The sequence below is a fragment of the Primulina eburnea genome, chromosome 3 (assembly GCF_022965805.1).
Source record: "Primulina eburnea isolate SZY01 chromosome 3, ASM2296580v1, whole genome shotgun sequence".
Taxonomy (NCBI): Eukaryota; Viridiplantae; Streptophyta; class Magnoliopsida; order Lamiales; family Gesneriaceae; genus Primulina; species Primulina eburnea.
The window spans coordinates 48,640,232-48,712,320 of NC_133103.1; the positions used below are offsets into that span (position 1 = coordinate 48,640,232).

A 72,089-nucleotide genomic window follows, 5' to 3' on the forward strand; every position below is an offset into this window, starting at 1 on the left:
GAAGCAACAGCACCCTCAGGTAAAAATTTATGATTCAGAATAATAAATTTCTGGAGATAGTACCAGACTCCTCTAAGCTCTCTCTGGATCTTAGAGAAATACAGAAAACGGTACAAAATTATGGCAATATGCTATATTATGTACCTCAAAGGATTGAAAAGGTCCTAGAGAAACAAGAAGAAATTCTTGAGATCTTAAAGGATATTCAAACAAGAATACAGAAACTAGAACAACAACCAAGTTCTAGTAGAAGAACTTCAGGAGGCTGGTTACCACCATCCTTTGGTACCGAACCTTTGTTACATCAACAAGAGAAGGCCAGAGTGGTGTCAAAACCTTTAATTGAAGAAGAAAAGATGATCAATCTAATCAAGTCTGTCTCAGAAAAGAAATTGATCTGATGACAACTTTAGAAAGGATTGGTTTGGAGGATCTACAAGAGCTTGCGGAATCTTTCGCAAATCTCAAAGTTGTAGATCTAAAGATGAATACAGCAGTAGGTGAAACACCACCTGCAATAACCTGGTCATCTTCTCAGGAACCACCAAGGGAAAGTATGGGATCTCATAATGTAAATATGAGAGAATCTCAGACTGATTTCCATACTGGTGGAGGATCACACCCAGCGGGAACAAGGGCAAGGAGAACTCAAATTCCTTTGCACCAAACACCCTATGGGAAAACTGTTTTAGATCCTATACATCCTTACGGGGTTATGCTTAACCTTGATGTATTGGACTTCAAAAACAGAGAAGATCTCATAGATGATTGGACATCTGCTATGAGGATCGCAGCAGGAACACTTGATCTCAACAAAGAAGGATTCATTAAACTTTTAGAAATGAGTCTTATGGGATCAGTAAAAATTGCTTGGGACATGACTTCATCAGACATGAAAGAGTCAGTCCTAGTTGGGGAATCTCTTAGTGAGATCGCTGGATTGATGGCTACCCTATTCAAAGCACACTTTATAGGGGTAGACTATTTCAATAGTCAAGATACAGAGAAGAAGAAAAAATATACTCAAGCTCTGTATAGTCTTGAATTACATGATATATGTTTGGTAGATGAATACATTATGTTATTCACCAAATATAGATGGAATTCAGGAGTCGAAGAAGATATAGTTATGCAGCTTTTCTTCGCAAAAATGCCAAGCCCTTGGAGAGAAATGCTCATAAGGGAATACGTACCTGGTAATCCAGATACATTGGCAAGAAGAGCCTCTTTCCTTAAAGGGAAATTAGCAGAATGGTGTCACATGGCAGCATTACAAAAGAATTACAAACGACTAAGGGGTATCAACAAAAGAACTCCTTTGTGTTGTAAGGAAAATGATCTTCCAACAATTATTGGAAGTAAACCACAGAAGCATAAAAGGAAAAGTTTTAGGACTCATCCTTATGCACGAAGTGGAAGAAGTTCTTGGAAACCAAGAACCGTATGGTCTAGACAGAAAGCCAGATCTTATAAATCTGGACAAAGAAGCGGACCATCGAGAAGTAGGATATCATCCCAGGCATCGAGTTCATCTCGAAGCACAGGAAGAACACCTACAAAGAAAACTTTCAAAAGAGCTCATACGCGAGCTAATGAAAGTTTCAAAGATTGTAATTGCTGGACATATGGAGCAAGAGGTCATATCTCAACCAACTGTCCAGAAAATGAGAAAAGAGGTATTAAACGCTTCGATCCTACTCCGGATATAGAAGATGCAGTTTATTACCAAGATCTCATTCAAGTATACCGATTTGAGGACATTGCCTCAGATGAGAGTATATATGAAGAAGAGGAAGTCTTAAGTCAGGAAGAATCTGATGGAACAGAATCGGAATCTGACTGAAGACGAGGTGTTTCGACACGAAACACATGAAGATTTGTCTGGGTTTTTTAGCCAGACAACAATATCTCATAACATGGTTCAAAGAATCATGAGAGAAAATCCAAGTCTACAGAGATACCAAGGTTTCTCTGCAGGACAGGTAGAAAAGTTCTTAGGAAGTCTTGGCCTAAGAAGCAGAAATCATCATCTAATCTATAAAGTTTCTAGAAGGGAAATGGCAATCCCAATGGAACTTACAGGAAATAGAATGGAGATGCAGTTAATTCCTTCCGATGAAATAAAGGAGAAATTACAAAAACTCAAGATAGAAGTAGCAAGGACTATGTCTTGGATTCATATAGGAGCAATCCAGATTATGATAAAGGCTACTTTTAAAGAAGGGATAGATTCACCAATTGATATCGCCATATGCGATAAAAGAATGGGGAATCTACAAGATTCAGTACTGGGAACAATCTCAGGAAACCTCTGTGCAGGAAAAATTGTAGGAGTAATCTATCCAAGGATAGCCTACAACCTGGCAGATCGAGATTTCAGCCGAGTCTTGACATTACATCAGAACTTCAAGGAAAAAAGGTTGATGAAAGAAGGCAATAGACCATATTCTATTACCTATCAGATTTCATATGCTCTATCTAATACACATCATTCTGAATTGTTTATTAGAAACGAGTTTATTGAAATCCCTGAGATATTTGGAAAAGTTGCGCAGGCAATTTATCCAGAAAGAATTGAGTTTCCTTTAATACAGGAAACAGATATCCAAATCCAAGACAAACCGATTCTACAGAGAAATCAAAGTCTTAGACTAGAACCAAGAAGACTATCTTTTCAAGGAGATAGAATTACGAGTTACAGATGGGATAAAAAGCCTGTCATAGAAACCCAACAGGAGTTGAAAAGTTTTTCTACAATAGGAAAGCTCAGATGCCCAGAAGGTTGGAAGGAAGTAGAAATAGTATTTGACATTACAAAACAAAGGAATCAATTTCCTTGTAATTCAATATACTATTTGGAACAACCGATGATAGGAACTTATCAAGGACTGATTAATATCGGAGAATTGGAGGTTCATATTCAAGGAATTCCAGGAAAAGAATCAGAACGACTGATTCTTGGGCTAGAGTTTCTCGAGGAACATAAACCTTGGAAACGTCTAGAGTATGGAATGGAGTTTATGGCAGAAGATAAAATGTGGAAAATCCAATGACCACAAGTCCATTCTCCATATACATTCCAGTAGGAATGTTGTATGAACAATATAAGGCAGAATACTTTGCTGCATATATTGATTCAGGTGCTGGAATATGTACAGCAAAACGAGGAGTTTTTCCAAATAATTTGGAAGAAGAGTTACCCAAGATTGCTGGAAGAGATTTTTCCAGAAGAATCTTAATCTTATGTAAAGGGATTAAGATGACTGAAATCATGATTGGCGGTGCTGGACAAACACCTTGGTACAAGGTAAAGACACCACCAATTTATTTTCATGATACATGAGCTGACATATTGTTAGGAAATAATTTCCTACAAATGTTCAAGTCTTATACACAAGAAAATAAGACTAGAAGATTAGTGTTCACAACACCATGTGCTCACAAAATCATAGTCCAGAGACTTAGGGAGGCATTTTACAGAAAATTGCCAATCCAGTTTCGCAGCAAGCGTGGTGATTCAGGAAAACTTCTGAACCCAAAAATGAAAGATTCAAGACGGTTTGGAGAAACAATGCTTCAGTTAAGAGCAGATAAGGAACTCCAACCAGAAGATATAGAATGCCTTAAGATAACTCTACATACAAATGAAATAGAGTTTGAATCTAAAGTATCACTGGAAGATGTCAAGAAGAGGATCAAAGAAAATTATAACGAAGATCCTTTGGCATGGTGGGACAGAAATCAACTCAGGGCTTGCCTTAAGATCAAGGAAGGCAAAGAGTATGAATTTGTCCGTTGTAAACCCATCCCAATGAACATCATTGATCAGAGGGATATGCAGATTATAATCAAGGAACATTTGGACCTTGGATTAATCAAAGCAGGTATGTCACCATATAGTAGTCCAGGTTTTCTGGTAAGAAATCATGGTGAAATTAAACGAGAAAAACCCAGATTGGTTATTAATTATCAAGAAATTAATAAGATTCTGGAGTTTGATGGGTATTTTATACCTAGTAGAGAACACTTGATTAGTTGCATTCGCAATGCCAAGATATTCTCTAAATTTGATTGCAAGTCTGGATTCTATCAGATTCGGATGCAGGAAGAAAGCAAGAAATTCACAGCTTTCTCCACACCTCAAGGACATTATATTTGGGAAGTATTACCAATGGGATTGGCTAACTCACCCCAGATATTTCAAAGAAAGATGGATAATCTTTTCAAAGATTATTTCAAGTTTATGTTTGTTTACATCGACGATGTTTTAATAGCATCCAAAGATATGAATGAACATGTTAAACATTTGGAGATTTTCTCTAATGTTTGCAAGAAAGAAGGACTGGTTTTATCTGAAAAGAAAGCAGTCATTGCTACAAGAAAGATTGAATTCCTCGGAATTGAAATCGATGAATCAGGAATAATTCTGCAAGAACACATAGTAGAAAAGGTGCAGAATTTTCCAGAGAATCTCAAAGACAAGAAGCAACTTCAAAATTTTTTAGGGGTTGTTAATTTTGCTGGGATGTTTATCAAAAACCTAGCAAAACACAGGAAGGTGTTCAGTCCATTGTTGAAGAAAGATGCTAGATTTATATGGACAGACGAACACACAAAAGGACTTATCCATTTAAAGAAGGTTTGCAAAAATCTTCCAAAGATGGCTATTCCTCAAGACGAGGATGATCTGGTATTATATACCGATGCCAGTGATCATTGGTGGGCTGCAGTATTAACAAAGCTCACACCAGATGGAGAACAACCATGCAGATATTGTAGTGGGTTATTCTCAGACGCAGAAGCCATAAGATGGCATATCAACGAAAAGGAATTTTATGCAGTAAAAAGGGCTTTTGAAAAATGGCCGTTATTTTTACTTGCAAAGAAATTCACTTTGAAAGTTGATAACACTGAAGTTAAAGCCTTTTTGAGGAATAGAATTGAGTCTAAACCGGAGAAGGCTAGATTATTACGATGGCAAGCTTTATGTCAAAATTATATTTTTGATATTATGATAATAAAATCTCATGAAAATATTCTTGCAGATTTTTTAACAAGAGATGGACAGCATTGATATTGATGATATTATCAAGATGCAGAGGCATTTGAGGGAACACCTTGAAATGCTTCAAACCGAGTTCAACAAGTTAGCTGTTAACGCAGAAGTTGCGGGAAGGCTACAACAAGCTGATAAGAGAATTGTCTCTGATCGAATTACAGGATGTTTACAGGCATATACTCAGTTATGGTCTGTAACGCAAAGGCCTATCCTCCAGGGCATTGAGAGACCACTGGTTTCTCAAATGGAGAGTTTTCGAGTACAGGACTCTATACCTGTAGCGGGGGATTCAAATACCCCTTGCACAAGTGTTAAGTCGGGATCATCACGAGATGAGTCGGCTGAAACAAAAATTGAGACTCCTGATCCTTATCTTGAGTCCTCAAGTCAACCCTTCACCTCGGGGATTGAAGAGGGAGAGATCAACCTTAGGCCTCGTATTGACAAAGGCAAAGCTAAGGTTGGTACTAATGAAGGTGTAATTTCTCCATTTCAGGTTTATCAGCAGAATTGGGAGAAATTAAAAACACGTATTGGCATTAACCCAGCTACAAATAGGGTTGATGTTTCAGGAAAATATCCAAGGGTATGGATGAAACCTAATTCATATCCCAAGGAGGTTAAAGCTTGGTATGAATTTGGGGCTCTTGCCTCAGTTTATACTACATCACCCAACTTTCCGGAAATCTCAGGTTTACCAAAGTGGATCCAGGAAGCTGTTCACGAGACTTGGGCAAACAATGATTATTTGTCCAGAGGAGATGTTTTGGAGCTATACTTCTTTAGTGCAGCACCAGAACCAGCAGGGAAAGGTTCTCACGAAGCCTTTCATTTCATCAAGCTAAGGAGGCCGGATACAAATGTCCAAAAATTTATCAAGGATCCTCCAACAGAAGAAACACCCCTGGTTGCTTCAATCACTGAAGATGACATTTCTACCAGAAGAGCTTGGGGTTTATGGGTCTGTCTTACTGAGATGGACAAAGTCAAGTTTCCGTTCAAGTTCTACAATCATTCAGTGAACGGATCATTCCTGTTGAATACCATGACAGGAAAAACAACAAGTTTCGCAGAAGATTTATTTGAAAAGAAAAGAAATCTCTTGTGGAACAGCAAGCTACCGGCAAGCAAAGAGACTCGCCGAAAGTTCTGTAATATGGCACACATAGGAATATGGTCGGAGAACATCTGCTCTGAATGCCAAATACAGAAAGAACCAGAGTTCGGTAAAGGTTTCAAACCAAGATCAGATCGGAAGCATTTTACCGAAGCAAGGACAAGTGGGGAAGGACCACATACACATTTTCCTCGAGGATACAAAAAACCGAAGATTCCTCGACAAAATTAAAAGGGACATGTGACCCTCCATTATAAAAAGCAGGACCACTACCATGTGAGTGGTAGAATCAAGACAACCACTAATTAGTGGTAAAGGACAAATGGACCACCAATAACAAATGGTGGATGATTCAGCAAGCAGTGGATACCAACCTAAAAAGGAATCCAATGAATTATTAACTGGTCCCGAAAAATTCATCCATAAATAAGGACAGAATGAAAACCAGTTAACATACCAGAATCAAAACTTAAAAATGTATCGAGTATATTTGAAAGTTTTGAAAAGAAGGTTAACATACAAGAGGAAAGAGACAGAAGCTCTTAAATGGTTAGTAAATCATTTCAAAGAGTATAAAAAAGATGAAATTACTGCCGATATCCTGGAAACTCATCGTCAATGGTATCTAAAAGAGATAAAGGAGGATGAGAAGTTGATGTCCAGATTAATAATCTAGACAGGGACCCTTCAACCACTACATGGTCCCCAAGCAAGCTGTAAAGGCTAATGAAGATTTGAAATCCGAGTTTCAAATCCGAAAGAGCCTTCTATAAATAAAGCCGGAAGAAGGAAGTGAAGATCATCAAATATTTTCTCCATTTCTTTCATAAAAGGTTGTAATATTTTCTTTCAAAGTTTTATGTGTGTTAAGAGTTCAGCTACGATAAGTAGCTAAACAAGTTTCTCCTCCTCTACAGGAGGTTACTATGTAATAAATAAATGTTTGTGTTTGAATAAAAGAGATCTTTGCTCTTAGCCCCTATCATGTATTATTTTCAAAATTTGATCTTTTGCTGTACGCTCTAAGGTAGGAAACGAATTAGAGCTGTGCTAAGTATTGCTGAAGGAATCTGCTTAGTAACCATCGGTTGCGATCGTGTGGTTGGACTGTGAGGAGCAGTTCGTAAAAAACGGTGGATATAACCCGGTGGTACTCTAGTAAAAAAGGTAAAAGATTCAATTTATTTTACGGAAGCATGATGGGCCTTTTACTACAAAAAAGAAATCAATTATTTAAAATAAATATATAAGGGCAAACTTGGAAATTTGAGGGATATGAGGAGTTGAAACAAAGTTTTAATGGGGTAGGGAGTAAAGAGGAGGTTGAGAATGGAAATAGGGAGTTTTTGACAATTTCCCCTAAATTATATTGTAAAGTTTAAAAATCTTTACTAGGGGTGGGTACGGTACGGTATACCGTACCGAACTACGGTACCGTATACCGTACCGAAAATATCGGTATGGAAAAATTCCATACCGATACCGATACCGAAAATTCGGTATACCGCACATTCGGTATACCGAATTTTCGGTATGAAAAAAATTCATACCGGTACCGTACCGACACCGAAAATTCTGTCGGTATACCAAAAAATTGTCGGTATACCGAAAACATTTCCGGTATACCGACATTTTTTCGGTATACCGAACTTAAATTTTAAAAACATAATAAAAATAAATTATTTTCGGTATTTCGGTATATAACGAAATACCGAAAAAAAAAATATCACGTACCGATACCGATACCGAAAATTTCGGTATGGTATCGTACCGTACCGAAATTTTCGGTATACCGATTTTTCGGTAAGTTCGATATTTTTTTCGGTACGGTTTTTCGGTATTTCGGTATTCCGGTATTTTTTCTCACCCCTAATCTTTACTGACATATTTCTTTTAAAATTAAATTAATAGATTAAAAAAAAAGGTACGAAAAGACAAAGATTCCACATAGCAGACATCAGTAAAGAGTCTCTTGCTTTGCAACCAACTAGTTAATATGTGACAAAAATTTATGTGAGTTTGCGACACTGACGTTTTATTTGAATAATTCATAAAAAATATTATTTTTTATTCTAAGAATATTATTTTTTATTACAAATATCGGTAAGATTGATCCGTCTTACAGATAAAGATTCGTGAGATCATCTCACAAAAAACCTACTCTTAATATATTTACACACAATAGCATGTATTAAATTTTAGTACAAAATATAATCTATATAAAAATAGAAAAGGAGTATTTTTATTATTTAATAAATTGATAATGACACAAAGATTAAGGTTTAATTAATTTCCAAATATAGTATGTATGGCCTAATTCTCATATTAATTGATGGCGATTTCATCATATTTCTTTATTAAAAAATATCAATTATATTTGTTTAGTTAGCTGGCACGTACCCTTTATCCTTTTCCTCGCTAATCTTTAATTTATCTTTCTAACAGAGTCCTTTATTTCACTTTATAGTTCAAATTATACTATATTTTGTTCAAAAAAGTTCTTTGTACGAATTATTAAAGAAAAAAACTTGAATGTGATGGTCTCAAATGTCGTATTTTGTGAGACGGATCTCTTATTTGGGTCATCAATGAAAAAATATTATTTTTTATGCTAAAAGTATTATTTTTTATTGTGAATATCGGTAGGATTGACCCGTCTCACAGATAAATATTCGTGTGACCGTCTCACAAGAGACCTACTCATTATTAAATACACCAATATTATATATAAACGAAATATAATAAATCCCGTCAAACATAAGGTAACATTTAGAGCCAAATTACACGTAATTTTTCTATGTGAGTTTTGAAATTTCTTGCTTACGATCGTATTTTCTTTAATTTTAGGGGAATTTACAAATTTTCCCTTTCTCGAAACTTATAATATCTATAATTAAAAATAATATTCCATTTTTATTTAAAAATTCTTGTTGACAAATATGTTATATTTATAGTTAACTCTCTATGCTGTGAAAGCAATATGAATAATTTTATTTGTAAAATTTAAAGATTTAAATTTGTGTGTGTGTGTGTGAAATACAACGATCATTTTTTGTCCAGTTAAAATAAATAAAAAATTTAAAGAAAAATGTACTATATAAATTTTAACTATAATAATTTAGCAATCTTTTTAATATTGTGAATAATTAATAATCAAAATAAATAAAAGTGAGAAAAGATTATAAAATATACTGTTCTCTCTGTCATTGATCTTTATTCCATCTTTGTTTTACTTGGAGCGATAGGATTATGTATGCATAACTAATATTGGAATTATTAAATTCATTGAACCTAGAATATTGATAGATAGTGAGATGTTCGAGTCGGAGTAAGTGAAAACTTGATCAATTATCATAAGTTCGATTATTTTTGCAACATCTTATTGGGAGAGCTTGTCTTGTCACACATAGTTTCTCCAGTATGGTTTACCTGACTAACAAAGTTTGCAGGCTACTACGTTGGTTATCATATTATAAATAAAAAGAAAAGAAGAGTGATGGATAAATAATAATATATTTAATTTAATTGGTTTAACTTTGGGGACTAGGCTTAAGATTATATAATGAATTATATTTTGAGTAGGTCTCTTGTGAGATGGTTTCACGAATCTTTATCTGTGAGATGAGCCAACCCTACCGATATTCACAATAAAAAGTAATACTTTATCATGGATGACCCAAATAAGAGATATGTCTCATAAAATACAACCCATAAGACCGTCTCACACAAGTTTTTGTCTTATATTTTTGTACTTTGCTCATGATAAATAATATTCAGTTTGTTTTCATACTGCGAAATTAGGATCGTGATTATAATTGAAGATGGGGATTTAATAGACGATTTAGCAAATTTATATATTGTAAATGATTATTACTTTATGGAAAAAAATAGTACATGCTACATATAAATATTTGATTTTACTCGAGATTTACACAGATTGCATAGATCATTGCTATTATTATTATTTTAGTTATTATTATTATTGTGCTGATCTGTTTGTAAGATTTATAGCAATTTTTTTAATAATTATATTGGTATAATAATTTGAGGGAAATAAAATCATATACAAATTAATATTTAATTACTTTCAAAGAACCAAACATACATATGATTGACATGTGGAAACTTATGACACGATATTAAAATAAATATTCGGTATTTATTAATGGACATGTGGAGTGGTTATGCTAACTATAAATCAAATTTATATAATCTGCTTCATTTTTTTAAAAAAAATGGTGATAATAATATAAGATAAATAAAACTAATCACTTCAAATTATTAAAATTTTCCATAATTTCAAAATAAATTATTAGAGAAAAATTAAACTCTTCTATCTTTCTCCGATATCCTATATCGTCCATCACTTTAACATGCCGATTCCATACCTGTTCCGACCCGAGCTTCACCATGACATGAATTCGACCCAAACCATTGAATATTCGAGCCCATTTACAAAGGAAGGCTTGACCTATAATGATACCTGATGATACTCCAATAAAAGCACGGGTCATGGATGACCTGATATATTAAATAAATTCTCAAAACAGGGTCAATATACAGAGCGCTTACTTCAGCAGCCGGGCAGGGAGATGCCAGGGCTCTACTACCCGGGCAACCAGAAGCCCGGGCTCTCATGTAAACTCCCAGATGATTTCTACCCGGGCTACCTCGATAACAGTACCGCACTCGAGTGTTATCAGTATGATCTATCTTATCTGTCAAAACAACATGGGTTTAACGTGTTTTAGAAGTCATCAGAAGCAAAAAGTATGGGCAAGCGACTTGTCATAATTAGCAGGTGACACTGAAAACAAGGTACCTATCACGTTTTCTTCTATAAATAGCAGGTATACTTCTCATTTAAAGGGTTGGATTCTGTACCCCTATCTGGTTTTCTGAAGAATTCACCCTCACATATATGTTAACACACATATTTACACAAGTAGTCTTTATTTCTCTAAAAGTTACACTGGTTATCATCTTCATCTGCTGACTTAAGCATCAGAATGGTCACGTCGGACACCCCTCCGATGCCCATTCACGAGTTAATCTCCTTGTCTGTAGGTCACAGTGGAAACTATAGCTCACATATTCATCTCCTTGATCATTTCTTTAAACAAAACACAAATTAGATCTGGTAGATTGCCCCGGCTCCGCTCACCCGATTCACCCTGATCGCATCAATACCATTAGGTCAGAATAAAAACTAACGCCTTATACAGAGTCCGGACTGTTCTTTACTTAGGAAAATGTCTCACAAGATGGGTGACTGAGCAGTTGAGCTCAAAACAAAGTCGTCCAAGTAGATACCAAATGAATATGGTGGTGAATATAGATAAAGTCTTGCCGCCGATGTAAAACATCTGAACAAATCTTCTATATTAAAAGATACGACTCTAAATATATCAAGACATGTCCAAAATTTATAATCTATTAAAGATAAAGTCAAATCAGAACAAATTTCACTACGAATCTAGTATTTCGACAACTTGTCTCAATAAGAGTTCATCTCCTACAACATATCTAGCTCCTCAAAACTCTAATATCTTTCATGGTTTTACACATTAACTAATTGTTACGCTACTTTCACAATACACTTAAGTTTTGTTTCAGTAAGGACTTTAGTATTAATGACTAAACTAATTGTTTTGTTTATTATAATTACTATAAAAATAAAAATACTTAAAATAATAATCATAAATATTCATCATCATCATCAAGAATATATTAGTTAAACTAAATAAAATAATTTTTTTTTATAAAATAAGAATTGAGAGAGTGAATGACAATTCTCATGAATACAAGAAAAATGGTTTCTCTCATTTTAATTTCTTACCAAGTATGAATATTCCCACCGTATTTCTATCTATCAAACATGCTTAGTGTTAGATGAGATAATCATCCCAATTTCTCACTTTTGAGTCAACTTAAATGTTATGAATCTCTCACTATCAACAAGTCAAATTATGGAACAGTAACAAGTGCCTGAGATTGTGGAGCAATTTTCAATTTGAGTCAAATTCCACAAATTGCTGCCAAAATAAGTCAGGTTCATTAATAAGCGCCTTAGATTATGGAACCCCACCCCACCCCCTCCCTTTGGAATAATATAGTTTAATAATTGAAAAGTAGTCAAGTTATCGACCAAACATTTCCATTCTACTTTCCTAGGGGGAATTGAATGTAACATCAAATATCAGTTTAATAGAGACAAAAAATTTCTAATTTTGTTCTTCCAATTCACATCTCTTTTCATTATTGATATCACAAATGCAATTTTACCCATTTCTTTTACAAATTAATTATAAATTTAGTCATGCTTTCCACAAACTAATTACAAAAGTTTATTAAACTAAAAAAATAAACGATATGAAAATCAAATATGCAAGCACGCAACACGTACATATGGACACTAGTATAAAATTATTCTTGAATCTTGATCGTGACGTCGCGTCATGCTTCACGTTTTTCTAGAACCTTGCTAGTGAGTCTAACAACACAAAACATGTTTATTGAAAATCATAAAATTCATATATGATATGGATTGCTTGATCAAAATCAGGAGGTGATCAGAAAGCTAATCATGGACAGGGAAAAAAAAAGAGAGTTAGACTACCGTAATCGCCTCTCAGTATTTTGTTATTTTTTTTCTAATATTATCTAAGGTCGCGCTCGGATTGTTGGATTTTATTTAAGAAAGAATTTGATAAATGAATTTAAATTACGAGTATATTTAAAATCTACCACAATTATTATTGGAATGAATTAACTTGACGTAGAATGAATTCAAATTCACTTGAATTTTATCAATTCAAATGATTCAAAGAATTTGAAATCCGTCAATCCAAGCAGAAACCAAAACATCAAATGAAAGAGATAGATTGCCATTAAAAATACAAGATGGAATTTAACCCCAAGCATGAAATACTAGGGTGACAACTAGTCAAGGCCCGAGGATTACATGGAGAATTGGACTCATACAAATTAGGCCCACTAGACACCATCAAGAAGAAAGCCCAATCCAGGAAGATTAATCGATCAAGAGCATTTTGGGCCTCTGGAGAGGTATTCGGTTAACGATCGAATCGAATTTTTCAAAATTGATTTAAATAATTTTTCCGAAGCTAACTGAATCAACTGATATTTTTTAATTAAAAAACGAGTGAAATTAAAAATTGATTATTTCGATCGATAACTGAATTAAATAGAACTATCGGAACTATCGGGCGGGACACAAATATTGCATGTGTATAGTGTGGTGTATATCTATATTATTAGTAAGTAAATATTATTTGTTGCATATGTATAATATATCTCATTTTTAAAATAATTAGTTTAGTTGATTTTTTTTTTAAATTCAAAATTTTAATTCTTGTTTTAATTTTAATTTTTTACATCTTAAATGATGTGAATAATAAATTTAAAAAATGATTTACCTAATGTATAGGAATTAATCATTAGGGAAAAAATGGAAAGAAATTTTGTGTTATAGATCAATAGTTACTTCAATGTATTAAAAAATGGTTACTTCAATGATCTCAAATATTATAATATAATAAAGATAAGTCTTAATTTTTTTTTTTGGACACAAATTTTTGTTCTCATTTTTTAACCGCATAACCTAAAGAAAACAATTTATTCAAAATAAAACATAATCGAAATCTATGAATTTTAAATCAATCAATTTATCTAAATACAACCTCAGATATATAATCGAAAAATGAAAGAAAACTTAAAATCACAAGTGTTAGCATTTCTATCTTCTCCGGACGTTAACATGACAAAAAAAAATTAAAATAAAATTAAATTGTTTTTATTTAACAAAACATTAGTTTAGAACCGCTTTTGATAAAATACTCATAATTTCGATAACACAATGTGTATTACTTAGTGCCCATTTGGCAAAGATAGTATTTTATAAATTCTTAGAGCTAATAATACATTGGCAAAAACTTGTGTGAGACGGTCTTACGGGTCCTATTTGTGAGACGGATCCCTTATTTGGGTTATCCATGAAAAAATATTATTTTTTATGCTAAGAGTATTACTTTTTATTGTGAATATGAGTAGGGTTGACCCGTCTTACAGATTAGGATACGTGAGACGGTCTCACATGAGACCCACTCTAATACATTTCAGTAATTCATAAGTTATTATATATTATTTTATACTCAATTTAGATATAATTATTTTTATACTATGCCATGCCTTTTTTCTTGTAAAAATTTTCCGACAAAACTTATGTGAGACGGTCTCACGAGTCGTATTTTGTGAGATATATCTTTTATTTTGGTCATGCATGAAAAAATATTATTTTTTATGTTAAGAGTATTACTTTTTATTGTGAATATCGGTAGGGTTGACCCGGCTCACAGATAAAGATTCGTGAGATCGTTTCACAAGAAACCTACTCAAAGTTTCTCACGTATATCTTTGTGTTGGCTTCTCATAATCTTTACCTTTTTTCTTTCAATATTAGCATTCTCTTGCTATATCAACAATAATTTAGGAACCAACTCTTCTTTAATCAAATTCCTTCAAAGATCATTGAAGAACATAACTTGCAACAAATATTAAGTTTGGTAGGTCAACAGTTTCTTGATCCATTTCACTACTTATATATATCTTTCACCTTATGACAATTATTTTGCAATTAAGAGATCGATAAGCTTGAAAATGTACACAAACAAAGCAATTTTCGCACTCTTTTTATGTTCTATTCTCACTTCCACAAGTAAGTTCATTTAACATTAATTCTAATTTTGCATAATTATAATTTCAAATTTTACACATTTTTTGTGTTACTTTTCTTTTGCAGATGCATCGAATATTTCAAGCAAGATCGGGGTAAACTATGGTCGAGTAGGGACGAATATCCCGTCTCCTTACCGATCGATAAATTTTCTTGAATCCATGAACGCCGGACGTGTTAAACTTTATGATGCCAACCCTGAAGTCCTAAAGCTCCTATCCGGAACCAAACTTCATGTCTCGATCATGGTCACGAACGAACAAATCTCGGGCATCGCTTCGAGCCAATCGAAGGCCGAAAATTGGGTTCAAGAGAACGTCTTAGCTTACTATCCTAGCACAACGATCCGATTCATACTTGTTGGAAACGAAGTTCTAAGCAACAATGATCGGAAAATGTGGCTTGATCTTGTGCCAGCCATGAGAAATATCAAGAAATCTTTGAAGGGACATGATATTCACAACATAAAAGTTGGGACACCATTGGCTATGGATGTATTGGAGTCAAGTTTCCCACCTTCAAGTGGGAAATTTAGATCTGATATTCCAATCCAAGTTATGGTACCATTGTTGAAATTCTTGAATGGGACTAAATCATTTTTCTTCTTAGATGTTTACCCTTATTTTCCATGGTCTTCAAACCCAACAAACATCAATCTTGATTATGCATTGCTTGAGGGTGGAAATCAGACATATTTGGACTCGAAAAGCGGCCTCGTTTACACGAATCTTCTAGACCAAATGCTGGACTCCGTCGTATTCGCAATGAGGAAACTCGGGTTCGACGATATCATGATGGCGGTATCAGAGACAGGTTGGCCTAATGCAGGTGATATTGATCAAGTTGGCGCAAACACGTACAACGCAGCAACTTATAACCGGAATTTGGTGAAGAAAATGACAGCTGATCCACCTCTCGGGACACCTGCTAAGCCCGGAGTCGTGATTCCGACGTTTATTTTCTCCTTGTATGATGAGAATATGAAGCCAGGGCCAGGAACAGAAAGACACTGGGGATTAATACATCCCAATGGGCAGCCGATTTATAAGGTAACTAATTCACAGACACACGAAAAAATCCTCATATTATATATATATATACTAACATGTTCACCTTCATCCCATCAAAATTCTTGGAACTCTCGTAGATAGACTTAACCGGGAAGCACCCCGAAAACGAGGGGACCCGTTTGTCATCATCACCATCGAGTAACAAGCCATACAAAGGGAAAATATGGTGCGTAGTGACAAGCCAACCGAATCTTACGGACTTGGAAACAGCGTTGGATTTCGCGTGCAGGCAGGGCAATGGCACATGCGATGCACTCGCACCAGACAAAGCATGCTACGAGCCAGTCTCGGTTATGGCACACGCAAACTATGCATTCAGCTCATACTGGTCTAAGTTCAGGAGTTCTGGTGCATCTTGCTACTTCAATGGCCTTGCTACACAAACCACCACCGATCCAAGTAAGTTAAAAAAATAAAAAAATTTGAGTACTTTTTCTTCAAATTTTATCTAATACATAATTTTTTTTTAAAATATTTGAATTGAACATGGTTGGGAATTAATATTTGATTTGTGTATTTTGGTTAATTATCTCAAATTTTCCAATGGGATATTTGTGTTCTTTTACCTTTCTTTTTTTTTTTTGTGTGTGTTTTATGCAGGTCATGGATCTTGCCAATTTCCAAGTGTATCACTCTGAAGAAAATTACAAGTGATTTTTCCAGTGACACTTTGCTTAGTTTTATTCTTCTTTTGCCATCCAAAACTTTCTAATAATTATTATTATCATATGTAACCTCAAAATGAGACATGTACGACATCAAAGTATTGTTACATTTCTCGAAGATAGTCATTGTGAAGATCCCTTATAGACTAAAATATCTACAACGATTCATATTCCCCTTAAAAAAATATGGAAACCATAAAAATTCAAGTATTTAAGTACAACAACATGGGACGAGCGAGCGGGTCAAGTATGAGAGATAGTACTTTTATTAGTGATCATGATTCATCACTCAACACACATGTCATGTGCCGAATGGATGAGAGCACATCTACCAAGCCGATTATAGGTGTCACATGAATACGAAAAATTGAATTTGATTTAGCAACGTTAGTAATTAATTGTCCCCAATTAATTATAACCTTTTTCTTTATTTTAAATAATTAATTATGTCTTTTAATATATGTAATGTAGCGAAAGTTTCTTTTCGTTTTTAACTAAAATAATTTTGGAACTAAGGCTTATTAATAAGATGTAAAACAAATTAATTATCACCAATTATTGTTGTTGTTATTAAATCTTGAGTTCAACTCTTTCTACTGAACCAGAGCTGAGAATTAGAAGTTCTACTGTCTCATCACTGAATCTAGAGTTTAACTCTTCCTATTGAAAATCTATTGCAACATTAAATTTATCATAATGAAAGTGATGTTCAACTATGATGATATCCTTTTTCCGGCATGAACGGATAGAATGATCATAATGAGAACTCATCTCTGGTATATCGACATTTAATCTTGTGCAAAATGATTTTACATACGAAAGAAGAATATCAAAACCATAATTTCTCAATATCAAGAGAAGTTCTTTAGTCGTAGAGACCAAATCCATTGCACTTATGTTATCAAGAGATTTTTGTTGCAAGGCACGACAAAGCAAATTTGTGATCCCATAATTTTATGCATCAATGGAAAATAAAAATGAAATCAAAAGACTTCATCCCTATTAATGAACCACCAGCTTCCTCGCACATTGAAGTAGATGTGTCATTAGTGATAATGTTTTTGAGCACTATTATAGTTGCATCATACATATCTATCAAGCTGCAAATAGAATCAAAATGGGAGCTCCAACGAGTAGTACCTGTTCGATGCAAAGTACCAATATGATTAGCTCCTGGCTCAGTCTCGCGTTCACCGGCGGAGATGCGACAGTGGAAACCATGCTCAACCAATGGAACTATTACACCTAAAGAAGAGCATGAAATAAATATAGCTAGTGCCGAGACACTGGCTAAAGGGAAAAGATCAATTCCAATTGGGTTTGTGGGAGAACTTCCTACATCTAAGCTGGTGAACAAGAAAGCATTCATTTTCTTGTGGGGTGCGAAAGGTGACGAAAGAAGAATTCATTGAAGAAAATAGCAGCTACTATGCTTTCCAGAGAATCAAGGTGGATTAGGATTCAGAGATCTCACTAAATTTAATCAAGCTCTTCTTGCAAATCAAGCATGGAGTATTCTAACAAATCCAGGCTCACTTGATGGACAAATTCACAAGGCCACGTACATCCCATCTCGCACATTCCTTGATGCGAAAATAGCTCACAATCCATCCTATGTTTGGCGCAGTATATTATGGGGTAGAGAACTTTTGATCAAAGGTGTTCGCTGGCGTATTACCATGGGTTCGAATGTATCTGTATTCCGAGATCCATGGATCCTGAGTCCTAATATATTCTGTGCCATAACAACTCCAAACCATACACAATACAAAATAATGGTGGCTGATATTATTAATGATTCATGGGATTGGAAATGGGAAATGGTGGAGAACAATCAGTGGGCGGTGGATAGGGAAGAACTAAAACGTATTCCAATCGGTAATGGATCTGGACCAGACAAAATCATCTTGTACTACACTACCAAAGGAATTTATATTGTCAAATCCGGATACTTTCTGGCACAACAAGGGATTGAATCAGATAGCAATGGTCTTAGATGTTGAATATCTTCAGGCCTCAGAAAGTTATGGAAACTACGGGTGCCTAACAAAATCAAAATTCAGTACTTATGGAGAACCCTTTTAAATGCCTTTCCAGTTTGAACAAATCTAGTTAGACGAGATATTACTTTAATGAGGATATCTTACATGCGTTTTGGTCTTGTCTACATGTCCCGCGAGTTTGGAAGCAATCACGTACAGTTGTGGCTTAGGAGATAGATCTTTTAGGCACCGTTTGGTTCGTGTGATAGGATAAGTAAATGATATATAATAATAGTGATTATAAAATAAAAAGTAAGGATACACAATACATGATGATAAATTATATGATGTTTGGCATGAGTTTAACTTGCTTGATTATTTTTGTTAACTATTTACTAAAATGCCCTCATCATATATTAGTTAGTAATATATTTTTAAAATGATTGAATAAATAAATAAAATATCTAGAATTAATTGATTTTAAAAATTATAAATAAAATTTAAATATTATATTAATTATTGAACTTTCATTAATTCCAATTTTCGAAAAAAAAAAACTAAAAACTCGATTAATATTATAAAAAATAATTAAATTTTGATAATAATATAAATATGCATTTATTGTGATAATTAAAATATTAATACAAATTTGAATAATAAAAAAATGGTTAATAAAAATTATACTATTACAATTAAAAATAATATAATAATAAAAAATATGATCAATAATAACTAAATTATTTATAATATTAGTTAAATTAAAAATTATATTTAAATATTATTAAATGTTTTGAATCTATAATTATTTTAAACTTTAGAATATTAAAGAAAAATTTAAATTAATTAAACATAATCCCTTCTCCCCCAAAGGATTATATAATCACCCACATGAGGATAATAATGCATATGTGCGGGCCGGGTGCGGGTTGAACGGGCCTATCACAATCTTAATCATGCACACCAAACACATGATAAGTGAAGGATTAACAATCAATCCCCCCTTATCATGCACACCAAACAATGCCTTAGTGATTTATTATTCTCTCTTGTTGTTGATAAGGGGCAAGGTGATAATTAATTGTGTGTTTTAAAATATGTATTAAAAAATATCGATTAAAATACATATTTGAATGTTATAACACAAAGGAACTGGTATTCGGAAAGCCCGTGACGAGAGCTACATTTTGGTATCGATTTTGCCCACTTTTAGCGTGACCCGTCGGAAACTGTCGTAACTTTGCCGCCATCCGCTGCTCAAAACTCAAAATTGATTGAGGGATTTTGTTCCTTAGTTCGTAAGCTTTGTTTTGATACAAAATTTTTGCAGAAAGCTAGCTATTCAATTTTTCTATGCGATTCCGGTCATTTTCTCCTTACGCGTTTGTGGCATGTTGCCGACGAGCCTAGTATTTAGGCTCGATTTGAAGTCTTGGTTTGACAAGTTCGAAGGCTGCCCGAGGGTTGAAATTTAATCTTCCGAATTAATTCAATCTTGGTCAAAATATTACATTAATATTGATTAATTATTGAATTATTGTCGTAGCTGAAATTGTGCGAGTTGGAGGTATATTATGGCGAACTTAGAATTTATCGCATTAATTTGAGTTAATAAAAAAGGAATTTGAGATAAAATTCAAAGCTTGGGAAATTAGGAAATTAGTCAATTGAATATTAGTTTAGCATCATTTAATAAAGCTAACAATAATATTTTGCGACAAATTAAAATAGAAATTAGTAATTTTAGGCATTTTAATCGAATATTGAGATATTAGGAATTTAAAATGCCTAAATAATTGAATTTGAATTTTAGTTGAATTTAAATGGTTATGAGTTTGGTACATGATAATAAGACTATTATTAATATTCAGGCGATTGGTCTGAGTTGACATTTCCAGGATTTTCTTGAGAATTTAAATTATTGGTAAATAGGTTGAGGTGCGTAGATATCAATTATTTTTCGCGATGTCTGACAGAGACATCTGATCCTGTGTATGATTTATTTGCTATTTGTTGTTTTATGTGATATTATATGCCGATCACATATTATAAGCTGTTAATTGATGTGAAAAATAAAATAAAATATTTTTTTGTCCACATTTTTATTTTAGTTGGACACATCAATACAACTGAACATATCACATTGAGTTTGTCTGTTATTAATATCAAGTTATATTTCGGTTGAGATTCGTTATATATGATATGATATTGTGCCATGTAGATATTTGACAACCTTGATTCGGTCCGACTTAGGTAGTTGCTGGCTTCGAGGCTGGGTCATATCCCAGGCATGGTCCATTAAGTCGTGGACCAGCTCGAGCATATATGTACAATGATTGTTGATATCGATAATTTGACTCCTGATATCTTGATATCTTACACCTATTCATGCATAATATCATTGCATTTATATATCATATATCAAATTTTAAATTTAGTTTGTATTTTTTGTTTTTATAAATTCATTTTTTTTATTGAGAATATTGATCTGACATCACACTCCGATGGCTAAATTTTAGAGAAACTAAAACTAATAGAGTAATACTAAATTAGTAAATTTGACGATATAAAATATGTAAATACCAATTTCTCAATGTTTTTTACAGAATTTAAATTGTATAATAATAACAATAATTATTAATTATTAAAAAAATTAAATAATTGATCTAACAAATCGGGCAGAACATAACGTTTTTCATACGCAAATCATCTTCTCCAACTCATTTCGCAGAAATATAATTATCCCTCTTCATTCAACACTCGTCTTCCTTCATAATTAATGAGCGTCAACGTCAAAGTCAAAGTCAAAGTCAAACTTGTGGAGTCGTCTTCGTCTCGAATTGATCAGTATGATATTCCACTCCAGTCTAACTTGATCCTACCTACGTTAAAATCTGCTCTTCAATGTCAAAATAAAAATAAAAATACAGCACTGAATTAAAGGACTTGTGTGGCAACGAAGATCAATGACCGGTAACGATGATTTTTATCGAATCATAACTTCAATTGAGGGGTGTTATGACGAGTATTCTTCGGTTTTGGAATTTAAAAAATACTTGACGGCCGAAAACTTGTCGTCGGAAGTATTTCGTTATGGATGGGTTTTTTGGGCACCGGAAAGAGACGATCAAGGAGGCGAGAGTATCCGGGAGAAGATCAGACGTGTTCTGAACAGGCTCATGTCGTCCTCTTGTTCACTTACATATATGGTGCAGTTTTGGGCATCGATGGAGGTGGGGGGCAGGTCTATTCTCACCACTTCAGACCAACCTTTTGCTGTTATGAACTGTCTTCGTAAAGGTGAAAGTTGGTACAGGAAGAAATGTACGGATCACCACTATATTGTAGAAGATGGAGCAGAGAACGAGCAGCTTGGACCCCCTGGAAGGGTATTTCGAAATTTTTATACATAGTTAGTTAGTCAGTTAATTACCAGTTAGTTAGTTAATTACCACAAGTTAGTTAGTCAGTTAATTAATCAAGACGGTTAGATTGTTAATGGTAGTATAAATAGAGATCTGTAATGAACAAACTCATTATTCAGAAATGGAAGGAATTCTTCCGCACTCTCGTTCTTAGTTCAATATGGTATCAGAGCAGAAATAATCACGCATCGCCGCTCCGGCATTCATTCCGATTCCGATTTTGATATTCAATTTCGCTTCACTCTGATTTCTTTCAATCCGAGTTGAAATCTCGACATGGAAGGCATCGCCCCAACTCGTGTCGCTGCATCAACAGAGAGATCTCTCATTGATGATCCTCTAAATCCATTTTTCATTCATCATACAGACAATCCGGGAATGATTTTGGTGAATCAGCCCTTGACTGGTGAAAATTACTCAGCTTGGAGCCGTGCAATGGTCATCGCACTCTCTGCCAAAAACAAACTCGGATTTGTGGATGGATCGATCTCTAAACCAGAAGGTACTAACCATGATCTTCTCCCTTATTGGACTCGCAATAATAATGTTGTACTTTCCTGGATTTTGAACTCCGTGTGTAAGGAGATTTCGGCGAGTATCATCTTCTCTGACTCTGCTGCAAATATATGGAACGATCTTCGTGATCGATTTCAACAAAGTAATGGTCCACGGGTATTTCAGCTTCGTCGTGATCTCATGAATCTCACCCAAAGTCAAGATACTATCAGTGTCTACTTCACAAAATTAAAAACACTATGGGATGAATTAAGCAATTATCGACCGAGCTGTAGTTGTGGAAAGTGTTGTTGTGGAGGCATCAAGGAGCTTCATGAATATTTTGAGCGTGAATATGTCCTATCATTTCTTATGGGACTCAATGAATCATTTGCCCCTATACGTGGTCAAATATTGTTGATGGATCCCCTACCTCAGATTAACAAGGTATTTTCCCTTGTATCACAAGATGAGCGTCAAAAGAAAATCGGATATCCATCAGTGCTTCATTCCGACGAATCACAGACAGCAGCATTTGCTATAAAGGAAGGGAAATTCACAAAAGGGAACACTAATAATTCTTTCAACTACTCCACACGAGGGCAAAGGAGAGAACGTCCTTTCTGCACAAAGTGCCAAGTTCATGGGCACACCGTGGACACATGCTATAAAATACATGGTTATCCTCTCGGATTTCGACAAAATTATCGCCCCTCCACGAACTCCGCGTCCCCTGCTGTTGTCAATCATTTGTCTACTATCCAGCACCGAGATACTCCCTCCAACTCCGCGTCCCCTGCTGTTGTCAATCATTTGTCTACTATCCAGCACCGAGATACTCCCTCCAACTCTCCTACCAATAATCTGGGCAATCTCCTCCAAGCACTCAATCAAAATCAGTGCCAACAACTCATGACTTTCCTATCAAGCCATCTCACTACTACTGAAGATTCACCTTCATCAGACAAAGGGAACTTGCATTGCTTTCAAACAGGTACATGCTTGTCTATTATGTCCCACTCCGGTCTATCTCATCCACATGCTTGGATAATTGATTCCGGTGCATCACAGCACGTCTGCTATGATATTAAGGTTTTTCTTCATATGCGGCCAATCTCTAATGCTTCAGTTACACTTCCAGATCAGACATCTTTAGGTGTGACACTTTGTGGTGATGTTTGCATTGGGAAACACTTGCTCCTACATGATGTACTCTATGTTCCACAGTTTCAGTTTAATCTCTTGTCTGTCAGTGCACTAACGAAGAACTCGCAGCTTACTGTCATCTTTTATCCTGATCATTTCCTAATTCAGGATCTCCCCAACAAGAGGATGATTGGCAAGGGTAGATGCGTTGCTGGGTTGTACGTGTTCGACTGTGATCCCTCGAAGCCTCTTATGCAACCTAATACATGTGCTGTAATTGGTAAAGTTTCTGTGCACCTTTGGCACAATAGATTAGGCCATTTGTCTGATCAAAATCTTGCTGTACTCAAACATACTTTACACATTGATACTACAAAGTTTTTTAGTCATACTCCATGCTACATTTGTCCATTAGCAAAACAAAAGAGGTTACCTTTTGTCTCCCACAATCACATGGCTCAAAATGCTTTTGATTTAATACATTGTGATGTTTGGGGTCCCCTAGCTACAACTTTGCATCATGGGTACAGATATTTTCTCACTCTTGTTGATGACGCAACAAGATTCACTTGGGTATACTTACTCAAGCATAAATCAGATGCTATTCAGTCTATTCCTCGGTTCTACAACATGGTGCTTGCTCAGTTTCAAGCTCGCATCAAGATCATTCGGTCAGATAATGCTAAGGAATTAAATCTCACTGATTTTTTTCATCAGAAAGGTATTGTGCACCAACTATCATGTGTCGAACGTCCGCAACAAAACTCCGTTGTGGAACGGAAACATCAGCACCTTCTCAATGTGGCGCGAGCTTTATTCTTTCAAGCTCGTCTCCCTTTGATCTTCTGGACAGAGTGTGTGCTCACAGCCACTTTCTTGATTAATCGGACACCCTCTCGCATGCTGCACAACCAGTCACCTTTCGAAAGGTTATATCATCTACCGGTTGACTATAATTTCTTACGAGTTTTTGGATGCCTGGCCTTTGCATCTACGCTGTCTCAACATCGCACAAAATTTGCTCCTCGTGCCAGAAAATGCATATTTCTTGGATACCCACCTGGTATGAAGGCCTATCGATTGCTTGATCTTGAACATAATCAAGTCTTCACATCCAGAGATGTTGTGTTCCACGAAAATGTTTTCCCGTTTCACTCCAACACTCATCCTCAATCGATAATTGAGCCGTTTCCTGAGATGGTTTTACCCCGATCTCAATCTGATTTTGAGGTCCCTTGTCCAATAAATGACCAGGACCAGCCACCTCCGACTTTGCAGCTTCGCCGTTCCACACGTGTATCTCGAACCCCTTCATATCTCCAGGAATTCCATTGTAACTTGCTGTCCAACTTCCCGAATGCAGCACCCGTGGCATCCAAATATACATATCCCCTGTCAAACTTTGTCTCCTACACAAAACTCTGTCCAGCCTTTAAACAATTTGTTCTCAACGTCTCCACTCACTCGGAGCCCCAATTCTATCACCAAGCCGTGCTACATGATGAATGGCGTCAAGCCATGAAGACTGAGCTTCTTGCTTTAGAAGCCAACAATACATGGTCTATTGTAAGCCTTCCACCCGGGAAACACGCTATTGGTTCCAAATGGGTTTACAAAATCAAGTTTAACTCTTCTGGAGTCATTGATAGATACAAAGCTCGATTAGTTGCCAAAGGTTATAATCAACGCGAAGGCATTGACTTCATTGAGACCTTCTCTCCGGTTGCAAAAATTGTTACGGTCAAGATTCTCATTGCCCTTGCTGTCAGCCACAATTGGCAACTTATCCAACTCGATGTGAACAATGCTTTTCTCCATGGTGATTTGTTCGAAGAGGTTTACATGGATCTTCCACTTGGTTTCCCACGACAGGGAGAGTCCAGTAAGGATCAGGGAAAGCTGGTCTGTCGCTTGCACAAGTCTTTATATGGCTTGAAACAAGCCTCACGACAGTGGTACTCCAAGTTCTCAACATTTGTCATTCAACTTGGTTTTCGGCAATCAAAATCTGATCACTCTTTATTCATTAAAGACTCGGGTGATTCCTTCGTTGCGTTACTTGTTTATGTTGATGATATCATCATCACTGGTCCCTCAGTCCAAGCTATTGACATCATTAAGCGCACCCTGCACCAACAATTTCATCTCAAAGATCTTGGCCATCTCAAGTACTTTCTTGGCCTTGAAATAGCTCGTTCAGCGAACGGTATTGTCTTGTCTCAACGTAACTACGCATTACAACTCTTAGAAGACACTGGTTTCCTCGCTTGTAAACCAGCGAATGTTCCCATGCATCCCAAAGCTTGCTTGAATTCTGTCGACGGGGAAGAACTTTCTGATATTTCTCAATATCGCCAACTCATTGGTCGCCTCTTATATCTCACCATCACTCGTCCTGACATTTCTTATGCTGTTCACAAGCTAAGTCAGTTTGTTTCCCGGCCTAGATCTCATCACTTGATGGCCATCCACCACTTACTTCGATATATTAAGGGCCACCCAAGTCAAGGTTTATTCTACGCCTCTACATCCTCATTACAATTAAGAGCTTTCTCCGATGCGGATTGGGCTTCTTGCCTTGACTCCAGGAAGTCCACCACCGGTTACTGCATCTTCTTAGGTGATTCCCTTTATCTCCTAGAAGGCCAAAAAGCAACCAACCATTGCTCGCTCTTCTGCCGAAGCCGAGTATCGTTCCATGGCTGCGACCACCAGTGAACTTATCTGGATTCGACAGCTACTATCTGAACTATCCATCACCATTCCCTCCCCGGCACTATTGTTTTGTGATAATCAAGCAGCTATCCACATTGCCACTAATCCGATGTTCCATGAAAGGACGAAGCATATTGAAATCGACTGCCACTTCATTCGAGACAAAGTCAATGATGGTTCTCTCAAACTTCTACCCATTCGCACTCATATGCAATTAGCGGATATTTTCACGAAGCCCTTACCCAAAGCTGTACTGTTTCCTTTACTATCCAAGATGTCCCTCAAAGACATTTGTCGTCCATCTTGAGGGGGAGTTTTATACATAGTTAGTTAGTCAGTTAATTACCAGTTAGTTAGTTAATTACCACAAGTTAGTTAGTCAGTTAATTAATCAAGACGGTTAGATTGTTAATGGTAGTATAAATAGAGATCTGTAATGAACAAACTCATTATTCAGAAATGGAAGGAATTCTTCCGCACTCTCGTTCTTAGTTCAATAGAAATAGGCGTCCTGAATCCAGCCCCGACATCCGGAACTACACTGTGAAAGAGTTTCCACTTCGAGATCATGCTGCCAATTGCGATGAAAGATCGTATTTGGCTTTACCAGTCTTTGATTTGCTCCACAAGCGATATGTTGGTGTACTGGAGATCATTTCGTCGGATGATAATTATGGAGCCGATATTTTATCATATGGATCCGACATCTGCCGTGAACTTGAGGTTTTTTCACGTCCTATCTCATGATATCTGTCTTGTTTTATACTCACTCGTAAAAATGTTTAATATCTATGTATGTACAATTTGCAAACAGGAAGTAGAGATGAGGACAACTCACTTAGATAACTGGGAACAACTAATCAAAGACCCTTTGAAGCAAAAATATCTGATGAATGATGATATACTCATTTTTCATCATCAACAACCGAGTGAAATAATAGAGATGCTTAAATTGGCTTCGAATGCAATACCTCAATTACATCTTGCACAGGTCCTGGTACCTTGTGAGCAATGTGGTACTAGCAGTAAAAGCTTCAACTGTATGAAATTTGTGGCTTCCATGGTAAAAAAAGAAGATGACGAATTACTACGTTACTTTTTCATGGCAAGCAAATTCCACAATCTTCAAAATGGACAAGGAATTGGTGGATTTGCATTGTCATCAGCAAACAAGTCACTCTTTTGCCAAAATGTAAGTGATCTTAGCATATCTGATTACACGACGGTACATTATGCGCGAGAGGCTAGGTTATCCCTATGTTTTGCCATTTGTCTTCGAGATATGCTGCACCGTGAGAATTCGGACAATGATCTATATGTTTTTGAGTTCTTTCTTCAACCACAAAGTAGTCCTACAAATATTTCGTTTGTTTTGCATTTGTTATTGAAATTAATGGAGCAAACGCTGAGAAATTTTGAGGTAGCAACTGGACGTCATCTTGCAGAAAATTTAATAACTGATGAAATTCGTAGAACATACATGCCACCTTCTTCGATATTAGGCCAAAATGATATGTTCCCATCGGGTATCGAAGTTATCCCATATGATCTAAAAACTGTGCATCAACAACATCCCATACTTTTTTCAGTGCCAATGGAGGGATTTGATGAAAGTTATTCTATTTTTAAACTGAGAGAGTACTTGCGAAAGCCCAACTTGCATTGCGTACAAGAAGAGGGGAGTGCACGTGGGTTTTTATGTTACTGCACGGAGGATGATGAATTATTGGAAAATGGAGACTGCAATGACTCGGTGTCGGAATTCATTTCAACACCAGAGAAGATCAAGATTTTAACTGGGAAATTAATTCCCTGTCGGGGCTCACACAATTTTCTAATACAATTTTGGGCACCCAAAATAATCAAGAATAGATTATATCTATCCACATCGGACCATCCCTTCGCTCTTGGTCATCTTGGTAGAGGATTATGTTTTTATAGGAAGCAATGTATGGAACATCTCTATCATGTGGGAGATGGAGCAAAAGAAGAGGAACTTGGGCCGCCAGGACGCGTTTTCCTAACAGGTCACCAAGAATCATCTCTTGAACTACGCCTTTATTCTACAAGAGAGTTTCCACTGTTGGTGCCTGTTATCCACTGCTGTGCAAGAGAATATTTAGTGTTACCTTTGTTTGATGTACAACAAAATAATTGCTTTGGAGTGCTGGAGTGTGTTGGACTACCTTGCTGCAGTTTGGATTTCATCTTGGATAAATTAAAGGTTTTCTCCAACCTATTCATCTCCCCCTCAGTTTAGTTGATTTTCTACCAGTAATACAGTACAAACTAATTTTATCAATTTGTTGCAGGAAGTGGATCTAAGATCTACTCATGTAAATCACGATCTGCCTTCCATAAATGTAATACCTTTCTTTTCAATTCATAAATAACATAAAATGTGCATGTAATCTCTTTGCCATGCATCATTTGAAAAAAATATTTTCTACTGTGAAATATGGGGTTCAATTTTTATTATTATTGTAGAACTTATACTCTACTTGTAATGACCATGTTGTGTCTCATATGGGGCCTTGGCCGCTTTCCCATGCACCATTACTTAAGTGGTACTCACTCTTATGATCTAAGTAATTATCTTGGAGGTATTAGGTTTGAGTGTAGGGAGAAGCGAAAGGAACCATTGACAGGATGACCCATGGGAAAGTCCGTGAGGGACAATATTTCATGTGCACCCCAAAATCTGGATAGCCTATGGTCGTTACACCACTAATCCATTCCTTTTCTTAATCGATGATCTACATTATATTTTTTCGAATGTTACTCGTATGAATGTTCCGACAGTTCTACAAATACATCATATTGCATTAATTATGATTTGAGATAAACAAATTCACAACTTAAAGTTTTATAAGGAAAATATAAATGTTCTTTTACATTCATATGTTTAAACTTACCAAGATTCACTCGGTCATTCAATGACAATTTGTGCAATTTAGATCGACAATCGTAGGAAACTGGCAGTTGCTGAAATCGAAGAGATGTTTCAATTGTTGTATTGGAGTGCCCAACTACAGCTCGCGTCTGCATGGATGCCTTGCAGCCAATGTGCTACTACGAACATTGAAATATTTTGTATGGAACGAGTATGCGGATTGGATGCCTATGGCAATCGGAAGTTCCAGAAAGTAAACATCGGAAAGGGACTTATCGGTAGAGTGCTGGAATCAAAAAATAAGATGGGCTATTTTGAAAATCTTGGTGATTTTAGTATACTCGAGTATCCATGGGCCCATCATGCACAAACATACAGATTGGAATTTTGTTTTGTGATTTGTCTGCAGAGTTCACATTCAGCAAACGATCTTTATGTTCTGGAGTTTTTCATCTCTCTTGGCAGTGAAAAAGATGGATATCCATGGTCATACTTAAGCTTCTTATTGTCAACAATGAAGATAAATTTGAAAAGTTTTAAGGTTGCTTCAGGACAACAGTTGGGAGAGCATTTTTTTCAAGCTACAGGATCTGGTAAAGAGGTATATTTTGGGCATGAACAAAACATTATCGGAACAAACTCTAACAAAAAGAACACGGAAGATGAGAGCAAAACGAGTAAACGGGCTAGAAGTTATGATCCACGAATTTTCGAACCTAGTAGGAGCGACCTTCCCATCTCTAATTTACCCAGTCAGCCCAATGTGCCTCTCACATGCATTCACAGCTCTCGAGAAGTTGATAAAACACATCAAGAGAATGATGTGGTGACGATAAAGGCCCACTTTAATGAGGATATCATAAAATTTGGCCTGTGCCTGTCATCCGGACTGGAGAAGCTCGTAGAAGAAGTGGCTAAGAGACTAGATCTGGTGATTGAGAATTTGAAATTGAAGTATAAGGATGATGATGATGATTGGATTTATTAAAATCCAATGAAGACTTGCATTACTGTGTGAAGAGCATGAGGTCTCTAGGCAAAAGGACTATGCATGTCCTGGTTCTTTTGGTTTCCGACTGAACCGTTCATTTGGCAAAGCGTTATGCGAGCCAATCCGGTGATTGCGCATCGAGTCATGAATCTAAGACTCTTATGTTCAACTGTTGTGGTGCATCTTGCTACTTCAATGGCCCTGTTGTTCAAATCATGCGTTCAATTTAAGACTAAGGGTGTGTTTGGTTGAGTGGATTAAATAAGGATAGATTAATAGTCCAATATTTATCGTTAAAATTTTAAGTTCTTTTAATAATCATTTTGACCCGGTTTAAGATCCAATTTTATTAATCAAATAGTTATCCATAAAATTGGATATTTTGACCTGTCAAAATGATTATTAAAACAACTTAAAATTTTAACGATAAATATTGGACTATTAATCTATCCTTATTTAATCCACTCAACCAAACACACCCTAAATGTTTTGTTTGTAGTGTTTTTCATGTAACCTGCAGCAACTTTTTTCTTATCAAGATAATATATCAATTGCATGCATTGCCTAATATTTTGAATGTTATATGATGATATTTTGTGATTAGTGAAGACCAATAATCGTTTTACCTTAATGTATTACTCTTATTTACGAGCATTGGAATAATTATCTTTTCATGAGACTGGTTATTTTCTATAATAATTCGACCAGATAATCAACTAAGCAAAAAATGACTTCAGACATGATCCCTCAGGTTCATTTACACTGGACATGTCTATGTACATATAATCATAATTTACTAAAAACCAAGCTCAAATAAAGAGCTATTGATTAATAATACCCTTAATGTTGCCGACCTCGAGGTTGGGATTTTTGTAAATGCCACGTTCATGGATATACAAGTGTCGAGCTAGTCAGGCTTTTGTGAATTGCCAAAGTTCACTGGCCTTATAAGTGTCGAGATGGTAAGGCTTTTGTGAATACCACATTCATGAGCTTATATTTTGTCGAGCCGGTCGAGCTTTGGTGAATGCCACATTCGTGGGCGAGTTGGTCCGGCTTTTGTGGATGCCACATTTGTGGACCTACATGGTGCCGAGCTGTTCGGGCTTTGGTGAATGACACATTCGTGGGCTTATATGGTACTGAGCTAGTTGGGCTTTGGTGAATTACGCATTCGTGGGCATAAAATTTTTCTGAGATGTTCAGGATTTTGTGAATACCACATTCGTGGACTTACATGGTGTCGAGCTGGTCGGATTTTTGTGAATGTGTCAGGCTGTGTTAGCTTTTGTACAAGTTTTTTGCACGGGGTGCGTATTTTGAGATGGCCAACAAGTTTTGGGCTTATATTTAGTTGTATTGAATAATTTTATCACATTAGATGTTTCAGATATAAATATATGACCAATGTAATGATGTGTACTACTGACCCAATCAAAATAACAGAAAATAGGAGTTGATAAATCCAAACGGATTTATAAATACAAAAATTAAAAGAGATAATTAGATTGACTGACTTGATGAAAGAGCTCCCAAGAAATAGCATTTTTTGATAATGATCATGATCAGCTCTTTTGATTATGACATTGGTGAGCTCCTCTAAGGATGACCATAACAAACTCTTTCGAAAAAGATCAGGATATGATCTTTAGAGCAAGACCAAGATGTGCTCTTATGTGGAAGATCATGACGAGCTCTTCCCCTAAAGACTAGAAACTCTTTCGGGAATGATCTGTGGCTCTTTTGTGGAAGACCAGAAGCTGTTCGATGGAAAACCAGGAGCTCTTCCGAGGAAGACCCGGATGAACTCTTCCCATGAAGACTAGAAACTATTATGGGAAAGACCAGAGGCTCTTCCGTGGGAAAACAGAAACTCTTTCAAGGAAGACCTAAGGCAGTTCGTAGGATTACGAGGAGCTATTCCGAAGAAGACCAAAAACTATTGTAAGGAAGACGAGGGGCTCTTCTGTGGAATACCAGAAACTTTTTTGGGGAAGACCGAGGACTCTTTTGGGTAAGACCAGAAACTCTTTCGGGTAAGACCAGGGACTCTTCCGTGGAAGATCATAAGCTCTTTTGGAGAAGAATAAGGGCTTTTCTGAGGAAAACCAGAAACTTTTTCTGGAAAGAGCAAGGGCTCTTACGTGGAAGATCAGAAGCTCTTCGAAGGAAAACCAAGAGATATTCCAAAACAGGCCAGAAGTTGCCCAAACATCATTAAAACAAGTTGAGTGATATTGAGATTCATAAGCCTGTTTGGTTGATTTATACATCCACCGATGTTGTTCGTCATGGTTTTCTTCTTTGTGGTGCTCATCCTCATTGATTTTCTCTCCTAGGTTTCTTTTGACATCGAATAATTTTCTTACGTTCTCTTTGATTTACTATCTGATCTCTTTTTTTTTTCAAATTCTCATAAACGGCACCAATTGATGATACCAAAATTTTACATTGGGTTTGGTCTGGTAACCAGGTATTAAAATCTTCCAAGCTTTTGGGGTCGGATTGGTGACGAGGGGTCTGCACAGACAAAAATAGTGTTAGGGGGAGCCGGAGATATTTCTCACGTGGTCCCTCTGATGTTTAAGTTATTGCTCTGATTATGAATGCAAAAAGCAAAGTGCGATATGTTAGTGCTGAGTGAGCAAGAGTGTGTGAATATTGTAAATTCGTGACCAATACCTAGTATTTATAGAAGCAGGAGATGCTAGTTACCTTGTTGGAGTAGGATTCTTGCTATGGTAGAATCCTACATGAGATAGGAAACATCATATGGTAGGACTTCCTAACCATGACGACTATGACTCTCGTCTTATCTCGATCAGATCCTCTATATTTATCGTGGTTTTTATCTACTGGCGAAAATGTATTCATATTCCGTAACTAACATTGGTCTCGAATTTTTCTGCCACACTAATGGGCTTAGACCCTTAGGGTATTGTCCATGGGCTCGGTCTTGTCAGGATTTTCATGGGCTTGGCTCCTTTTATATAGCTCGGCCTTTTTTTGGAGAGACTATAGGCTTAAACTTTTCAGTCCCCTGGTCAATAATAAAGCATGTCCCTTAACGGGTTAGGTCAATTTCGGAGATGGACTTGAATACGCCCAGATGTTGTAATTTTAGGGGCATCATAAACTTACCTTAACCTCCCAGAAACTCGCGCCTTCTCTAAACCTCCCAATGCTTTCCTAAATTAAATATTATCCTTTTAATAATTAATGAATGTAAATAATATTATACTTTTAATAATTAATGAGTGTAAATAAAAATTATATATTAAAGATAATATTGTAATTTTATGATAAATCATTAATACATGAATAAATTATAATCACAATTAAATCGAACGAACTAAACGAGCCATTAATTTGTGTATATGTATAAACACACTAATAATTGGGCCCATATATTGCGTGTAATATAATATGTGAATTATATATTTTACATATTTTGTTTTTTAAATTTTGATATATTTATTATATTTACAAAATTAAATATGATTTAACAAGATGATTTTCTTAAAGCTATTAAATATATAACTTTAAGCAAAATCTATTATACTAAATAAAATATTAATTTATAAATAACAACCATTTTCTAAAAGAACCAAATTTAAAAAAAAAACTAAAAACTTTGTTTAAATTTCTTAATCGTGAAAAAAATGACAAAAATATCATTACGTTTATAACTGGATCAGAAACAGAATCACGGCCGAGATAAAAATATTTCAAACAAAAAATGTTATTATTACTATGTAATTAAATGTTTAAAGAAGATATTTTCTCAAAAATTATATACCTGAATATATGTTCGAGATTAATTAACGCCCCGAAAATTTTAAGGTCCACGTAAACCACATGCGCAAGTTATTAAATTCTTTATGTATTGTAATTAAATGTTTTAATTGCATGAATTAATTATGTGGTGCATATTCGCATGTTTAAAATATACTTTTCTTCATTGTTGCATAAAAATATATTTTTAAAAGGGTATTCGAGTTGCGATCGAGGAACGGAGACCGATGGTGGAAAAATAGAAAATGTTTTTATTAAATAATTGTTTTTAATTATTTAAAATATGATTATGGGTTTTTCTTACTTTTGAAAATGAGGGGTTTTGATGTGATTTAATACGTCGGGACGTATATTATATCGGGGTTGGTTTTTCAATAAAAATACGAACTTTTTGGCAACCCGGCTATTTAATTCATAAACTATTTTTACCAAAAATATTTTAATATTCTGATTAAATCCTAATTAAGACTAATGGGCCTAAATTGTTGGCTTAATAGGCCTAAGCCTTAATTAGTGAATTAATTATTATATAAATGTAAAAAAATCACCCCAAACCCTTAAACAATCGGGCACACACTTTCTCACTTTCAAAACTCCTCCACACTCACTTAAGGTTCACGGCACTCACATAAATTTTGAGGAAAATTTCGGTGGAAGCTTAAGGGAATTCAAGCCACGGTTCTCGTCCGTTCTTTGCAAATCGTCAATGTTCTTATCGTGCGTTTAATACGCAAAGGCACGCCATATTCTCCTTTTACTCATCATCACACCATAGTATTTGTTTATGCATAATTTTTTAAGAAAAACATAGCACACAAGTTAAATTTTCGTAACTACATGCTTATGTGTTCTAAATTGGTGTTTTTAATTTCCAAAACCATGTTTTATATGTGTTAAAGGGGTTGCCATGATCAGGACAGGTTTAGACATTGTTTTACATGAGTTTAGATGTAACGTCTCACTCATTTTTAAAAGTGCGGATTTTTTTTTAAAGCTCGCATTTTCGAAATAACATTTAAAATAATCATAATTATCTTACCGTAAAAATAGTGCAGTTTAAAATAACCAAACTCATCCAAAATCATACGTAAACATAAACGAGTAAAAATCTTAAATTCATCAACGTATAAAAATATTAATCTCCTCTCAATCTCATAAATCGTAATGCGGAAAACATGTGGTCCTCGGGTCGTGTCACCCACCAAGTCTGCCTACTCAGAGTTCGGCACCTCCAGTCTCCTCAGCATTTAGCTCACCTGCATCACACACGCCTAGTGAGTCTAAAGACTCAACACGCCTGTACCAGGAATAACAAGTACATATACAGGCACATAACAGTGAAAAATATCATACTCAACATATCTTTCATGAACTTAAGAACATTCGTGTCTGCAGTAAAAATCATATATGTAAACGTGTCCTTTCAAAACATGGTAATAATCATAGCATGTCATCATATACGTAAACGTGTCGTGTAGAATCATATCGTGTAAAATCATGTCATCTCATGTCATCATATACGTATACGTTTTCTTTTTAATTGAATCAGTTCATTAGTTGTGACTTTCGTATCAGCTCTATCGATGGATCCATCTACATGTAACCGTGTTACCCGGCGGCAAGGGACATCAGCGACAGCATTACCCGTCCACTAAACGTGTCCTTTCAAAACATGGTAATAATCATAGCATGTCATCTCATGTCATCATATACGTAAATGTGTCGTGTAGAATCATATCGTGTAAAATCATGTCATCTCATGTCATCATATATGTATACGTTTTCTTTTTAATTGAATTCAGTTCATTAGTTGTGACTTTCGTATCAGCTCTATCAATGGATCCATCTACATGTAACCGTGTTACCCGGCGGCGAGGGACATCAGCGACAGCATTACCCGTCCACTGAGCCCGGGCCTCAGCTCATCATATCTCATATCATCTTATACATATACATCTTCAGTCACAACCAAATCACATCCTTCAAAAATAGCATCATAATCATCACTTAATAAAAATATGCATATACGTAACTTTTTCCTTTAAACCAAGCATGCACCGTATTTATCATAATTGCGTAAAAATCATAAACGTGGTGCATAAACATTTAAATCATGATAAAATGTGCTCAGGGCGCTGCCAGGTCCAAAATCTCACCCCGGGTGCAAAATGACCATTTTGCCCACAGAAACCCAAAAATTATCATTTTACCCCTAGACGTAAAATTTCATGTTTGTGACCTTTTCTTAATTCCAATGACTCTAACGTGTCCCAAATAATTATTTAAGCCTACAAGAATTTTCACATATTTTTATTTGGCTTAAATCGATGACCTTTAAATTAATCCTTAATTATAACATAATAATGCGCTTTAATCCCGAATTAAATCAAACCTTAACATAAAATTCCCAAATTAAAAACTTAGACTTCTAATAATTATTTGAGCTTAAATATAATTTTCTATAATTTTATTAAGCTTAAATATAGGTGTTTCAATTAACCTTTTAATTAATGGTTCGTGCGGCGATTAAATCCCGGATAATTCCAAAACTCATTATTTTGATCCGAAACTTACCAAACTCTTAAAAATGTCCCAAAACATATTTAAAAGTATTTCTTAGATGAAATCTCGAGCTCATTTCATAACTTAACTGAATTGTTTTATAACCTGGACTTGGGTCCCGGTTTTAACCCGAATCGACTCAAAATTTACCCAAATCTTCTCCAACTTTTACCATATCTTAAAAACACTTAATAGTTCCTAAAGTCTTAATCTCAGACCTATAAATCCACGGCTGATGGTCCAGCAATTTAACGGAACTCTCGGTCCTACCCACTTAAGTCACTCTTGTGCACTAACATCCAATGTCACTTCCTAGCTCACCACCGACGGTTCAAGCCTCGACTCCACCTTACATAGACCACCCTAGGACATTGCTGGACCCACTAGACTCACTTCCCCAGCTACATGCAGGCTGCAACCTGCTGAGAGCCGAGAAACAACACAACCCATCATCCGCGTCCTAGCCCCTTGCACTTGCACTCGATCAAACGGCCTTAAGGACGGTTCCAGCAGCGGTCAAGCCTCACTAAACCGTGTCTCAGACCCAGCAGGGCCTGGTCCAAGGCTTGGTTCAGCCCTCACACCGTCGGCTCGGCCTCTACCCCATTCCCGACCAAAAACGTGACCCTAAGCCACCACACCATCGACCCTACACACCACCAGGAACAGATCGAGATATCCAGCAATATTGACAGCACTAAACCCACTTCACACAGCCCCTTCTCAGCAAGAAAATGGCAGCCCTTTGCACAACATATCAGCAAAATTATGAGCAACAACCGAAAAATGCAAACACTCACAGAAAAACCGAAAATCGTGCATGTACAAGGCTGGATCGATAAACTTTCATGCATTTTCATAAAGATTAGTATACTATTAGCGTGTATGAAGAGAAAAGGGTGATACATGCGTGCCTTAACGATTGAAGAACAAGAACGATGCAATGGAGACCTGGGATGATTTTTCCTTTGAAGAAATGGTGAGACCGATGAAGCCTTGAGGTTGCTGGTGAGAAAACTGATGGGAAAAGGATATGAGGGGTTGGTGTCGGCTGGCTCAATTATTGGAGTGGGGTAGGTTTAGTTTAATGGGTACTTAAGAGTTAATTAAATAGATACATAATAGATAATGGGCTTTAAAATAACGATTAGAGGTTTTAAAATCTGATTAAGCCCAACAAGCTTAAACGTAGGCCCATTAATTCCAAACGTACTCCCGAAAAATATTTCGTGTTGGAAAAGTTTTGAAAACATTAGCCGAAACCTCAAAACGTCCCCCGATTCGATAAAATTTGCGTACTGTTAAAAATAAAATCCTGCGATATAAAAATACCCAATAAATCCTAATTCTTGAAAAATATCTTTAAAACATCTTATTTTAATTAATAAAAATTAATCATGTAATAAAATAGTTTTTTTCCTGAAAATTCTCCGGTCTCCGATCCTTGTTCGAACGTGAAATGCATCTAGAAATCCTAAAGCATGAATTATGTATAAAATGCATAAAAATAATTAAACACATAATTAATGAAATAAACGTGCATTTTATGCTTTAAAAAAATTTAATAAAATACCAAAGAAATTTAATAATTTGCACGCATGTGGTTCACGTGGACTTTTCAATTTTCGGGGCATTACATTAGAGTCCTAAAATAAGCAACAGATAACTCACAAAACCGAACACGCAAAGCTGGAGGCTAGGTTGCTGTCTTATGGAGTCTAGGTTCGTTTTTCTGTTCTTCATGGTCCGTGTTACGCCTTAAACGCATACAAATCTCGAGGATGAGATTAATGTTTTTAATGCTGTAACATATCCCAAAGTTTTTGTTTTGATGATACCAAAACTTGGATTAAAAATGTACTAATGTTTTATATTGAGGCATGCAGGAAATTAAGAACAAGGTTACGTTCGGAAGATCCGAAATTTGGTTCGGACTGTTCCGAAATTGTGCCAATCAGAAGCAAAATAGAAGCTGTTCGGAAGCTGCGAGGAGCAAGTTCGGACGTTCCGAAGACTGGATCGGACGTTCCGAACACAAGCAATCAAATCACTTCAATCCGGAGACAAATTGATCTGACTGTTGATTGAGTAGATTTCGGACGCTACGATGGACATGATCGGAAGCTACGAAGTGTTGAAGATTTCAAATCTCCGGAAACGCGGGAATGTTCGGACGGTACGAACTGGAGTTCGGACCTTCCGAAGTTGTTCATACACTGTCTAAAAGAACTGTTCAGAAGAAACGAAGTTTGATCGGTCCCTCCGAAGCATATGTTCGGACCCTACGAAGTCAAGAACGGAAGATCCGAAGTCATTCCAGAATTACGCAAATTGATTTCAATCACATCGGACGTTCCGAAGTATAAACAGAAGATCCGAACCTTGGCGTCCAAGACTAGTATAAATAGGCCTTTGAGGATGCATTCTCAATCATCCCACTCCATTCTCTCTTGTCTCTTACAAATCTTTCTACTATCTCTTGTGTGCGTTGATTAAAAGAGTTGTAATATCAAAAGAGTTGTAGAAAAAGAGTGAAAGTAATACTCTCGAGTGGGTTGTAAAGTTCGTGGCTATCCTTGGAGCCCTCAAGGCCAAGTAGACGCATCGAGGCGTGGTTGTAAAAGCTAGCTTGGAGCTCCTGAAGCCAAGTCGTCATAGTGATACCTCGATCCTCATCGAGAAGGGGAGACGTAGACGATTCTTCGTCGAACTTCCATAAACATCTCTATCCCTCTTTACTTTACGCATTTACTTTACTAAGCATTTATTTTACGCACTTACTTTACGCATTCATTTTTATTTGTGATTGTCCTTCAAGTCTTCCGCTTGCAATTTTTGCAAACTCGTTTTAAAAACGCTAAAGGGCCTTAAAGAACCTATTCACCCCCCCTTTAGGTTCTACAAGTGGTATCAGAGCCTAGTTTTTCAAAATCTTTTAAAATGGCCAATCTAGCAAGCGAGTATGCCCAAGGACAATCCACAAATCGTCCCCCTCTTTTCAATGGTACCAATTACGGATATTGGAAGAATAGAATGTCTCTATACATCCAATCCGTCGATTACGACCTTTGGAAAATAACGGTGAAAGGTCCCTATATCCCCATGAAAACGGTGGATGATAAGGAAATTCCTAAGGGAATGGATGACCTCACCAAGGACGATATAAAACTTATCTCTCAAAATGCTAAAGCTATGAATATTCTTCATTGTTCCCTAGATATGAATGAATACAACCGAATCTCGGCTTGCACCTCCGCCAAAGAGATTTGGGACAAATTGGAGATTTGCCACGAGGGAACCAATCAAGTCAAAGAAACGAAGATAGATCTTCTCCAACTCAAGTACGAGACCTTTGAGATGGAACCCAAGGAGGATATCGACACCATGTTCCGGCGGCTCACCCAAATCATCAATGAGCTTGCCCAACTTGGTGAGAACTACCCAACTAAACAAGTGTGGAGGAGAGCCCTTCGAGCACTACCGGCGGAATGGGATGCAAAGCGCACGGCTATCATTGAATCCAACAAGGGAGATGCGGCATCCTACGACCTTGATCAACTTCATGGGACCCTAAAGACCCATGAACTTGAAGTATCTACCCGGAAGGAGACAAAGAAAGATGACGACAAAGTAAAGGCGAAAGGGATCGCCTTGACCAGTCAACTTGAAGATAGCGACGATGAAGAAATGGCACTCCTCACTAGAAAGTTCAAAAGATTCATGCGGAGTTCCAACTTCAACAAGAAGGACAAAAAGATTGAGAAGGAAGTGACCTGCTACAACTGTCAACAAAAGGGTCACTATGCAAACGAGTGTCCCTCCAAGAAGAAGGCCGGCAAAGACAAGAAGAAGGCCCTTCTAGCCACGTGGAGCGACAGCGACAACGAAGAGGAGTCTATCCTATGCTTCATGGCAAAGGAAGATCATCTGACCGACTCGGATGACGACGAGGTACCCTCTTACGATGAATTACTCTCCGCTTACATTAGTATGTACAATAAGGCTAAGTCACTTAGAAATGAGAATAAGCAACTTAAAACTGAACTAGAAGCTAGGATGCATGACAACACTAAGCTCAAGACAAACCTAAGAGACTTAGAGAAAGCCTTCAACAAGTTCAATGTGAGTAGCGGTAAACTAGAAAACCTCTTGAGCATGCAAAAGTGTAACTTCGACAAAGGAGGTCTAAGATATGAAAAGAAATCAGTCAACTTCGCTAGTCTTATCGCAAAGGCAAAACTAAGAACACCACCAACATGCACTTACTGTTGTAAGATAGGCCACATAAGACCTAAATGCAAGAAACTTAGACACCAACACAATAAGAATAGTTATTGGAAATGGATCCCCAAATCCCCAACTACTACTAACCTCAAAGGACCCAAAGAAACGGGTACCAACTATCAAATTATATCTCAATCTTATAGGGACAAAGGGGAGACAAGTTATCGAGCACTTGGTATCTTGACAGTGGATGCTCTCGACACATGACGGGAGAAAAGAAGCTGCTACAATCCATTCGACCAAAAGAAAAGGGATCGGTGACCTTTGGAGACAACAGCAAAGGGATCATAGAAGGCATCGGCTCAATAGGTATATCTAACTCTACTATTATTGATGATGTACTTCTTGTGAAAGAACTTAAACATAACCTCCTAAGCATTAGTCAATTGTGCGATAGGGGTTATGAAGTCAAATTCACACCACACGATTGCACTGTATCACTCACAACTGACAAATCCATTAGTTTCAAAGGTTATAGAAGTGAAAATGTTTACAAGGTCGATTTAAAGATTTCATCTTTTTCAAAAATAAAAAGCCTTGTAACATTAAATGTTGATGACAACATTCTTTGGCATAGACGACTTGGTCATGTTGGGATGAGCACCATAGAAAAACTTTTAAAACTTGACCTAGTTTCCGGAATGCCAAAGCTGAATTTAAAATTAGATTCTTTTTGTGATGCTTGTCAACTTGGTAAACACACAAAGGAATCTTTCAAAAATAAAAATTTTGTATCCACTTCTATGCCCCTTGAATTACTTCACCTAGATTTATGTGGTCCCTCGAGGACAACTAGTCTAGGAGGTAAATCCTATGCTTTTGTCATTGTGGATGATTTTTCACGTTTTACTTGGACATTGTTTTTAGCCCACAAAAGTGATGCCTTTGATCATTTCAAATTTTTTGTCAAAAAGGTTGAAAATGAGAAAAATATTTTGATCAAAAAAATCCGTAGTGACCACGGAACGGAATTTCAAAATGAAAAATTTTCAATTTTTTGTCAAAGCAAAGGCATTGGTCACAACTTTTCTTGTCCTAGAACTCCTCAACAAAACGGTGTCGTTGAGAGGAAGAATAGGACCCTAGTAGAGATTGCAAGGACCATGCTATGTGAGCATTCTCTACCAAAATATTTTTGGGCTGAAGCGATGAGTTCTGCTTGTTACATCATCAATCGCGTATCAATAAGGCCAATTCTCAAGAAAACTCCATACGAACTATGGAGAGGGAGAAAGCCTAACATTTCTTACTTCCGCGCTTTTGGATCAAAATGCTTCATCCACAACAATGGTAAGGACAACCTGGGTAAGTTCGATGCTAAATCGGACAAAGGTATCTTTCTTGGTTACTCTACTTCTAGCAAAGCATATAGAGTCTTTAATAAACGCACTTTACTAGTTGAAGAATCTATTCATGTCATATTTGATGAAACTAACCCTTGCTTGCCTAGACCTGTTGTTTCTGATGATGATGATATAGATATCCTTGGCGAAGAGTTGGAGTCCACAAGCCTAGATGATGTTCCTAAAGATCAAGAGGACGCACATCTTCCGAAGGAGTGGACTACGCACAAGGATCATCCCATGGACCTCATCATTGGTAGCCCATCAAAGGGAGTATCTACTCGCTCCTCTAATATGTGCAATTATCTTGCTTTTCTTTCTCACATAGAGCCTAAGAACATAGAAGAAGCTTTACTTGATGATTCTTGGATTATTGCTATGCAAGATGAACTAAATGAATTTAGAAGGAATAAAGTTTGGAATCTTGTACCTAGACCCACTGATAGACCTGTCATAGGAACTAAATGGGTATTTAGGAACAAGTTAGATGAGCATGGTACAATCACTAGAAATAAAGCTAGGCTAGTAGCTAAAGGATATAGTCAAGAAGAGGGAATTGATTATGATGAGACTTATGCCCCTGTTGCTAGACTAGAATCCATTCGCATGCTACTTGCTTTTGCTTGCTCTAGAGACTTTAAATTGTTTCAAATGGATCTTAAAAGTGCTTTTCTTAATGGTGATTTGAAAGAAGAAGTGTATGTTGAGCAACCTGTTGGTTTTGAAGATGTGCACTTATCTGATTATGTGTATAAACTTGATAAGGCTTTGTATGGTTTGAAACAAGCTCCTAGAGCTTGGTATGAGAAATTGTCTACTTTCTTGCTGTCTAATGGTTTTTGTAGGGGTAAAGTTGATATTACCTTGTTTACCTTGACTAAAGATAATGATTTGCTGATAGTACAAATATATGTAGATGATATTATTTTTGGTGCTACTAATGAACACTTGTGTAGAGATTTTTCTAAGCTTATGCAGGATCACTTTGAGATGAGCATGATGGGCGAGCTCAACTACTTCCTTGGTCTCCAAATCAAGCAATGCAAGGATGGTTTCTTTGTCAACCAAGGGAAGTACATCAAGGAGATGCTCAAAAAGTTTGGGATGGAGTCTTCCAAAGCCTCATCCACACCTATGAGCACGACAGTCAGACTCGACAAAGATGAGGGAGGTAAACCTGTTGACCAAAAGTTATTTCGTAGCATGATTGGCTCCCTACTCTATGCGACTGCTAGTAGACCTGACATTATGTTTAGTGTTTGCTTGTGTGCACGATTTCAATCATGTCCAAAGGAATCACACTTATTCGCCTTAAAACGCATTTTCAAATATCTTTCAAATACTCCAAATCTCGGATTATGGTATTCTAAGAACTCATTTTTCGATTTAAAAGCTTACTGTGATGCCGACTTTGGAGGATATAAGGTGGATAGAAAGAGCACTAGTGGTACTTGTTTCTTTTTGGGAAATTGCTTGGTGTCATGGTTTTCTAAAAAGCAAAACTGTGTTGCACTTTCAACGACCGAGGCCGAGTATATGGCTGCCGGTAGTTGTTGTGCACAAATTCTTTGGATGAAGTATCAATTACTCGACTATGGTGTTACTTTTTCAAAAATTCCAATCTTTTGTGATAATACAAGCACCATATGTCTAACAAAGAATCCAGTTCAACATTCTCGTACAAAACATATTGACATTCGACATCATTTTATTCGTGATCACATTGAGCAAAATGATGTTGAACTTCACTATGTTGACACCAAGAATCAAATTGCTGATATTTTTACAAAACCACTAGATGAATCTACTTTTACTCGTTTGCGTGGTGAACTTGGCATGATTGAGTTGTAAACATTAGTCAAATACTCTCGTACATATTTGTTAAATTGAGGGGTAGTATTATTAATGTGAGCATTATAATGTCGGATAATACAAATTAATTGTATTTATCCATAATTATGGCTCAATATTCTTTTATGTGCTAAATATTTTAAATTTTAGGTGTTCCTCATCTTGGCTACTTCGGAATCACCGTTCCTTATTCGGATGCTTCGTTTCACTTCGGATCCACCGAACGTGTTCGGATCGTCCGAACCTGACCATAGGTTCCAGAACCTCCGATTCACTCTTCGGACCATCCGAACACACATCGGATCGTCTGAACCTCCTTCCGATGTCATTTAATGTTCGCGCCTTCCCAATGCCTGACTGTCAAACTTCGGACCCTCCGTTTACTCCTCGTAGCCTCCGTTCTAGGATCGGAATGTCCGACTGTTAATCGGATCGTCCGAACGTCTTGTCAGATAACCGATCTGTTCGCATTCCGGACCTTCCGAACTCATGTTCGGACCGTCCGAACATGGCCTATAAATATGCGTTCGGATCCTCTGATTCATTTGCTAATTCACATCCTTCTTTCTTTCCCCACAAAACACCCGCTACTCACTCTGCCTCCGCGCCGTAACACAGCTGGCCGAAATGTTCTCCCTCGTCACGGTGCCTTTCACCATGATCTTACCCAACCACCCAACCCTCGTCCTATCCCACCTGAATTCGAAACCCGTAACATTCTGCCTGGTCGTACCCTTCACACCGAATACCTCCGTGCGAATTTTTTTACGTTGATTACTTTTATTGAGTCTCAACGTTGGGGGAATTTTTTCCTACCTTCCGTACCCGATGTCATCTACCCCTCTCTCATGCATCAGTTCTATGCGAACTTTTCCTTAGTTCTTGGTGGTGATGACACTCGTGTTGTTACCATTGTTCAGGGTCGGTTCATTTCTTTTTCTACCGCCGACCTCTCTACTTGGTTCGATCTTCCTCGAGACGGACCGAGTGAGTTCTTTTCTCAGTCTTGGACTGAGAATGACCCCACTTTTGATCGAGTCACTGCCTTGACCACCATCTTCGGTCGTCCGCCTACTCCTGCCGATGACCGTCCTCATGCGAAGGACCTTCCTCCTCAGCTTCAGCTTGTTCTAAAGCTTATCACTTCTTCCATTGTTCCTCGCAGTGGAGACCTCTCCACTTGCAAGTATCTCGATCTGTACATTCTCTATTACTTAGTCTCCCAGCGCTCTTTTAACCTTCCCCGTTTTCTTATGTACGCCATGCAGTACGCGGCTACTTCTACTCGCGTCTCTTTTCCGTTTGGCCGGTTCATTAACCGGATTCTAGCCCATTTGGACATTGATTTTGCAGATGAAGAATCCGTGTCTATTTCTCCCCGCGAGACTATCGACCATGATACCGTTGTTAAGATGGGACTCTCTTGGAATCCCGTCTTATCCTCTTGGGTCGTCGACAAGGATCGCATCTTTGCGTCCTATCGTCCGACCGAACACTTTCATGTTCCCTTCGGTCTTCTTCCTCCTCACGTTCAGACTGAGAGGATTTCCCGCTGGTCCTCCTACTACGGGTACCACTCCTACCCCTTCGTCTGATATTCCCTCTACATCCCAGCAGCGTGGTCCCGACCCTATTAGCACTCCTTTGATGACCATGGATGACCTTCCTCATGGCTTCACTCCGCCTGCTCCCTCTGGACCCTACGATCGGATTTTCGAGTATCTCGAGCGATTGGAGACTCGTTTCGACACTCGTTTCTCTCTTTTGGAGTCTACCTTAGAGCGCCATAATACTGAGACTTCCTCGCGTCTTGATTCCATCGAGGCTGAGATGAGGAGCCATAGAGAGTCGCGGGATGCGGATTCTTAGCTTATGTTTTTGTTATTTTTGTTTATTTTATCTTTATGCATCATTGTATAAAAGACTTGCATTTATTAGTGGATATTTTACCTGTTTATTTGTCTCTCTTTATGCTTATGTCTTTTTGATTATCGCAAAAAGGGGGAGAATTTATTTGGTTAAAATTGCTATTAATTCAACCTCTTAGACTTGTTATTTGATTAAGGGGGAGTTATTTAATAACCATTAGATTATGTTGATTATTGTTTCTCAATTTTTAACCAAGTTTTGTGATCATCAAAAAGGGGGAGATTGTTACGCCTTAAACGCATACAAATCTCGAGGATGAGATTAATGTTTTTAATGCTGTAACATATCCCAAAGTTTTTGTTTTGATGATACCAAAACTTGGATTAAAAATGTACTAATGTTTTATATTGAGGCATGCAGGAAATTAAGAACAAGGTTACGTTCGGAAGATCCGAAATTTGGTTCGGACGTTCCGAAATTGTGCCAATCAGAAGCAAAATAGAAGCTGTTCGGAAGCTGCGAGGAGCAAGTTCGGACGTTCCGAAGACTGGATCGGACGTTCCGAACACAAGCAATCAAATCACTTCAATCCGGAGACAAATTGATTTGACTGTTGATTGAGTAGATTTCGGACGCTACGATGGACATGATCGGAAGCTACGAAGTGTTGAAGATTTCAAATCTCCGGAAACGCGGGAATGTTCGGACGGTACGAACTGGAGTTCGGACCTTCCGAAGTTGTTCATACACTGTCTAAAAGAACTGTTCAGAAGAAACGAAGTTTGATCGGTCCCTCCGAAGCATATGTTCGGACCCTACGAAGTCAAGAACGGAAGATCCGAAGTCATTCCAGAATTACGCAAATTGATTTCAATCACATCGGACGTTCCGAAGTATAAACAGAAGATCCGAACCTTGGCGTCCAAGACTAGTATAAATAGGCCTTTGAGGATGCATTCTCAATCATCCCACTCCATTCTCTCTTGTCTCTTACAAAGCTTTCTACTATCTCTTGTGTGCGTTGATTAAAAGAGTTGTAATATCAAAAGAGTTGTAGAAAAAGAGTGAAAGTAATACTCTCGAGTGGGTTGTAAAGTTCGTGGCTATCCTTGGAGCCCTCAAGGCCAAGTAGACGCATCGAGGCGTGGTTGTAAAAGCTAGCTTGGAGCTCCTGAAGCCAAGTCGTCATAGTGATACCTCGATCCTCATCGAGAAGGGGAGACGTAGACGATTCTTCATCGAACTTCCATAAACATCTCTATCCCTCTTTACTTTACGCATTTACTTTACTACGCATTTATTTTACGCACTTACTTTACGCATTCATTTTTATTTGTGATTGTCCCTCAAGTCTTCCGCTTGCAATTTTTGCAAACTCGTTTTAAAAACGCTAAAGGGCCTTAAAGAACCTATTCACCCCCCCTTTAGGTTCTATAGTCCGGCTGGGCTTTGGCTTGGCCCTGGGGCTAGCCAGGCTAATGGGGGAGTCAAGGGAAGAGTCCTAGCCATGCTAGGACTCGAGCTAAGGGGCTTGGGAGGAGTCCTTGACAGCAAGGACTCCTACCCGAGAAATGCTTGGGAGGGGAGCGCAGGTTCTATGTTTTACGCAGGCTTGTGGGCTCGGTTCAGGGGGCCTGGGATAGGTTTGAGTGAGTCATTAGGGTCCTATGAGGGTGCTTAAGGGCCTGGGCAGGGGCTGTGGCGGATTGGTTGGCGGCTGGTTCAAGAAAACGTGAGGAAAGCACTTTGAAGGCAGCATGTGCGCAGCTGGGTTTTCTGATTCGGGTGCTTCGCTGCTGGGTGTTGGAGCTTGGGGTTGGTCTTGGTATGGTCTGGGAATGATCCAGGGTCAGTTAGGGTAAGGGTGGCTCGATGGTTAAGGGTTGGGAGGAGTCCTAGACTAGATAGGAGTTCCTTTGTTCAAGGGCACTAACACACGTACACATGCATGCAATTGGGTTGAGGGGCAGAGGGTTTTTGAGCTGGCCAAGGCCGGGTTTTTGGGCTGGGCTTGGTCAGAAGGGTCCCTAGATGAGTTGGCTAGGTTTTGGCTCAAGGTGGCTCGGGCGTGGCTTGGGTAAATTAGGAGATGGCTCGGTGTGTTCAATAAGGTGTCAAAATCGAGATTTTAAGAACTAAAAACGAATCCATGGGTCCACCGGCATGGCTCATGACTTGGAAGGGTAGAATAAATCATAAAAAGATTATGTTAAAAATTTGGGATCAAAATAATGAATTTTGGATTTATTCGAGATTTAATCGGCGCACGAAACGCTAATTAACGAGTTAATTGAAATGCCTAGTTTAAGCTTTATAAAATTATGAAAAATTAGGTTTAAGCTTAAATAATTATTATAAGTCTAAATTTTTAATTTGGGAATTTTATATTAAGGTTTGGTTTAATTCGTGATTAAAACGCATTAATACGTCACATTTAGAGATTAATTAAAAAGTCCTCGATTTAAGCTAAATAAAAATATGAGAAAATTCATCTAAGCTTAAATAATTATTTGGGACATGTTAGAGTCAATAAAAATCAATAAAAAAATCAAAAACTTAAAACGTCACGTCCAGGGGTAAAACGATCTTTTTACAACGGAAAATTAGTAAACGTCATGGCAGTGCCCTATTTGCTGTTTTATATGATAAGATGATTATTTTTAATGTTTATGAATGTTTACAGGTTAAAATGATTATTTTATATGTTTATGATTTAAAATGTTAAAATGTTCATTTTAAATGTCTATGGATTTTTATGATGAAACGTTAACGCTAAAAGACATGTTGCATGCTTGGTTTAAAATGAAAAATTTTATATGCATGATTTTTATTAAGTAATGATAATATGTTGAAGGATGTGAAGGGATTGTGACTAACACGATGATATGTTGGAGATATAGTGAGGATCATGGTCTCAGTGGGAGCCCGACGATCGTATTTCCTTCGATACGGATATGTATATGTATATGTATACGATGATATGATATTACGTAAGGCCAGGGCACAGTTGACCGGTGAGAGTGTTGCTGGTGTCCCCCGCCGCCCAGTACTGTGGTTACATGTAGATGAATCCATCGCCTAACACGTATATGAAAGTCACAATCAACGATCTGAATTCAACAAACACGAACATGAACATGAATACGAATACGAATATGGATATGCATATGAATATGAATACGAATATGAATATGTTTATATTTTTATGAAAATGTTTTTATGCATCATGAAAATATTTACGAAAATGTTTAAGTTTAAGTTTATGCATCTTCAAGAAAAAATATATTTTAAGTACAAGTATTTTTCACTGTTATATGTTAACTGTATTACGTATTACTTGTTATCAAGGATATGACGTGTTGAGTCTTTAGACTCACTAGGTGTGATTGATGCATGTGATTATGATAATGTTAATGGAGGTCTTGATGGTTGATCTGACTGGACTGGAGGTGCACATAACCCGAGGACCGACGCTAGTTTTCCGCACTAGTTATGATTTATGATTTCAAGTTATGTTAAAAAAAAATTACGTCTTTTATTTATGTTATGAGAGATTTTTGAGAGGTTATAGTATGGGCTATACTTTTCATGTTTTTAGGTTGGTAAAATGTTTGACGATTTAATGCTTTAAAATATTTTCCTTTGGGTTTTTAAATGGCAGTTGGATGTTTATTTTTAAAACGATGTCAAAAATATTTTTATGGTTCGGCCGATGCTAAGTGAGGTTTTTTTAAAAAAAAATCTAGTACTGTTAAAGAAAACGAATAAGCAGACGTTTCAAATTACATGACTTATTTCAATACTTTGGAATACTTACAAGAAGAGCTAACCAAGGTTAGACATCAAGAACAAATAAGAACATATCAGAATCCTAAGGTAAAATTATGATTCAAAGTAATAAGTTCCTAGAAATAGTCTCGGATTCTTTTAAACTCTCGGGAGATCTTATAGAGATCCAAAAGATGGTGCAGAATAACGTCAATCAGTTATACTATGTACCACAAAAAATTGACGAAATCCTAGAAACAAAAATAAATTCTTAAAACATATTAAAGGATTTCAAACAAGAATTTAAACTTTAGAACAACGACCAAGTTCTAGTAAAAAGATAACGAAAGAAAATTTACCTCTATTTTTTGGTATTAAACCCTTATTACACCAAAGAGGAACAACCAAGTAATACAAAACCTTTAACCGACGAAAAAAATGATCAATCTAATTAAAAAAAATTAGAAAAGAAATTAACCTTATGACAACTATAGAAATGATTAGTGTAGAAGATCTTCAAGAACTTGTAGAGTCTTTTGTGAATATCAAGTTCGTAGATCTGAAGATGAACACAACAGAGGGTGAGCCTCCATCAATAATATGGTCATCTTCCCATGAACTACCAAGAGAAAGTGTGTGATCTCATAATACGAATATGAGAAGACCCCAAACAGATTTTTAAGTAGGTGTAGAAGCATGTCCAACGAGAACAAATTCAATAAGGAATCAAATTTTCCTGCACCAAACACCTTATTAGAAGTCTGTTTTAGAACCAATACATCCTTACAAGGTTATGCTTAACCTTGATGTACCGGACTTCAAAAACAGAGAAGACTCATACACGAAATTAAAAAATTACAAATAATTTAATGTAACATACTATGAAATAAATAAATAAATTATTAACCGAATCTTTTACAAAGAATTTCTTGTAACTTCATATTATAATCACGTTGAACATCACTCAGGTTTGGATCATTAATATGTTTCCTCATGATCATATTTTTTTTGCTCCATCTCCTTTCTTTCTTGCTCCCTTAACCTCATTTTCCACTTCATTTCTATATTTTGCCTCAACTTTTGAAAAATTATTTTCTGCTAGAGCAATCTTCGAATCTTTATTTTCATTGTATTGTGTCTCTCCTTCTTTCATTTCTTGGAACAAATGCACAACATTTGGAGCTTTTGATCCTTCTCCTTTCATGTTTTTTTTTATTCTTTCCTTCCTATTAGTTTAATGCTTTTACCCAATTCATCGACGTCGTCTCCTTCATCGACGATGGATGTATCGGAGAGTGTGAAGAAATGAAATGGAGAAATTCACCATCAATATTCTTCACTTTCTTGCTATCATTCGTCAAAACTCCTTTGAATTTTTCGAACGGCCATATCTTTCATGTATATGTATGTATATATATAAGAATATTCTAAATTTCAATTAAAAAATAAAATTTCAGAGTGAATACCTTCATATCAAATGATAATCCGTTTTGGTTGAATGCTTCTAGTTCATTAATTATATTTCGGAAAGTGAACACTCGTTTCACAACATTTGTGAAATGTTGTGTCGTATACATACTTTCCATCCATTCGACAACTACTTTTCATCTATTCGGAAACTCATTGTTATATTCCTTCCAAACCAATCTCTAGAAACTAGCGTTGCTTTTATCAATACCAAGAGTCAGATTGGTGGAAGTGTTGCACCATGTCTTTGAGAGGCGTTCATCTTCTGTCTTCGTCCAATGTTCCCTTGTCACACCTTCACCCCAATTGTCAGCAACAATCTTCTTCCATTTTCTATTTGGTTTGGAAGAGGGACTTCATTGGAATTTTAGGAGAATTAAGTTGGCTGAACATAAAGCTCAACATTTGATCGTCGGAGTATTGAAAATTGAATTGAGAAAATTTTGGTGAATGAATATTAATATCATCAATTCTTCATGGGTCCATTTCGCATTTGGATTAAAATAAAATGAAAGAGGAAGAAATTTTTATTTTTGGAATAAAAGTAGAAGAGATTGTGAATTTTTGAATGTGTAAATGATGTCAATTTATAGAAGTACGGTTGGATTCTCAAAATATGGTTGTTAGTAATTTATCATAATTTTTTAAAAAAATCAAATTTGTTTTTAGTTTTTTGAATTTTTTATGATTTTTAAATATATATTTTTAAAGTTTTAAAGTTTTTAAAGGTTGGGTAACACCTGACAACCAGCAATTTATTTTCATTTTTTTAATATATTCTCATTTTTTAAACGGCCAGATTGATTTTATTATATAAAAAAATTGGAAATTACTGTGCGGGCCCCATTATATCCATCGCACGTGGAGTTACCCACGTGGGCATGGAAGACACACTTCATCACGCGTCTTCTGTGACCATTGAAACATGCCATAAGAAACTGACATTAGAGATTGATTATCAATTTGAGTAGTTAAATAACTTAAATAGGCTTAGGTCTTTGTTTATAAGATGGCCGGAAAAATTCTCAAAAATCCCCACTCTTCTCGCTTCCCATCTGGAACCCACCCTGAAAATATCCTGACCCGAAATGTCAGGATTTCTCTCGTCCCTATCAATATCGGGAGAGGGAATAGGTAAATAATTTCCAACCGACGGAATACTGACCAGACCTGATTATATTAATAATATTATTTTTATTAGTCAATTTATCGATTTAGGATTGCTTTCAATTTTCACAGTTTAACTTCCGCGACCCTCTAGTTGCTAAAGAGTACAAGGGAAAAATATTTTCACTCTCGTGATTAAAAATAATTGAATCACTATGTTCTAGATTAAGAAAAATCCTTGTTTGTTCCATATAATCCATCGATGTGGAGTTTCTATTTCTTGTTTAATTATGGAATTGAATCACGATTTCAAAATAATTTTTGCTCGTGTGCTTGGAAGTTGTCTCTATTTGTCAAATTTTGTATCGAATCAACATTTGTAAAGAATAATTTCTGATACTTTATTCAAAAAAGACTTTTCGAGAGATCTCCTCCAAATCACTGGTATGGCTATCGTAATCGTGAGCATCAGCATGTAGGTTCCAGATCCAAGTGGTAGTATCTGGTCCTTTGGCTATTGTTCTTGAGAAATGACCCGGTTTTGGCCCATTCCTCGAAAGAAGTTTTTATGGGATCCTTATCCACCAAAATTTTTACTTCTGGTTCCTGCGAATGAATAATCATTGAGTCCTCCTCTTTCCGGACAACACATACAAAGAGACCCGCCAACAGTTGTAGGTTGGTTTGTAGGGTATGTGAGAAAAAAATGAGGGATAGAAGACAAAAGTCAAGAGATGCGCGCTAGGACGGGTGAAAACGTCCGCCCCAACATGCACATGAAGAAAAATACACCAGAGCCAAGGTAAGCGTGTTGGGGCGGAAGATTTTTCCCGCCCTAGCACGCTTGGGTGAAAAATCGCTAGGCAGGTGCGCTAGGGCGAAATATTTTTTTAGCAAGTCTCGTGCTAAGGCGGAAACTTTCATCAGCCCCAGCGCAATATAGAAGGAAAAAATTTATCTCTATTTCCTTCTATGTTTTATGAATATTGATTAAATAGAAATCCTAGAACACGTATTTTGGAGGTTAATCAACAGTTTTAAAGAGGAGGAACAGCCACACGCAAAGAGACAAAAGCCGGAGTCGAGGAAACTTGAAGATTCGGGATTTTCGAGCAACGCGTCAACCGTGCTTCATATACGCTAGTATTTTTATTAACGAACTTGTTTTAGTTTATTTGTAATATACTAAGAATATGTTTTAGTTTTTAATGATTATAAACCATGAAGTTGTTTAAATTTATTTGTAATGCACCAAGAAGTTGTTTGAGAGTCTCCATAAATTATAAAAAATATATATATATTTATCAGGATATCTTTTCCCTACTCGATGAGATCCTGAATGTTCGGGATCCCGAACATTGGGTCCCGACACTTGTCAAGTACGGGATCGGGAAAAAAATTCAATTCTTACTGGGACGGGAATTGGGTATGAATATTACGGCACGGTTCCCGACCCTATCCCACCCCTAGTTTATAAGTCATCCATATTGGTTATATTATATTAGTAATATTTTATTTATTAGTGCCTAATGATATTTTAGTCTATTTACTTTCATTGTAAACCTTGACTATATAAAGTCTTTATGTTGTTTCTAGGGTTCAATAAGAAACCCTATTCTTCTTTTCTCTATGTTATCATGGTATCAAAGCCGCCCTATAAATTTGTTTGATGTTTTGAGAGACTGTTAATCTAGTCTATAGCTATTGAGGATCGAATTACGTTTCTCGGATTTGAAAAGAAAAAGAAGAAAAAGAAGGGGATTTTTCGGATTTTCGGAATTTTCAGGAGCAGCAATACGAGAATTACGATTTCTCACTTTGCAACCGTTGGATTGTCTTGAAATTTTGACATTTGGTTTAGAACATATAGAGGTACATTCTGAACGGTGGAGATCGTTTTTTCTTATTTATAAGACTGTTCGGTTAGAGAAAAACATGACCTGAATTTATGGTTTGGAATTTCTGATTTTTTCAGATTTTTCACTTTGATTTGTTCTCACTTTGTTTGATTGGATTTTGTCAATTTTGGATTTTTTGACTCTGTTGATTTGGTTATTTGGGGATTTCAAATTCTGTTGATTCAAGGATTTCAGATTTGGGGACTTCTTCTCTGTGTCTCTTTCATTATGGCTAGTCGTAAGGATGATTCCCTTCAGTCGATTAGTATTCAATTGGATGGTAAAAACTACACGTATTGGAGCTATGTTATGAAGAATTTTTTGCGTGGAAAATCTATATGGAGATATGTTACAGGTGTGCGGGTTAAACCTACAGACGACCAGGCAAACGATTATGAGGCCTTGGTCGACAATTGGGAGGCTGATAATTCGAAGATTATTACGTGGATTAACAATTCTGTTACTCACTCTATTGGTGTTCAGTTGGCTAAGTATGAGACGGCTAAAGAGGTATGGGATCATCTGGCTAGATTGTTTACACAGTCTAATTTCGCTAAACAGTATCAATTGGAGTCAGATATTCGCGGACTTCAGCAGAATGGTATGAGTATTCAAGAGTTTTATTCTTTCATGACTAATCTCTGGGATCAGTTGGCTCTCACTGAGTCTGCAGAGCTGCGAGCATTTGAACCGTATATTTCTCGTAGAGAAGCACAACGTCAGGTACAGTTTTTGATGGCCCTTCGGAATGATTTCGAGGGATTGCGTGGGACAATTCTACATCGTTCTCCTCTTCCATCTGTTGATTCAGTGTTTAATGAACTATTAGCAGAGGAGATTCGGCTTAAATCTAAAGTAGATAAGGTGTCTGTCACACCTACGACTCCATCCGTCTTTGCTGCTCCTCAACAGTCTCCACATAGCAACCAAAACAAATCAGCTCCTAAGGTCTCTCCGGATGAATGTGCTTTGTCATTGGAAGGCTCAGTGTCCGAAATTGCTGAGTAAAGGCAAGCAACAGCAGCAACGACCACCGCCACAACAACGTCCGCCGCAGACTGCTCCATGGTCGTATCGCCCACCTCAGTCCAACAATGCAGTTGCTGCCCCGTCTTTGGATCCATATATGTTTGAGCAGTTTCAGCAGTTCTTTACTTCACAGTCTCATGCCATGTCAGCCTCCTCTCCTAAAGGTTTGTCTTTGTCTGCTAATTCAGGTAAATCATCTCCTTTATGGATCTTAGATTCAGGCGCTTCTCATCATATGTCTCCTGATATTGATTCTTTTACATCTGTTACTTCTGCTCCCTCTTTGTCTGTCATGACCGCTGATGGTACTCCAATGCCATTGGTAGGCATTGGCTCTGTTAGCACATCTCGTGTATCTCTATCAGATGTATATCATATTCCTAGTCTAACCTTAAATCTTTCATCTGTTGGTCAATTGTGCGATTCTGGTCTCTCAGTTATTTTACTTCTACCAATTGTTGTGTTCAGGACACGCAATCTCAGAAGGTGATTGGGACAGGCCGTAGGGAAGGGGGACTCTATGTTTTGGAGGAGCTCCAAATATCAGATATTGCTGCTTCTAGTGTGGATTTGTCGTCTTTTCGTTTGAGTTGTTCATCTTCTGATTTTTATCTTTGGCATCTCGTTTGGGTCATGTTTCTGCGTCTCGTTTAAAGTTTTTGTTGTCTACAGGAGTTTTAGGTCATTTATCCAGTCATGATATTTCTGATTGTCGTGGTTGTAAACTGGCTAAATTTTCAGTGCCTTTTTATAGAAGTATTTCCTTTTCTATTGCGCCATTTGATCTTGTGCATTCTGATGTGTTGGGACCTTCTCCTGTATCCACCAAAGGGGGTTTCAGATATTATGTTTCGTTCATTGATGATTTCACTCGTTATACTTGGGTTTATCTTATGAAACACATGCCTGATTTTCTTACCATATTCAGTAACTTTAGAGCCCTTGTGAAAACCCAACATTCTTCTGTCATTAAACGTTTTCGGTGTGATTTGGTGGGTGAATACACTTCTAACAATTTTTCTCATTTACTTGCTTCTGATGGGACTATCCACCAAACCTCGTGTACAGACACTCCTCAACAAAATGGTGTTGCTGAAAGGAAACATCGCCATCTTGTTGAAACAGCTCGTTCGTTCTTGTTGTCAGCCGAGGTTCCAAGTGAGTTTTGGGGGGAGGCAGTACTTGCAGCTGCTCATGTGATCAATAGAATTCCAATATCTCATAATTCCGGTTTGTCCCCTTTTGAAAAGTTATATAGTCATTCACCTGATTATTCATCGTTGCGCGTCTTTGGTTGTACTTGCTTTGTTCTCCGACCACATGTTGAGCGTAATAAATTGTCTCCTCGGTCCGCCTTATGTGTCTTTTTGGGTTATGGTGTTGGTCAAAAGGGATATCGTTGTTTTGATCTGGTTAGTCAAAAACTGTATGTCTCGCGTCATGTTGTGTTTCTAGAGCATATTCCCTTCTTTTTTGTTCCTGCTAGTTCTCATCACATGACACGGTCAGATTTAGTTCATATTGATCCCTTCGATACCAAAACCGACGAAGTTCTATCTGATACTTTGGTTCAGGAAGTATCCACCTCTCATGCCCCTGTCCCTACGACCACCCAGTTGTCGGATGAGATTGCGGACGATCCTCCTCTGCGTCAGTCTACTCGTACTCGTAAGTCTACTAAACTCCCTGATTTTGAGTACTCTTCTTATTCTACTTCCTTTGCTTCTTTTGTTGCCTTTGTTCATCTTTTTTTTGAGCCTTTGTCCTATAGAGAGACAGTTCGTGATCCTCTTTGGCAGGCTGCTATGACTGAGGAACTTACTGCTCTACACCAAACTCATACATGGGATTTGGTTTCGCTGCCGTCCGGAAAACATACCAATGGTTCTCGTTGGGTCTACAAGATTAAAACCCAATCCGATGGATCTATTGAACGATACAAGGCCCGACTTGTTGCTAAAGGCTATTCCCAGGAGTATGGCATGGATTATGAAGAAACTTTTGCTCCAGTTGCAAAAAATAACGACTATTCGCACTCTGATTGCAGTTGCTTCTGTTTGCCAATGGAAAATATCTCAGATGGATGTCAAGAATGCCTTCTTGAATGGCGATCTTCACGAGGAAGTTTATATGACGCCTCCTCCCGGTGTAGCTCATCAACCTTGTAAAGTTTGCAAACTTCGCAAAGCTCTTTATGGTCTCAAACAAGCACCACGTGCCTGGTATCGTTTGGCTTTCTTCCTAGTCACCACGATTCGGCATTATTTGTCAAGCGTACAACAGCAGGTCGTATTCTATTATCCTTGTATGTTGATGACATGATAATTACTGGTGATGATTATAATGGTATTGAGTCTTTGAAGTCTGAGTTGGCACGTTGCTTCGCTATGAAAGATTTGGGTGTGCTACGTTATTTTTTGGGAATTGAGGTTGCATATTCTCCAAAAGGCTATCTCTTATCTCAATCAAAGTATATAGCTGATTTGTTTGAGCGTACTCGACTCACTGACAACAATATTGTTGATACTCCCCTTGAGACTAATGCTAGATACTCTCCGTCGGATGGCACTCCTTTGACAGATTCCAGTCTCTATCCTACCATTGTAGGCAGTTTGGTTTATCTTACCGTGACTCGCCCCGACATTGCGCATGCTGTCCATGTGGTTAGTCAGTTTGTCACTGCTCCTACTACAGTTCATTGGGCTGCCGTTCTTCGTATTCTCAGGTACCTTCGGGGCACTCAGTTTCATAGTCTCTTGTTCCTTTCTACATCTTCGTTAGAGCTGCGTGCTTATTCTGATTCGGATTGGGCTGGTGATCCTACGGATCGCAAATCGACCACTGGATTTTGTATTTTCCTCGGTGACTCGCCTATTTCGTGGAAGAGCAAGAAACAAGATGTCATATCTCGCTCTTCTACAGAAGCAGAGTATCGTGCCATGGCCTCGACTACCTGTGAAATCGTTTGGTTACGCCGGTTTCTTGCTGATATGGGTATTTCTCTTTGTCACCCTACTCCGTTACATTGTGATAATCAGAGTGCTATTCAGATTGCACACAATCCAGTTTTTCATGAGCGAACCAAACATATCGAGATTGATTGTCATGTCACTCGCCACCACCTACAGATCGGCACCATCACATTGCCATTCGTTTCTTCTCATCTGCAAATTGCTGATATGTTTACAAAAGCACTCTCGGCTTCGCGCTTCCGTTTTTTGTCTGACAAACTCTCAATGCTTATCGCTGCAGCATCGTGAGTTTGAGGGGGAATATTGGTTATATTATATTAGTAATATTTTATTTATTAGTGCCTAAGGATATTTTAGTCTATTTACTTTTATTGTAAACCTTGACTATATAAAGTCTTTATGTTGTTTCTAAGGTTCAATAAGAAACCCTATTCTTCTTTTCTCTATGTTATCAATCCAAAGTGTTTTTCAAAAATTCTAGCAGCAATACAATTTCTTTATCTCAAGTTTTATAATTTTCTTATACTCCTAAAATTTAAAACTTGGGTTATTCCAATATTCATTCATGTTTCCCAAATTAAATATTCCAAGCTTAGTTATTGACACTAGCTAATCACTAAAAATTTTGATTATTTTCATTCGAAATAAAGTTTCTAACTTGTTTTAAATTAAATAAGAAAGGCAATGTAGGTGATTTTGTTTAGAATTATACTTTAAAACTAGCATTTAATTTCCAAAATGCATCTCAATTTAAAATTTTCTGCATGAAAAATGAGGCCAATCGCATTAACACCCAAAAAAAAAAACTTCCCTAATTAAGATATGAGCAGCATGATTAATTGATAGTTCAAAAATAAAAGAAACAAATTTGATTTTTTTTTGGGTAACTTAAATATCAGTACCCAAATCTTCAAAACTTTGTTTCCAATACCCAGTTTCTCAAAATACCCCTCAACCCATTTTTAAATAATTGATTTTTTTTTTTAAATAATGGCTCATCAGGCTTCCGTAAAATAAATTAAATATTATACCTCTTTGACCGGAGTACCGCCGGATTATATCCACCGTATTTTACAGACTGCTCCTCACAGTCCAACCACGCGATCGCAACCGATGGTTACTGATGTAGATTCCTTCAGCAGCACTTGGCACAACCCTAATCCATTTCCTACCTTATGGTGTACAATAAAAGATAAAATTTTGAAAATAATACATGAGAGGGGCTAGAGAAAAGATTTTCTTTATTCAAACACAAACATTTATTATTACATTGAAACCTCCTGTAGAGGGAGAAACTTGTTTAGTTACTAATAGTAGCCGAACTTGAAAAATACATAAACTAGAAAGATAAATATTACAATTTATTTGTTAAAAGAAATAAAGAAAATGTTCGATAATCTTCACTTCTTTCTTCCTGCCTTATTTATAGAAGGCTTCTTCGGATTTGAAACTCGGATTTCAAATCTTAATAAGTCTTTACAGCTTGCATATGGACCATGTAGTGGTTGAGTGGTCCTATTGAGATGGTCCCTCCATCTTTCTTGATTTGTCTTTTTCTAGATCATCAATCTAGAAACAGTCATTTTTTGAATTTTTATCTTCCTGCATAAGTCGTATATATGCGTCTGGATCAGATCATCTTGTATCTCCTTTTCTTCTTCTTTGAGCCGTTTATAATAATCCTTGGAATTTGTTAGCTCTTTTCTTGTTGCCTTAATCCTTATTCTGGAAACTTTGAGATATGTGAAATACATTTTGTTTCCAGTTTTGGTTTAAGTCTGATGTGGTTTACTGGTTCTCATTTACCCTTATTTATAGTATGATACTTGGGTCCAGTTTTCTTGTCTTTTTATCAGATTTCCATTATCTTTAAAGATAAGGAATCCAATGTCCTTTGTCATTTTCCACCTATTATTGGTGGTCCTTGTTCTTTTTCCACTGATTATTGGTGGTCCTTGAATTCCACTCACATGATTTTTCACATGGTGGTCCTTCTTTTCTTGGTGGGATGATCACATATTCCTTTTAACTTTGTCGAGGAATCTTTGGCTTTTTGTATCCTCTAGGAAAATGTGCTGGTGGTCCTTCCCCCCTTGTCCTTGTTTCGGTGAAATGTTTCCGATCAGATCTCGATTTGAAACTTTTACCGAACTTCGGTTCTTTCTGATTCTGGCATTCAGGACAGATGTTTTCTGACCATCTTCCTACATGTGCCATATTGCAGAATTTCCGACGAGTTTCTTTACTTGCCGGTAGCTTGCTGTTCCACAGAAGATTTCTTTTCTTTTCAAATATTTTTTCTGCAAAACTTGTGATTTTTCCTGTCATGGTATTTAACAGGAACGATCCATTCAAAGAGTTTTGATAAAATTTGAATGGAAACTTGACTTTGTCCATCTCAGTGCTGAGACAGACCCATAAACCCCATGCTCTTCTGGTTGAAATATCGTCTTCAGTTATTGAAGCAACCAGGGGTGTTTCTTCTGTCGGAGGGTCCTTGATAAATTTTTTAATATTTGTGTCTGGCCTCCTTAACTTGATGAAATGAAAGGCTTTGTGTGAGCCTTTTCCTGCTAGTTCTGGTGTTGCACTGAAAAAGTATAGCTCCAAAACATCTCCTCTAGACAAATAATCGTTATTCGCCCAAGTTTCATGAACAGCTTCCTGGATCCATTTAGGTAGTCCTGAAATTTCTGGAAAGTTGGGTGATGTAGTATAAACTGAGGCAAGAGCCTCGAATTCATACCAAGCTTTGACCTCATTGGGATATGAATTAGGTCTCATCCATACCCTAGGATATTTTCCTGAAACATCAACCCTATTGGTAGATGGGTTAATGTCAACTCTTGTTTTTAATTTCTCCCAGTTTTGTTGGTAAACCTGAAATGGAGAAATTGCAACTTCATTAGTACCAACCTTAGATTTGCCTTTGTCAGTCCGAGTCCTAAGGTTGATCTCTCCCTCTTCAATCCCCGAGATGAAGGTTGACTTGATGACTCAAGATAAGGATCGGAAGCCTCAATTTTTGTTTCAGCCGACTCATCTGGAGATGATCCCAACTTAACACTTGTAATAGGGGTATTTGAATCCCCTGCTCCAGGTATAGAGTCGTGTACTCGAAAACTCTCCATTTGGGAAACCAATGGCTTCTCAATGCCTTGGAGGATAGGCCTTTGTGTTACAGACCATAACTGAGTATAAGCCTGTAAACATCCTGTAATTCGATCAGAGATAACTCTCTTATCGGCTTGTTGTAGTCTTCCCGCAACTTCTACGTTTAAGACCAGCTTGTTAAACTCGTTTTAAAGCATTTCAAGGTGTTCCCTCAAATGCCTCTGCATCTTGATGATGGCATCGATATCACCGTTGTTCATCTCTTGTTAAAAAATCTGCAAGAATATTTTCATGAGATTTTATTATCACAATATCAAAAATATAATTATGACATAGTGTCTGCCATCTTAATAGTCTGGCCTTCTCAGGTTTAGATTCAATTATATTCCTCAAGAAAGCTTTCATCTGTGTGTTATCAACTTTCAAAGTGAATTTTTTTGTAAGTAAAAACAATGGCCATTTTTCAAAAGCCCTTTTCACTGCATAAAATTCTTTTTCGTTGATATGTCATCTTATGGCTTCTGCATCGCAAAATAAACCGCTACAATATCTGCATGGTTGTTCTCCATCTGGCGTGAGCTTTGTTAAAACTCCAGCCCACTAATGATCATTGGCATCGGTATACAATACCAGATCATCTTCATCTTGAGGAATCGCCATTTTTGGAAGATTCTTACAAATCTTCTTCAAATAGACAAGTCTTTCTGTGTGTTATTTTGTCCATATAAATCTTGCATCTTTTTTCAATAATGGACTAAATATTTTCCTGTGTTTTGCTAGGTTTTTAATAAACATCCCAACAAAATTAACAACTCGTAGAAAAATTTGAAGTTGTTTCTTGTATTTGAGACTTTCTGGAAAATTCTGCACCTTTTCGACTATGTGGTCTTGCAGAATTATTCTTGACTCATCGATTTCAATTCGGAGGAATTCAATCTTTCTTGTTGCAATGACTGCTTTTTTTCAGATAAAATCAGTCCTTTTTTATAAACCTTAGAGAAAATCTCCAAGTAACATGTTCATCCATATTTTTAGGTGCTATTAAAACAGCATCAATATAAACAAACATAAATTTAAAATAATTTTTAAAAAGATTATCCATTTTTCTTTGTAATATCTGGGGTGAATTAGCCAATCCCATTGATAATACTTCCCAAATATAATGTCCTTGAGGTGTGGAGAAAGCTATGAATTTCTTGCTTTCTTCCTGCATCCGAATTTGATAAAATCCAGACTTACAGTCGAACTTAGAGAATATATTGACGTTGCGTATGCAACTAATCAAGTGTTCTCTACTAGGTATAAAATATCCATCAAACTCCAGAATCTTATTAATTTCTTGATAATTAATAATTAATCTGGGTTTTCTTCATTTTATCTCACCATGGTTTCTTACCAGAAATCCTGGACTACTATATGGTGACATACCTGCTTTGATTAAACCAAGGTCCAAATGTTCCTTGATTATAATCTGCATATCCCTTTGATCAATGATATTCATTGAGATAGGCTTGCAACGGAAAAATTCATACTCTTTGCCTTCCTTAATTTTAAGGCAAGCTTTGAGTTTATTTCTGTCCCACCATGCCAAGGGATCTTCATGTAATTTTCTTTGATCCTTTTCTTGACATCTTCTAATGATACCTTCGATTCGAACTCTACTTCATTCGTTTGTAGAGTTATCTTCAGGCATTCTATATTTTCTGGTTGGAGTTCTTTATCTGCTCTTAACTGGAGCATTGTTTCTCCAAACCGTCTAGAATCCTTCATTTTTGGGTTCAGAAGTTTTCCTGAATCACCACGCTTGCTGCGAAACTGGATCGACAATTTTCTGTAAAATACCTCTCGTAGTCTCTGGACTATGATTTTTTTATCATAGGGTGTTGTGATCACTAATCGTCTAGTCTCATTTTCTTGAGCATAGGATTTGAACATTTGTAGGAAATTATTTCCTAGCAATATGTCAGCTCGTGTATCATGAAAATAAATTGGTTGTATCTTTACCTTGTACCAAAGTGTTTGTCCAGCACCGCCAATCATGATTTCAGTCATCTTAATCCCTTTACATAATATTAAGATTCTTCTGGAAAAATCTCTTCCAGCAATCTTCGGTAATTCTTCTTCCAAATTATTTGGAAAAACTCCTCGTTTAGATGTACATATTCCAGCACCTGAATCAATATAAGCAGCAAAATATTGTGCCTTATATTATTCAAATAACATTCCTACTGGAATGTATATGGAGAATGGGCTTGTGGTCATTGGATTTTCCACATCTTATCATCTGCCATAAACTACATTTCATACTCTAGACGTTTCCAAGGTTTGTGTTCCTCGAGAAACTCTAGTCCAAGAATCCGTCGATCTGATTCTTTCCCTGGAATTCCTTGAATATGAACTTCCAATTCTCCGATATTAATCAGTCCTTGATAAGTTTCTATCACAGATTGTTCCAAATAGTATATTGAATTATAAGAAAATTGATTCCTTTGCTTTGTAATATCAAATACTATTTCTATTTTCTTCCACCCTTCTGGGTATCTAAGCTTTCTCATGGATGAAAAGCTTTTCGGCTCCTGTTGGGTTTCTATGACAGGCATTTTTTCCCACCTATAACTCGTAATTCTATCTCCCTGAAAAGATATTCTTCTTGATTCCAAACTAAGACTTTGATTCCTTTGTAGAATCGATTTGTCTTGTATTTGGATATATGTTTCCTGTATTAAAGAAAACTCAACTCTTTCTAGATAAATTACCTGTGCAACTTTTCCGAATATCTCAGGGATTTCAATGAACTCATTTCTAATAAAAAATTCTGAATGATGTGTATTACATAGAGCATATGAAATCTGATAAGTAATAGAATATGGTCTATTACCTTCCTTCATCAACCTCTTTTCCATGAAATTCTGATGTAATGTCAAGGCTCGGCTGAAATCTCGATCTGCCAAGTTGTAGGCTATCCTTGGATAGATTACTCCTACAATTTTTCCTGCACAGAGAATTCCTGAGATTGTTCCCAGTACTGAATCTTGTAGATTCCTCATTTTTTTATCGCATATAGCAATATCAATATTAATAGGTGAATCTATCCCTTCTTTGAAAGTAGCCTTTATCATAATCTGGATTGCTCCAATATGAATTCAGGACATAGTACTTGCTACTTCTATCTTGAGTTTTTGTAATTCCTCCTTAATTTCTTCGGAAGGAATTAACTGCATCTCCATTCTATTTCTCGTAAGTTCATCAGGATTGCCATTTCCCTTCTAGAAACTTTATAGATTAGATGATGCTTTCTGTTTCTTATGCCAAGACTTTTTAAGAACTTTTCTATCTGTCCTGCAGAGAATCCTTGATATCTCTGTAGACTAGGATTTTCTCTCATGATCTTTTGGACCATATTATGAGATATTGTGGTCTGGCTGAAGAACCCAGACAAATCTTCATGTGTTTTGTATCGAAACACCTCATCATCAGTCAGATTTCGATTCTGTTCCATCAGATTCTCCCTGACTCAAGACTTCTTCTTCTTCATATATACTTTCATCTGAGGCAATGTCCTCAAATCGGTATACCTGAATAAGATCTTGGCAATAAACTGCTTCTTCCATATCCGGGGTAGGATCGAAGCGTTTAATACCTCTTTTCTCATTTTCTGGACAATTGGTCGAGATATAATCTCTTGATCCACATGTCCAGCAATTACAATCCTTGAAACTTTCATTTGCTCGAGTATGCGCTCTTATGAAAGTTTTCTTCGTAGGTGTTCTTCCTGTGCCTCGAGATGTACTCGATGTCTGGGATGATATCCTACTCCTTGATGATCCACTTCTTTGTCCAGATTTATAAGATCTGGCTTTCTGTCTAGACCAAACAGGTCTTGGTTTCTAAGACTTTCTTCCACTTCGAGCATAAGGATGAATCCTAAAACTTTTTCTCTTATGCTTCTGTGGTTTACTTCCAGTAATTGTTGGAAGATCATTCTCTTTACAACACAAAGGAGTTCTTTTATTGATACCCCTTAAGCGTTTGTAATTCTTTTGTAATGCTGCCATGTGACACCATTCTGCTAATTTTCCTTGAAGGAAAGAGGCTCTTTGTGCCAACCTATCCGGATTTCCAGGTACGTATTCCCTTATGAGTATTTCTCTCCAAGGACTTGACATTTTTGCGAAGAAAAGCTGCATAGCTATATCTTCTTCAACTCCTGAATTCCATCGATATTTAGTTAATAACATAATGTATTCATCTACTAAACATATATCGTGTAATTCAAGACTATACAGAGCCTGAGTATATTTCTTCATCTTCTCTGTATCTTGACTGTTAAAGGGTAGCCATTTTTTCGGCTATCTCGCTCAGAGATTCTCCGGCCAGAACTGACTCTTTCATTTCTAATGAAGTCATGTCCCAAGCAATCTTCACTGATCCCATAAGACTCATTTCTAAAAGTTTAATGATCCCATAAGACTCATTTCTTTGTTGAGATCAAGTGTTCCTGCTGCGATTCTCATAGCAGATGTCCAATCATCTATGAGATCTTCTCTGTTTTTGAAATCTAATACATCAAGGTTAAGCATAACCCCATAAGGATGTATCGAATCTAAAACAGTTTTCCCATAAGGTGTTTGGTGCAAGGGAATTTGATTTCTCCTTGTCCTTGTACCCGCTGGGTGTGATCCTCCACCAGTATGAAAATCAGCTTGAGATTCTCTCATATTGACATTCTGAGATCCTACACTTTCCCTTGGTGGTTCCTGAGAAAATGACCAAGTTATAGCAGGTATTTCACCTCCTGCTGTGTTCATCTTTAGATCTACAACTTTTGAGATTTGCGAAAGATTCTGCAAGCTCTTGTAGATCCTCCAGACCAATCTTTTCTAAAGTTGTCATCAGATAAATTTCTTCTCTGAGACAAATTTAATTAGATTGATTATCTTTTCTTCTTCAGTCAATGGTTTTGACACCACTCTAGCCTTCCCTTGTTGGTGTAACAAAGGTTCGGTGCCAAATGATGGTGGTAACCATCCTCCTGAAGTTCTTTACTAGAACCTGATTGTTATTCTAGTTTCTGAATTCTTGTTTGAATATCCTTTAATATTCCAAGACTTTCTTCCTGGTTTTTAAGGATCTCTTCAACTCGTTGGGGTACAAAATATAGCATGTTGCCATAATTTTGTACTGTTTTCTGGATTTCTCTAAGATCCAAAGAGAGCTTAGAGGGGTCTGGTACTATCTCCAGAAACTTATTTGCTTGAATAATAAGTTTACCTGAGGATTTACCTGAGGGTGCTGTAGTGTCCCTTTCTTCTTCTGATATGTAACAATAGTTAGATGAAGTTGTGTATATTCCAAAATATTGGAATAAATCTTGTAAATTATTTTTCTCGAACCTAAGTTCGGATTCATAATTTTTCGAAAATTCTCCTCCTCAAATATTTTAGTTTCTATTGTAATAATAAATCTTGTGTTTGAAATAAATTAATTATGCTCTGATACCATTTTGTGAAGCGCGAGGATCAATTAAAATCTAATAGAGAATAAGGACATTTTTGGTATTTTTAAATAAAATTTCTCACTCCAAGTACTAAAACCAAATTTTATTTATTTCATGTACTGATTCCAAATTAACCCTTTTTTTTTAAGATGTCTTAATATAGTTTCCTTTAGAATAAAACAAGAGAAAGATGGAACGCACACAAAAGGCAACCTCGTCTGCCCACCTACGACCCTTGAAATACACACCCCTTCGGCCGTCCACCCACGCTTAAACAACTGGACACCATTTTCCTTTTCCACTCAAAAACTGACTAACATGTGATCTCACTCCCTTCATCATTTCATTGCAAAAACGAGGAAAAAATTGAGCCCCCCGTGACCAACAAAATGCCCAAGACTCCACCTTTCCGCACTATTTTCTTGGTAGCATTATTCATCTCGCAAATCCAGCTTAAAACCTGTCCCGGGGCCTCAATTTCGGAGCTAAATCCTGTGAAAACTGGTGAATTGAATGAAATGGTGAAAAGGGTTGGTGCAGGGAAGATTGGGGAGTGCTCAGAAGCTGATTTGGAGATGGATTCCGAGAGTAATCGGAGGATTTTACTGATGCAAAAGAGGTATATTAGCTACGACACTTTGAAAAGGGATTTGGTGCCGTGTGAGGATCCAGGGGTTTCATATTACAACTGTAGAGGTCCTGGTGTGGCTAACCATTACAGAAGAGGTTGTGAAGTGATTACCAGGTGTGCAAGGGGAGATTAGTGAACAACTCAACTTAGCATATGGGCTCGTGGAATAATATGTAAAATTTGAGATTTTGATTGAAGATGGTGACTTTGTATGCCTTGCAGTTGGCAGAGTTCAACTTTTCTTGGTTTTTGTTTCTTGAAGTTCGATGTCTCATTTTGGGGGCTTTCTTTAATGCTAAGTCCATTTTCTATGACCCTTCAATCTTAGTTCGATGTAGAGTGTGATTTGTCTTGATTATAGAGGATATCTGCAAATCAACTTAAGCGCAGACCCTCTGTCAATGAATGCATGTATGCTCGGGCCTGTGGTTATAAAATTGAAGTTAATTTTTTGCCTTAACTCGACGAGAAATTTTTCAAAACTAAACATGTGGAGTCTAGATGCCGATATAAAGGGTAATGTTAGTAATAGAATCCGGTTAAATTACTTCTGCTGATCACTTAAATAGTTTTTGCCTTTTGTAGCGTATAAACTAAGTTTGCATCTCCAAAACTGTTGATAACATATCTAACTGTTTGATCTTTCTTTTTTTAGGGTTGATGTGGGGAAAATTCTTTGTTTTAGGCTTATGTTGATATTGGTTTGAAGTTCAGTTGAACCAGATATCATGTTTGGCTAGATGTTAAATTTTTTGGAAACTCGCACAAAATCGGCCATGAGACAGGTCCTTCTTGAGCCTGGCCCTCGAGTCGGCCATGAGACTAGTTATAACATTTGCTATACCGTTCAGACTTTAGATTTGATTCAATGACGTTTGAGCAAACCCTTATTGGTTTTTCATGTGAGACATAATAATTTAAGTATGATACTAGGATGAGGAGTTGTCTCCATGTAGAAGAGCTTCTACGGGGCAAGAAACTCATAAGAATCAAAATGAATGTGCTATAAAGCAAGAAGTTGGGAAAGATAGCAAGCAGGTGGAGATGCAGAGCGTGAAGCTAGGAGAAACGAGGGTCGCCGTGAAGAAACACAAGCAAGGGAAGCGAGCTTGTGGGTGTCGGCCCCCAAGAAGGCGAGCCTATGGTTGAGAGGGTGGGTGACAACCATTGAAGGCCTGGCCTAGGCGAACCCTAGAACGAGATGTCCCACACTGTGGGGACCCGGACGCTAATCAAGTTCTTAATCATCATTGGGACCAATTAATCAATAATAAAACAGGGTCTAAATTTTTTTTTTTTAAACTGCGGAACGTAGTGATATACAACATATATACATATCAGTATATAAAATACAAATCCTGTATTTCAACATTTATTCAAACTAGGGTTTAAACTAAAGTCAAGTGTTTAACCCTACATCTAGTCCAAGTCCGGTGCCACCACTCTAATCACGATCTAGCTCTTCATCTCCTCGACCCTGGACCTGTCCCCACCTGTTGTCAAGTACACATACAGACAAGACAACAGCCGGATATACCGGTGAGAATATAATTCCCAGTATAAATCAATGAAACATGCAGTCATATAAATCATATAAAGCATGTAATCAGGTAACATGAATACGTATCAAAATCTGAAACATAAACAATATCAAATCAAACTGTCGACATCAATCATAATTCAGACTAGACTCAATCCTAGTCTAGGGATCCCGGTTTCCAGATGTGGTATTCCTATATCGAATTCCGTAAAGGATGGAACCATAATATCTATTACTCGATATAACCAGTGCCCTGGTATTCCTATATCGAATTCCGTAATAGAAGAATTCCAATACCCTTTACTCGATATAACCAAATATGGTGTTCCTATATCGAATTCCGTAATAGATTCCATTACTCGATATAACCAAACATCCAGTGTCCTGACCTAACCGTCAAGGACTGTAGCTCTATCACTAGCATCCTATCTTGAGACATAGTGCAATGTGCCGTGGCGATACCACCACTATCCGGCACTTCTGTCACAAGACAACTTGTCTAATACCTGTCATCTAAATACAAGAGAACAAGTACATTAATCAATGTAATGCAAATATCCATGCAATAACATAAAGTATGTGATTTAGGGAAACCCAAGTCTAAATCGACTCAAGTCCATCTCCCAATACCACATTGACTTATACCTTTCTTTCGTCGGTTTCTGGCTCAGTCGAAGTCCTGAATTCAAAGCCTGTCTGGTACTGACAATATCAATAATCTCATATCAATATACCTCCAAAATCGATAACAATCTGATCAATCTGAATTTAATTCAAAATCAACGGCATAACAGTATCATTTCACTATTCCCGTCAATACCATCTCAACATCTATCAATTACAATCTATAACCCATATCCAATATAAACTGTAATCGATTCATAATCCAAATCTGTCCGGTATAAATCAATATACCCTAAAAATTCATAACAATTCCATAATCAGTCCGTTTCTAAATCTGACTTCGATTCTATGATGTCTATGATGTCAAGAACGTCATATATGAATTCCATTCAATTCTGACAATAGCATACTTTCAAAGCATGTCAAAACGTAGCAAAACTTATGTCAAAGTGTAGCCTACGTCGATAGGATTTCCGTACCGAAGTCGGATTACGATTTGGACAGACGGATTTTGCACGGTAGGATTTTGAATTGCCAAAAGCTACGCTTCATTCCTCGGCTGATTTGCTGTCTCCATTTCAGAAATGAAGCAATGTATATGAATATATATTACATGCAAACATCGATACGTGTCAGCTGGAGATTCAGCGCACAGCCTCTCGCGCATATGCGCGCATGTCTTCGCGCATATGCGCGAGACCCTCGTCCTCGCGCGTGCCGCTCACCTCGCCTCGTGCATATGCGCGCATCGATCAGCGCATGTACGCGAGGGAACTTTCATCTCGAGGCACCCTACTGCCTCTTTCGCGCATATGCATGTAGTCACTCCGCGCATATGCGCGAAGCCTACTGTCCAATGCGCGCATGTGCGCGCATTAGCTCGCGCATGTGCGTGAGTCCTTTGCACCAATACACACACTTTTCACACTTATGTGTATTTCTTATCCCGATTAATCCTTTCATAATCATATCAAATTATAACTCAATAATTACCGATTATTAGGATTAATTTTCCGGGCATTACATTTCTCCCCCTCTAAGATACGATTTCGTCCTCGAAATCACAGGCAATCAAATCATATCATTAAGAAGAAATGTAATTACAGGCGAGTACGTATTTACATCAGTGAAACAATGCTGGGAATTCCTGTCTCATGTCAGATTCAGTCTCCCACGTGGCTTCTTCAACACCATGACGAGTCCATTGTACTTTTACCAATGGAATCATTTTCGTTCTGAGCTGTTTTTCTTTACGATCGATAATCCGGATCGGCTTTTCAATATAACTCAGATTTTCATCAAGTTCTGCCTCGTCTGGTTGAATCACGTGTGAATCATCAGGGAGATATTTCCGCAGCATCGATACATGAAAAACATCATGTATTCCAGATAATGAAGGCGGCAATGCTAGTCGATAGGCACGATCTCCTATCTTTTCTAGAATTTCATATGGACCGACGTATCGTGGAGACAACTTCCCTTTCTTGCCAAATCTGACAACTCCTCTGAAAGGTGAAATTTTCAGGAACACTCGGTCTCCAGCCTCAAATACCAACGGTCGTCGTCTGAGGTTGGCATATTTGGCTTGTCTGTCCTGAGCTGCCTTCATTTTCTGCTGAATCAGTTTTACTTTCTCAGTCATATCTCTGATCATATCCGGTCCAGTCTCAGGAACTTCAGAGATATCATCCCAGTAAAGAGGCGATCGACATTTCTTTCCGTACAACGCTTCGAATGGAGCCATCTCAATACTTGTTTGATAGCTATTGTTGTACGAAAACTCGCAAAGAGGCAATGCATCTTGCCAATTAGTGCTAAAATCCAGCACTACAGCTCTCAGCATATCTTCCAATGTCTGAATCGTACGCTCTGACTGTCCATCAGTCTGTGGATGATATGCGGTACTCAAATGCAACTTCGTACCGAGAGCTTGCTGCAAACTCTGCCAGAAGTGCGAAGTAAACCGAGAATCACGGTCTGAAACAATCGACTTCGGCACTCCGTGCAGTCTGACAACTTCCTTGACGTAGATATCGGCCATCTGATCGTATCTGTAGGTCATCTTGTATGGAATGAAACATGCCGATTTGGTCAATCGATCAATCACGACCCAAATCGCATCATAACCTCGGGAGGATCTCGGTAATTGTGTCACAAAATCCATGGAAATATGATCCCATTTCCATTCAGGAATAGACAAACTCTGTAACAATCCTCCTGGTTTCTTTCGTTCAGCCTTCACCTGTTGGCCATTCAGACACTTTGATACAAATGTAGCAATGTCTGCTTTCATTTGTTTCCACCAATATTGTGTCTTCAAATCATTATACATTTTCCTGCCACCAGGATGAATGCTAAATCGACTGTTGTGTGCTTCTGTCAGTATCCGCTGTCTCAACTCCAAAACATTCGGTACAACAAGACGATT

General features: G+C 37.0%; 2 protein-coding genes and 1 long non-coding RNA gene across 3 annotated transcripts; 2 read left to right on the forward strand and 1 right to left on the reverse strand.

Annotated features, from left to right (window-relative positions):
- Positions 1-14,844: 14,844 nt before the first annotated feature.
- Positions 14,845-16,806, forward strand: LOC140828528 (probable glucan endo-1,3-beta-glucosidase A6). Its single transcript, XM_073191463.1, has 4 exons — positions 14,845-14,913; positions 14,998-15,980; positions 16,079-16,400; positions 16,602-16,806. The coding sequence occupies exons 1-4, from the start codon at positions 14,856-14,858 to the stop codon at positions 16,637-16,639; spliced, it is 1,401 nt and encodes a 466-aa protein (XP_073047564.1). The 5' UTR covers positions 14,845-14,855; the 3' UTR covers positions 16,640-16,806.
- A 4,563-nt stretch (positions 16,807-21,369) lies between these two features.
- On the forward strand, positions 21,370-30,558 carry LOC140827770 (uncharacterized). Its single transcript, XM_073190593.1, has 5 exons — positions 21,370-22,034; positions 26,919-27,149; positions 27,241-28,650; positions 28,739-28,789; positions 29,384-30,558. Exons 1-5 carry the CDS (start codon positions 21,612-21,614, stop codon positions 30,305-30,307), a joined length of 3,039 nt encoding a protein of 1,012 aa, XP_073046694.1. The 5' UTR covers positions 21,370-21,611; the 3' UTR covers positions 30,308-30,558.
- A 4,547-nt stretch (positions 30,559-35,105) lies between these two features.
- LOC140828529 (uncharacterized) lies at positions 35,106-37,975 on the reverse strand. Its single transcript, XR_012117258.1, has 2 exons — positions 37,582-37,975; positions 35,106-35,361 (listed from the first exon to the last, which is right to left on the reverse strand). It is a non-coding gene; the product is annotated as an uncharacterized lncRNA (long non-coding RNA).
- Positions 37,976-72,089: the final 34,114 nt, after the last annotated feature.

Bases quoted from the DNA above. Each gene is read 5' to 3' on its own strand.
- LOC140828528 (XM_073191463.1), top strand. From the start codon at position 14,856: ATGTACACAAACAAAGCAATTTTCGCACTCTTTTTATGTTCTATTCTC. The intron at 14,914-14,997 runs GTAAGTTCATTT...TTTCTTTTGCAG, and splicing joins TTCTATTCTCACTTCCACAA to ATGCATCGAATATTTCAAGC. The intron at 15,981-16,078 runs GTAACTAATTCA...GAACTCTCGTAG, and splicing joins ATGGGCAGCCGATTTATAAG to ATAGACTTAACCGGGAAGCA.
- LOC140827770 (XM_073190593.1), top strand. From the start codon at position 21,612: ATGACCGGTAACGATGATTTTTATCGAATCATAACTTCAATTGAGGGG. The intron at 27,150-27,240 runs GTTTTTTCACGT...ATTTGCAAACAG, and splicing joins ACATCTGCCGTGAACTTGAG to GAAGTAGAGATGAGGACAAC. The intron at 28,790-29,383 runs GTAATACCTTTC...TGTGCAATTTAG, and splicing joins ACGATCTGCCTTCCATAAAT to ATCGACAATCGTAGGAAACT.